General features: G+C 34.9%; 6 protein-coding genes and 1 pseudogene across 11 annotated transcripts; 5 read left to right on the top strand and 2 right to left on the bottom strand.

Moving 5' to 3' along the window:
• The first annotated feature begins 4,060 nt into the window (after positions 1–4,060).
• LOC131172231 (receptor-like protein 9DC3) lies at positions 4,061–6,518 on the top strand. The gene is made up of 2 exons (XM_058133186.1): positions 4,061–4,513; positions 4,630–6,518. Exons 1-2 carry the CDS (start codon positions 4,061–4,063, stop codon positions 6,445–6,447), a joined length of 2,271 nt encoding a protein of 756 aa, XP_057989169.1. The 3' UTR covers positions 6,448–6,518.
• A 1,282-nt stretch (positions 6,519–7,800) lies between these two features.
• LOC110660655 (protein BOBBER 1) lies at positions 7,801–11,052 on the top strand. Its single transcript, XM_021819017.2, has 6 exons — positions 7,801–8,328; positions 9,718–9,890; positions 9,986–10,034; positions 10,239–10,405; positions 10,604–10,687; positions 10,806–11,052. Exons 1-6 carry the CDS (start codon positions 7,914–7,916, stop codon positions 10,842–10,844), a joined length of 927 nt encoding a protein of 308 aa, XP_021674709.2. The 5' UTR covers positions 7,801–7,913; the 3' UTR covers positions 10,845–11,052.
• A 14,479-nt stretch (positions 11,053–25,531) lies between these two features.
• On the top strand, positions 25,532–29,208 carry LOC110660656 (zinc finger protein CO3). 6 transcript variants are annotated; one of them, XM_058132781.1, is made up of 5 exons: positions 25,533–25,822; positions 25,928–25,994; positions 27,381–27,887; positions 28,603–28,749; positions 28,975–29,208. In XM_058132781.1, exons 3-5 carry the CDS (start codon positions 27,492–27,494, stop codon positions 29,065–29,067), a joined length of 636 nt encoding a protein of 211 aa, XP_057988764.1. In that variant the 5' UTR covers positions 25,533–25,822; positions 25,928–25,994; positions 27,381–27,491; the 3' UTR covers positions 29,068–29,208. The 6 variants fall into 6 exon arrangements, 4 of the variants coding, with proteins under 4 accessions (XP_021674712.2, XP_057988764.1, XP_021674710.2 ...); XM_021819019.2 differs by lacking the exon at positions 25,928–25,994 and having other exon boundaries at positions 25,535–25,645; positions 25,728–25,822; XR_002495977.2 differs by lacking the exon at positions 25,928–25,994 and having other exon boundaries at positions 25,532–25,822; positions 28,565–28,749; positions 28,986–29,208.
• Positions 29,209–31,201: 1,993 nt separating this feature from the next.
• LOC110660607 (histone-lysine N-methyltransferase ATX4-like) lies at positions 31,202–40,838 on the top strand (annotated as a pseudogene).
• Positions 40,839–43,737: 2,899 nt separating this feature from the next.
• LOC110635551 (uncharacterized) lies at positions 43,738–52,963 on the bottom strand. The gene is made up of 5 exons (XM_058132779.1): positions 51,612–52,963; positions 47,936–48,743; positions 45,210–46,590; positions 45,033–45,116; positions 43,738–44,349 (listed from the first exon to the last, which is right to left on the bottom strand). Exons 1-5 carry the CDS (start codon positions 52,207–52,209, stop codon positions 43,780–43,782), a joined length of 3,441 nt encoding a protein of 1,146 aa, XP_057988762.1. The 5' UTR covers positions 52,210–52,963; the 3' UTR covers positions 43,738–43,779.
• A 1,251-nt stretch (positions 52,964–54,214) lies between these two features.
• LOC110635561 (probable plastid-lipid-associated protein 14, chloroplastic) lies at positions 54,215–59,306 on the top strand. The gene is made up of 14 exons (XM_021784941.2): positions 54,215–54,489; positions 54,669–54,997; positions 55,099–55,142; positions 55,228–55,306; positions 55,392–55,508; positions 55,772–55,954; positions 56,043–56,129; positions 56,498–56,604; positions 56,711–56,798; positions 57,035–57,115; positions 57,211–57,287; positions 57,412–57,547; positions 58,084–58,146; positions 58,464–59,306. Exons 2-14 carry the CDS (start codon positions 54,680–54,682, stop codon positions 59,109–59,111), a joined length of 2,028 nt encoding a protein of 675 aa, XP_021640633.2. The 5' UTR covers positions 54,215–54,489; positions 54,669–54,679; the 3' UTR covers positions 59,112–59,306.
• Positions 59,307–64,880: 5,574 nt separating this feature from the next.
• LOC110635558 (splicing factor SF3a60 homolog) lies at positions 64,881–69,925 on the bottom strand. The gene is made up of 12 exons (XM_021784939.2): positions 69,369–69,925; positions 69,149–69,262; positions 68,939–69,043; positions 68,291–68,433; positions 68,060–68,156; positions 67,759–67,923; positions 67,579–67,650; positions 66,825–66,983; positions 66,524–66,601; positions 66,028–66,156; positions 65,691–65,837; positions 64,881–65,386 (listed from the first exon to the last, which is right to left on the bottom strand). Exons 1-12 carry the CDS (start codon positions 69,540–69,542, stop codon positions 65,240–65,242), a joined length of 1,530 nt encoding a protein of 509 aa, XP_021640631.2. The 5' UTR covers positions 69,543–69,925; the 3' UTR covers positions 64,881–65,239.
• Positions 69,926–70,991: the final 1,066 nt, after the last annotated feature.

Below are 70,991 nucleotides of genomic sequence, written 5' to 3'. Positions count from 1 at the left end.
CACATAATTTTTATTCATTTTAGTTACAATTCCTTACTTATTTCAAGTCCCTTAACATAGAAATAAAGAGCTTTAGGTGTATATATGCACTAACCTTTAAGTGGCAGATTTTTCCCAAGCTAAAACTTCACTTTCCTTCACTTTCTAGGCTGCCAAAAGGTTATGCAAGGTGTAAGAATAAATTTTAGTGAAAGGGGTAGGAGGAATTATGGTGAAAAGAGGAGAGAAATGAAGCTTTGGTTGAAAATCAATGGAGGTTTGGCTATGGAATTTGAGAGCTACGGGTGAGCTTTGTGAAGGTGAGGGCTGCTGGAATTTTAGGAGCTTTTGTTGTATTCTTATACATATTTTATTAGTTAATTTAAGTGTTGACTAAATGTGATTGGTGGGTAAGTGTTTAATGACATCATATGATGTCATAATTGGTATTTTCTTCCATTTTTTTTTCTTCTCTTCTCTACTCATTTTCACTTTAATTTTTGGTAATGTTTCTTCATATTTTATGTCATAATAATTATTTACTCCACTGGACAAGTCGGCCAAAAATCACCTCTGAAGGCGAAATGACCAAAATGCCCTCCGTTTGGCTTAACGGGTCAAAATTGTCTGTACCGATCGAAAAAATTTTCTAAATATTTTCTTGGCATTCTAATGCCATAGGAACCTCAATGACCCTTCTCTAGAGTCCTAATAATTATTTTATGAATTTTTCCCCAGGTCTAGGGCTCCTCGCTATAGAACCGCAACTTCCTCCGTTACCCATCGCTTGGGCACCGACTCGTTTAACTTGGTTGTATTTTATTTCTAAAATTTTTACTAAATTTTTCTTATTAATATTTGAGTTAATTATGGTTCCTCACTTAAGTTTAAATATTTTTCCGAACGTTCTAGCTGTCCGGACCGACACCGATCACCGGAACAGTAGAATGTACGGAATCGCTACCGGGAGGGTGTTACACATCAAACACCATCTACATCCTATCATGGCTGCCGAAATCTATGTCTTTCTTTTCATACATAGATTTCAACTTTTCCCATGTAATTTACTCATACTTAACCTTGATTTAAACATTAGAAAGGAAAAGAAGAGAGAAGCTAGCACTAACCTCTTAGTGAGCAGAATTTTTTCCAAGCTTAAACTTCACTTTTTCTTCTTCTAATTGCTGCCTAAGTCTTACTCTAGTGGTAAGGGTAAATTTTAGTGAAGCTAGAAAGGGGTTTTATGGTGTGAAATTAAACAAATCAAAGCTTGAAAAAGCAAAGCTATGGAGGATGGGAGAAAAGAATCGGCCAAGGCTAGCAAAATGAAGAAGATGGGCTGATTTTTGTGTTTTAAATTTCATTTTTATCCCTTTAATTTATTTGTCAAATTGTGATTGGGTGGAGAGTTTTTAATGACATCATGGTGATACCATAAGTCCATTTTAATTCATTTTCTTTTATTTTCTTTTCTACTCATTTTTAATTTAATTTTTAGCAATATTTATTCATATTTTATGTCATATAATTCACTTACACAAAAGGACAAGTTGGTCAAAAATCGTCTCTGAAGGCGAAATGACCAAAATGCCATCCATCTGGCTTAAGGAGCAAAAACTATCTCTGCCGATCTTAAAAATTCTCCTAACCTTTTCTTGACATTCTAATGCTACCTAGGGCGCCATAACTCTTCTCTGGCATCCCAAAAATTATTTCAAAAGGTTTCCCTTGGATTTAGGATTATTAACTGTCTTCACCGCAACTTCCCGTTAGGTCACTCATCATTAAGGCACCGGCTCATTTAACTTTATTGTATTTCATTTCTAAAATTTTTCCTTAATTTTTCTTACTATTATTTCAATTATTTATGACTCCTCACTCGAGTCTAAATATAGTTCCAGACATTCTAGCTGTCCGGTCAGACATTGATCACCGAAATAGTCGAATGCTGGACTAGCTAAAGTGAGGGTGTTACACATAAAAATATACAGGTCAGCAGAGTTTTCCACTTTCTGTGCTATCTGCTTAGGGTGTTGCTTACCTTAAGCAATATCTCCAGCAAATTTTGGCTTCTGCATGGCCTGTCTGCTTAGGGTTAAGCGGTGCCCTTAATTAATCTTGGCAAGTTTGTGTTGAAATGAGTTTTTTTGCTCATGCTTGACTTTCAGCTTGACCTGAGTTGCACCTTAAGCATTGCCGCTTACCCTAAGCAAGATCTCAAGCAGAACCCCAAGTAAATCTCGGTATGTTTGTGGTTGAAAACTCGAATATGTTGGTATTAAGCTGTGCTTGATTTATAATTTGCCCCAGGTTTTAGGTTAAGTAACATGACATACCCTGAGCAGCATTATAAGCAAAATCTCAAACAAATTTTGGCCAATTTAATTTTTCAAGTCTTGATTTTTTTAACTTTTTTTCGCGCTTAAAGGGCTCTAAATTTCTTCAAATCAACTCCTAATGCATTCATTGACCTTCAATTTGCTACAAAATCTATTAAAAATAATAAAATTATAAAAATCAAATATAAAGTATATAAAATTAATGAATAAGTTAAAACAAAGCTAAAATCATAAAATATACTAAAATATAAGGATAAAATGAATGTAAAACTGTCCTAAAATACCTATATGAAATGAGTGCAATACTATGCAAGTGGATTGATAGCCGGAGTGGCTACGAGGTCTATTGTGTTTCAAACTGGAAAGCCCCAATGGTTTGTGACAATGTTGGAAGCAAAACAACAGAAAATGAGAAAAATATCAATGAAGATTCGTGCTCCAAAGGGTCCAAGTAAAATTTAATTATTATTAGGACGTATTTTGTTAAAATTTTGTTGGCTAAAGGCTAATCATGCAATGTTACCATTGGTTGTAGTGTAGAGCGGAAGCATACATTATACTAAATGACTTTTATTTAAAATTAAAGGAAATTATATATTAAAATAGGGGTTAATAGATTTATGGCATTACCTTGCTACAATTTTCATTTCATGTTATTTACTTAAAAATCACTCGGTCTTTGTTCATGTATGACCTCCTACATATATGTATATAAAAAAAATTATAATTATGCAAAAAATAAGACAATAACGAAAATTCATTTTTGTATATATTGTTACATTATATTATAGAATAATCTTTTCTCTCTATTTATATATATTTATTTGTTTTTATGAGGATTTTTATTTTCATATATTAAATTAAATTCATAATTATCAAATAATATTGTTTATTTAATGGTAAATATATGATTTATTTTACTAATCACAATGTCTTTTAATTTTTTATTCTTTCATATGTGTTTAATTTTTTGTAAATAAAGTATTTAAAAAAAATGAACATGAATTTAAATTTTAAATTAACAACACAAATTAAAAATTTTATTGATATTGTACACAAAATTAATTAATAGCAAAATGTCAATCATTTTACATTTCATATGGTAAACTAACGCATTTTGTCCATGACTTCCTCAACTTAAAATGTCTAGTTCTGCCACTCTTATGTTTTGAAATTAATAACCACAACTTAAAGGATCATTATGAAATGCATAATTAGATAAAAATAATATTTTATTATTGAAGTATTGATCAATTTATTTTATATAGAATTAGAATAAATTTTAAATATAAATTTTTTTTTATGATTAATTTTTAATTTTTCATTGCGTCTTTTAACTGCTGAGGAATCCAATAATTCTCCATGTAATTTCTATATATAAAGTCATTCCAATAATTCTCCATGTAATTTCTATATATAAAGTCATTGAGTCAGTAGAGACGACTAGCATAGAATTAAATGTCTAAGTCCACCACCACCACCAGCAAGACAATGAAGCAGAAGGATTCACTCTTTTTCGTGAAGAATTCCACTTGTTCTGCCATGGTGTTTGATTTGTGCACCTCTGGAATTTTCCCATCATTTTGTAAATATTAATCCTTTTGACCTTGGAATTTAAGAATTTGGAAATCACTTCAGTTAGACCCGATGGACATGAATACGCGGATTTTAGACTGTTAAATTCCATTATGTAGGCTTAAAAATTATATTTCTAATCAACAGACTAAACTTGCGTAGTTTCCATGAGTTCTTTAGTCACTTTGCTGTGTTTCTGTATCCCTGCTATTCTTCTTCTTGTATACTCTACTTCATCAGTTGCGTCAACCAATGGAGAAAATGAGACAGACCGAGTAGCCTTGCTTGGATTCAAGGCTAAAATAACCCATGATCCTCTTGGGATCATAACCTCCTGGAATCAAAGTGTCCACTTCTGTGGGTGGTACGGTGTTACATGTGGTCGTCGCCACCAGAGAGTCACTGAATTGAACCTGTCGTCTCTCAATCTTGTCGGTTCTATATCACCCCATATTGGCAACTTGAGCTTTCTAAGACATCTAAATCTTGCAAATAATATCTTTGGCGGAGAAATCCCTATGGAAATCTGCGGTTTACGCAGATTGGAACGTTTAATTCTGAGGAATATGTCCATCACCGGAAAAATTCCTCTTCCTCTTGCCAATTTATCTTCTCTTGAGGTACTCACTGCTGCTATATACATTCCAATAAAATTAATTTGATTGGAAATTAAGCTAATTGATGTTGAATTTATTTCAGTCCCTTCCTCAATATCGTTGATATGTCTTGTATGCAGGTTTTGGATTTAGGTGACAACTCTCTCCAAGGTCCACTTCAGGGAGTGCCACCTTCCATAAAGTTTTTCTCTATTGCAGGCAACAATATTTCTGGACAAGTACTTTCTTTTATTTGCGGTTTGAACAACCTCATTTTTCTCGACTTGTCTGAAAATAATTTCAGTGGAAAAATACCAAAATGTTTTGGAAACTTCAGCAGTGATTTATTAGTATTAAATCTGGGAATGAATCAGTTTCATGGTCCGCTTCAAGTACCGCCATGTTCCACAGAATATTTCTATATTGCAGACAACAATATTTCTGGAGAGATCCCTTCCTCAATATGCAATTTAAATTACCTGAAAGATCTTGACTTATCTAATAACAGTTTGACTGGAATGTTGCCAAAATGTCTTGCAAACTTTAGCAATCTTCGTTTTTTGGATTTGGCGATGAATCGGCTTCATGGTCCTCTTCAAGTACCTCCATCTTCCACACTATTTTTCTCCCTTGCATACAACAATTTTTCTGGAGAGATCCCTTCCTCGATTTGCAATTTAAATTACCTGCAATTTCTTCATTTGTCTTATAACAGTTTGAGTGGAATGTTACCGAAATGTATTGGGAACTTTAGCAATCTTCTCCTTTACTTGGACTTGGCCGCGAATCAGTTTCATGGTCCACTTCAAGTACCACCATCTTCCACAACATTTTTGTCCTTTGCAGACAACAATTTTTCAGGAGAGATTCCTTCCTCGATATGCAGGTTAAATTCTCTGCAGTATCTTTATTTGTTTAAAAACAATATAAGTGGAACTATTCCAAAATGTTTTGGAAACTTTAGAAATCTCTCTGTCTTGGATTTGGGGAACAATAATTTACATGGTAGCATACCAGCAACATGTGTGGAGGGTAACAGCTTGAGTCGTCTTGACTTGAATGGCAATCAATTGGAAGGGCCGTTACCAAGATCTTTGATTAATTGTAGCAATTTAGAAATTTTGAACTTAGGTAACAACAGGATAAACGGATCTTTTCCCTACTGGTTGGAAAATCTTGAAGAGCTACGAGTTCTTGTTCTACGACGCAACAGATTCTCTGGTCCCATACCTACCCCCAAAGCTCGATTTCCCTTCCCTGGCTTGTTAGTAATTGACCTCTCCCACAATGACTTCACAGGTCCTTTGCCAACCAGATACTTTCAGCAATTCCAAGCCATGATGAAAGAGAAAACTGGGGAATATTATGTGGTTCATGTGACAATCACAATCAAAGGGGTTGATTTTGATGTGATCAAAGTCCTTGATATATTTGCAATGATTGATTTGTCATATAATCAGTTCAGAGGAGAAATTTCTGAAAGTATTGGAGGGCTTTTACATCTAACAGGGCTAAATTTTTCTCATAACCATTTAACAGGGCATATACCACAGGCAATGGGAAATTTGTCAAATCTTGAATGGTTAGACCTCTCCTCAAATAAGCTTGTTGGGAGCATTCCTGAGCAATTGGTAGATTTGACATTTCTTGAAGTTTTAAATCTTTCGTTCAATGAACTCACAGGACGAATTCCTCAAGGCAAGCAATTCAACACATTTGGAATCGAGTCATATAAAGGGAACTTGGGATTATGTGGATTTCCATTGTCAAAAGCCCGTGGCAATGATATCATTCCGGCGTTGCCATTGTCGGAAGGAGATCTCTCTGCAGATGTTATTTTTGAGTGGAACATCGTACTTATGGGTTACGCAAGTGGATTAGTAATCGGAGTGGCTATAGGGTATATTATGTTTCAAACTGGAAAGCCACAATGGTTTGTGACAAATGGTGGACGCTAAACGACTGAAAATAGGGAAAGGATCAATGAAAATTCGTCCTCCAAGAGGATCCAAATAGAATTTAATTGTTATTAGGAGCTGCCTTGTTAAACTGGTTAAAGGCTAATAATGCAATGTCACAGTCGTTAGGAGTATAGAGCAAGAGCATACGCAACCTTTAATTCATATTAATTTCCATGATATTTACATAAAGAAATGCAAATTGTAATAATTATTATGAAAGTGATTTGTCTTCTGAAAACAATATTTTTATTTAGGGAGTATCCATTTCCAGTTTTCATAACCTAATTTATTAAGATTTCAACTAATTTAATAAATAATTCATGAAGAATTAAAATACTTTTCAAGTAAATTTTTTATAAATAAAAAAAATATTTAAATTTAATTTAAAATAGCTTTCCATATTAGTAACCTTAGCCTATATTATCTCTTATTTCTATTTTTAGATGAAAGAATAAAATAAAATTTCTTTGTTCATGTTTTAAAAAAAATTGAATATTATAATTTTTCAAAAGTAATTTTTTTTTATTAATATGAATCATTTTATACCCGTTAATTGGTGTTTAAAGTTCTCAGTTTGTACATATTTATATATAAAAAATTCATATGAACATGTTAATTTCTTTTATCAATGCGTAATTAATAATTATGTAATATTTATTTAAATATTTAAATTTTCATTGATTTAATGTTTATATGAAAAATGTTTTTCTAAAGGATTATTCTAAAAATTATTTGCTCATGAATAATTAAATATTTGTTAATATTAAAAGTTTGTTATATGTAGAATAATGAGTGAATAATACATAACTCGACAAAAGTGTACTATTTCCATTTTTCTTGATAAGAATTATCATTTTATTTTTTTTATAAGTTATTTAACAATAATTGATATATTTTAAAAGAAAAAAAAAACAATGATTGATAATAATAATTTAAATAAAAAGTGTTAATTTATTTGAAGAATTATTATTTTATTAAGAATAAATGTGTAAAATTCTTTTTTTTTAATATCGATTATAAACTTTTTTTAAAAAATCTTTTCAATAATTTACTTTCTTTTAAATTTAAGTAAAAAATATAAATATAAAACTAATTTTAAATAAAATTACCGTGTTTATTTAATTTAATTGAAATCATTTCAATAATTTAATAATATTAAATTCAACTGTAATATTGTGATGTCTATAATTTAAATCATAGTTAATAATAACAATAATACCAAAGAGTGTATTTATTAGCATTATGCAAAATAGAACAGGCAAAATATCGTAAATGGTAAAAACATGAGGGACTTTATAGCAAAAAGAAAAGGAAAGGTTCTGGAACTCTCTGCGCGACTCTGCTCCCAGTGCCTCCATTCACCTATGTAAATTATAAGTCAAGCTAGTTCTACTTCTCGTTTCTGTAGCGGTTTCGCAGTTTTCACTCAGCGAGTCAACCGAGTCCAGGGCAAGCCAATCGTCATGGCGATAATTTCTGAGTATCAGGAGGATGGAAAGGAGACCAACCCAAAGCCGAATCCGTCATCGTCGTCTTCATCTAAAACGTTGTCGTTTAACGCGACGTTCGATCCGAGGAATCCTATAGGGATTGTGGAGAGGCTGTTCGATTTTCTGGTGAATGAAACCGAATTTATGGCTGAAGACACAGCGGAGAAGCAGATCGTGGCTGTGGTGATGGCAGCTAAGAATAAGGTTAAGAAGAAGATGGCGGAGGAGAGAGAAAGGGAAGCTGCTCTCACGGGTAATGAGAGCAAGACGCTGAAGGAGGAGAATAAGGCCGAGGTCAAAGAAGAGAAGAAGGTTGAGCTCGAAAAGGAGATAAAGACCAAAGTCAAGGAGGAGCCAATGGAGATCGAGGAGGAAAGTGGCTGCAGAGGTATGAATTTATTCTGACTTTGTATCTTTTTTTTTTATTATTTTATGTTTGTTAATAACTTTTATTTGTATGGTTAGAGAAATTGCATAGCGTAAAGTGTAAATTTGCGTGCTTACCCGTTTAATGGCGGAGAATAGACGATGGCATGGTTTTTACCCCCTATCCTTTACTTGTTAGTTGCGAGAACGTTGAGAAGTTTGCTTTACTATGTGATTATTGTTTGTATTGTGAGTTCTTGGGACCTGGAATGATTTAAAACTTTAGGATTATGCCACATTTCAGTCTTGGCTAATTTTACTCTGCTACTGTTCAATACTTTTTCTGTAGAATTTAGGCGACAATGGCAATAGAAAAGGAAAGAAAGGACAGGAGGCCTGAAATCACGTACAAATTTTGTAATTCTGGTATTTGGACAAGAAGGGTGATTGGATAAAATACATAGTATTTGATGCGGGTATATCAATGCATGTGAAGAATAAGATGCAGCCATTGGCATCTTTTCCTTTTGCCTGTGACTTTCTCAAGTGTCGACTATTGTTTGTTGTTGATGATGTGGGAAGAGAAAGGGTAGATATAATTTTGGGCCTTGAGAGTGTGAAGTAAATAAAATGTTGAGACCCTTGAATGTTTGTGAAAGAATTAGGCAAATACACCTTTATTAGATTCAATCCTTATTAGGTGTGCCTCTCTAGGCCAAGCTTCTATATGTTACTTGTTTGTATTGATTAGCAAGTGTATGTTATTAGAACTCTTTTCCTTTCAATCTGCTCTAGATGTAAATTTTGCTCATCCCTCTGTTTACAAATCTTATTTTTAGTATAATACATCTGAAATGCTGTCTTTTTCTTAAAAGTTAAGATTGTGGGATTTGTTGCTGACATTGGAAGTTACTTTTTTTGGTTGCTCAAAGATGGAACCTCATATTGTGTTTTTGAAACTGGTTATAGTTTGAACAAAGCTTTAAGATTAATACAATGAGAACTGAGACCATATGACATGATGGCACATTTGAAATTATTATGGTCAATGACAGTGTAAGGTTTCTTTTGAAATAACAGGTATTTGATAGATTAAGCAAAGGTTTAACTTGTTTCCTTAGTACATAGCTTCTTGCATTCTATATAAATTCATATTGCACCCTAGTAATCTTTTCACATTTATTAAAATCTTATAGTTCTGTGCAAGTTCCATGCAAGTATCAGAGTTTTGCATGTTGCCATTATCTATTAAAGCAATCATATCCACCTACCTTGCTTCAGTTCTCATCCATTATTCATCAAATTAATTGGTTGTCAAGTTACCTATTCTGTTCCTATAGAGGATAGATATTTCAATATATAATGTACTTACTTTTTTCTGTTGCATCTGTTTCTCAAATATTATGGACAGTTCCAAACAAAGGTAATGGCCTTGATCTGGAGAAATATTCATGGACACAGACCCTACAAGAGGTTAATGTACTTGTTCCTGTTCCTTCTGGTACTAAATCAAGGTTTGTTGTATGTGACATAAAGAAAAACCATCTGAAAGTTGGACTAAAGGGTCAGCCTTCAATAATTGAAGTAAGTTTGAAAGTATACTTGTTTTTGTGCTGAAATCAGTATCTTTTTGTTTGATTGGATCATTCTCCCTTGATTGTGTCTTCAATTACTTGCAGGGAGAGCTTTACAAGCCTATCAGGGTTGACGATTGCTATTGGAGCATAGGTATGTTAAGCATTACGCGCATTAGAAATGCACCAACTATATTTAATTCTCTCTGCCATAATATGAATGGAAATATTTGTATGGATTTAAGCAATCATGTTTAACCTTTAGCAATGGCATCAAAGTCAACTATCTGAATGTTCTGTGTGATTTCTGGATAGATCTTTTGTCCTTATTATGTACTAATTTCTTTGCTGTTTCCAGAGGACCAGAATACCATCTCAATCCTTTTGACCAAGCATGACCAAATGGAATGGTGGAAATGCTTAGTGAAGGGAGATCCTGAAATTAATACTCAGAAAGTTGAACCTGAAAATAGCAAACTAGCTGACCTGGATCCTGAAACACGGCAGACTGTTGAAAAGATGATGGTAAAATTTGATGCTTTTTACATATTTCTTTTGTTGATATTGTTTCCCATCTTTTATCAATTGGGATTTTCTGCCAGATGGAAGGTCTTAATTGATGTAGCAGTTGGTTGTGTTTTTTGATTAGCTTGGACTGTTATTGCGGTAATCTCTATCCTGTTTTAATGATTCCTGAGGATTTTGTTTCCCCTACTGTAACAGTTTGATCAGCGACAGAAATCAATGGGTCTCCCAACCAGTGATGAGATGCAGAAGCAGGAGATGCTCAAAAAGTTCATGGCTCAGGTAAAATCATGAGGCACTGGACTCTGAGGCAACTTACCCCTCTTCTACTAAGAAATAGGTCTCTAGTTATTAAATTTTCTAATTTGATAATCTGATATGAATGTTTTTGATGTTGCAGCATCCGGAGTTGGATTTCTCGAAGGCCAAGATATCATAAGATTGGAATGTTTAATTTGGCGGCAGAGGGTTAGTCTAAATGGCTGGGGCCTCTCCTTATCCAGTGGGTTTTCTTTTTGTTGGGCTTGGAATGGGTAACTCTTAAGGTTTGGATTGGTTGAACTCTGTTAACAGTTTTGGAGTTGAAAATTTTTGGATAGACGTGTGCTTTGCGGTCCCAAATTTAAATATAGCTTTTGTGGTGCTAACTCCTTCATGTTATACTGCTTCGTTTGGCCTAAAATAATAGGGCTTTTTTACAAACAAGTGGATTTTAAAATAAAATTCACACACAATAGGGTAGCTTATAAAATTTTTATCCAAAGGGGTGTTTTTCTGCCAGTAGGACAAGAAGCAATTTGGACGTGGACAGTTTGGATTCACACAAGCTGGGTGCTACTCTTAAGTATCGATCAAGTTGTTTTTTTGTTTTTTTTTTGTCTTTGTTTTATGTATCTGATAAAAAAAATCCCTTTTGGTAAATATTTTGTAAATCACTTCTTTGCGTGTTTATTTCTTTATTGCCCCTCCTGTAGTCGGATATAATCGGGTTTCTTTGTTGTAGTTACTTACCTTGTGGTGTTGAAAGTTTATATCCCATATTCCCCTTGTAATCTGGTTCAATTTTTTTTTGAGGGGGGGTGGTTGTGGTGGGTGGGGGTGGTGGTGGTAATTTTAAAGCAAGAATTCTGTGAGGCCATGTGATTATAACCAGGAAAGATTTAATACAAACCTATAGAAACCTTGCAGCGATGAGATTACTTGTTGCAGAACCTAATAAAGGTGGCATAGTTTGGAGAATTAGCAGATGAAAAGACTGGTAGTTCTCGATCGAGTTGCCAACTGGTGAGGTGGTGTTTTTGGGTTGAAGATGTTTTAATTTTAGATGCCTGGTGCAGCCCTGAGAAAACAAAATTTGGAAAAAGTTTTGTGGTTGGCAAAAATGTCCGCTCCAAACGATAGCGTTTCGTGTGCCAACAATTTAAAAAAAAAAAAAAATCCCTATTATCATCCCGCTGTCCTCGTCCTTACTGAGAAAGACTTAAATCTCTTTCTTGATCATAATTTTGTCCAGTTGGGGCTCAAAACCGGATTCATATGGATCTTAAATTGATAGACTAATCTGATTTCTGGTAAATTGGATTTTTTTTTTTAAGAAAGAAAAAATGAATTATTAAATTTAATCAAAATAAAAAAATTAAATTTAAATCAAATACGGATAGAGAAATTCAATGACCCAATTTTGATTTTCTTGAATCAATGAATTTAAATTGATATAAGCCAAACCAACAAACAAGCTTTAGTTCTTTGTATATAAGATTTCGTTCTGTTGATATTATAACAAAATAAAATAATATAATAAAATGTGAAAACTTACACAAACAATAATAATAAGTTTGATGACCCGATTATTAAAATGATCCAATTAATATACTTGATCGCATAATTGAAAATATGCAAGTGTTCGGTCCGACCAGAACTTAACCCCACCCAACTGGTTGTTATCAGATGTCACCCCAAAAAAATTGGTGCACAGGTGCCGTCCATGCACATATCATAAAGGCATTTGAAAATTTGTCTGGACATGGGCATTATGGACCCTTTTGGTGTTGCCATGGAGGGTGATGTCCCCTGGGTGGGCTCCCACCAATCCCTTATGATGAAGCGACAAAACCTGGTTATATGAGAGAACAATCCACTTGAAGCCCATTTCATTACATTACCCTACATGAGCCTGCCAACGATGACGATTGATCTTCTCACATGCCCTTTTCCATTAAAAGGTTAATGGACTAACTTGGGAGCCCCACCTTAATTGTCCTATTACGGGGCAGGTCCTTGTGCTTAATTAATGGCTTTGATTTCATTCCACAATCTGAGCTTTCTTTAAAGCTTGTGAGTGAATGGGGCGCCATCCAATCTCTGTAGTTTTCTGATATATCCCATTTGTGGTCGATCTAATTTTATCTGAAAATCATTCTATATTCACACCATATCTGTTGTGAATTCTTCCTATCCTCATCTCCAACTCCAGTTTTCTAGAGATTAAGAGTGATGTTCTGTGAAAAGTAATGATTTTCAATGTTATCGTCTTCAGAACATCTTTCAGTACTACTGCAAAACAGATGTTTTGCATATTAATTATTATCCAATTAATTAAATATTAATCTTCTTAAATGGGTGTCTTTAGTTTGCAATAATAAGCATATTCATCAAGCAACAGTACAGGAATTGATGGAGAGAAATCAAATCATGTACAAGATGATGATCTCTTTTACATCATTTTCAAGTCCCTGTCCTTGGAGAAATTCATAAAGAATTGCAAATGGGCAAAACACTTGAACATCCAACTTCTTATTTGAAGATGTTTAATGCTTCTATAAGTGGAATTAGGCAGCTATAGATTTCTTAATTAATTGCTTAGTTCAGAAAGCTATTCAGCTTAAATTATTTTATTTTTGAAAATGACATTTTCTTTTGCATCTTCCAGAAACATATAATTTAGTGTCACAGAACAATCAACATACTGTTTCTGGAACCTAGCTCTATGTCTCTGTTCCGACATTGTCAAGTGCTATTACCAAGTCTGCTGAATTCTAGAACTCGCTTGCTTCTTCATCCATACATTGTCAACTTCTGGTGATGGTATTCAACATATGCAACCACTCATAATTCATCTTCCCATGACAATTATTGATTCTCTAATTTCATTCGTTTTGAATAATAATAATAATAATTTAGAAAGTGATGCTAAACGACACCATGTGAATCATTTTCATAGAGATCCAAGTTGCTGAATGATGAAGTTTCATAACCTTATGTGGCGGAAGGTCCGGTAGAGAGAGAACAACTAGGACATGAAGATGCAAATTCTGGGTATGCAAAGCCAAAGCAAAGGCCTTTAATGGCAGTAAAGTAATGCAATATTTTACAAATTTTCAATGCATTAATTTGTGTGTGTATAACGTGTCAAAATCATAGTGTCAGTTCATTACAGCATGCTAATTTAGACATTCCAACGTTGCATGGCAGCCCACCTGCCTTCTTCTTTTCTTACATTTTCCACTGCAGATAGATCCCAAACTCCTCTGCATATCGTTCAGCTCGGCTTCCGCTCAAACCCTGTATGGAAGAAGATAAAAATAGCTTAAATTAAAATAAAAAAGGCTTGACTAGTGATCCAGACTGAATAATTCTTTATTTTGTTTGATACGATAAATTCAATAAAAAAGTACAAAAAAAATCGACCTCTTTCGTTTGGATGGAGCATGCAGTGGTAAAACAATGGAAGAAATGTCCTTTCAATTTTCATGGATTGATTGGCATTAGTCTTAATAGGCTAGCTAGCCAGACAACCATATGTGAATTTTAATTTATTATCCCATCATATGCATAGTATTTCATCATTTTCATTTCATTATTTAGTTTCTCACCCTTTCGGCTAACAAATTAAAGTTATTTATTATTGTGGCAGACTGTGACGTTAATCTTAATCTATATATTTTTTTATTCAAGTGTAATTCATAATGATAAGTCTAATTGGATTACAACTATCTAATTTTTTTTATACAATCTTAAAGGATAAAAGATAGACTTTCTCAAAACAGTTCAACTTCATTGAAAAATATTTTATAATTATTTTTCTTAAATATATCAATGAAATATGAGGAGTCAAATAGAGAATTTAAATGCTATAACTTATTAAAGAATACCATTGATCATAATAACAACAAGAAATATTATTTAATTTGACCCCTATATTTTTTGGCATATTCAATTTAGCTTAATTTTTAATTTTGAGCTAAATTAGTTCTTGAAATTTTTGTTAGAGGGTTGGGTTATTTTGAGGGTTTTTTTTTTTTAAGAAAGAAACATATTATTTTTATATTTTTATTTCATTAAAAATATATAGTCTCTTATAATTAAATAAATTTATAAAATTCAAATCCAAATTTATTATAATTGTAATCAATTAAAATTAAATAGTATAAATATATTATATTTATATTTTCCTATAACTAATTAAAATTCAAAAATTATAATCAAAGATAATTAAATAAAATTAAAATATAAACAAATATTGTTTTATATTTTCAAATATTTAATTAAAATTTTTCATTTTAATTAAATATAATTACAATTAACTAAATTTGAAAATGTACAAAAATATTATTTTTCATACTTTCATATAATTTGCTAAAATTAAGTAATAATATTTTCATAATTTCATATAATTAACTAAATGAAATATAAAAATATTTTTTATATTTTCATATAATTAACTGAATAAAAAAATGAAAATAAGTATAATTATAATTAATTTAATTTCTATAAATTCTTATTGTACCAGAGAAAAGAAGAAGACAAAATTGTGCTGATTTTAGTATTGACCAAATGTGAAGCAAACCAAAAACCATTTGTCCAAACGTGATAGGTCATATCATAAAACTTTGTCGCTCCACTAAGCCATTTGGCCAATGAATCCATCACCCTTCCCATTTTTGAAAGAGATAGCCAATGTGGACAAATTCTTAATGGTTTGCATCCTATATATATATATATATATATATATATATATATATATATATATATATATATATATATCATCTAATAATAAAAAATACTTTTAAAATTATAATATCAATTAAAATCATTAAATGACATTTAAAATTGTAATTAAATGACAAATTAACTCTTTAAAATTATAATTGTTAGTATAAATAAATTAGGATTTCTGTAATTTTTCTTTTATAGAAATGAAAAAAATATAGTAAAAAAAAATACAACCCAATATATTATATTTTTGTATAAATTGTAACACCCCAAAATTTTAGATTTTATTATTTTATGAGTATTTTTGGTATTTTAATTTTATTTAAATTTTAAGAAATTATTTGAGATTTTTCGGATTTTAAAAATCGGGTTCGATTTTTTGAAAATATAAACTTTGATGATTTTTAAAAATTAATTTAAAGACCACGTGACAAAACTAAAAATATATTTGGAGTCTATGAATTTTTCTGAGTTTTCTGAAATTTTTTCGAAATTTTTGGACCTCGTTTTCGGTCCCGAGGCAGAGTAAAAATTCAAAATTTTATATTTCGAATCGAACCGGACCGGATCGGATCGATCGAATCGGACCGGCTCCCTCCCCTTTTTCTTCCTCCCGCGCGCGTCCGACCTCCTCCCCTTCTCTCTCTCCTCCCTCCTCCCCTTGCCGCGCCGCCACCTCCCATGCCTCCCCACCTTGCCGGCGCCCCACTTCAACCCTCCCCCACGGCCGGCCGCCTCCTGGAACGCCGGAAAATGGCCCAGAAGCAACGCGCAGCGCGCGCGCGATGCCTGGACTTCCCGGCCAAAATCCGGCCGATCCGGCTGTCACGACCCAACCTATGGGCCGGACTGGCACTAGGACCTGGGCCAGCTTAAAGCCCCCGAGGCCCGTAGTAAGCCTAACTGTTCATTAACCCAACTCTAAGGCCCATTGGGCCCAAATTCAAGAAAACAAACGGACAGAGTCCGGCCATAAAATGGACTTTCCAACGGGGAGTTTTCGACTCACCCGACCTGTAAACACAATAAACAATCCATTGGGGAGCTCAGCTCACCCTCCACATACTCATCAACATAATAATAAATGGGAGCTCAGCTCCCTCATCCAATCCATCAAAACAGACTTAAAATATTAAGTTTACAGGTCCAACATGATAATAATATTACAGACCAAATTCAAATAATTACTGCTAACACATGCGGAAATTCTAGGAGTAACTAAAATTACACAAATATTAATAAACAACCTGCGAAGTAGAAAAGCAGGTTAACCCTGAACAAAATATCCTCCTGTGGCCTGTAAAAATTTTTGAACAGGTTTGAGCGTTCTACTCAGAGAGTAAAATATCAATGTTAACCATAATCTCTATAACTAATCAGAACTAATGCACCTGTGAGTGAAATGCAACATCAACATCATATTCACATCATAGCATCAAAAGGTAATTTGGAGCACTCACGCACTCGTAGCATCAATCATAATATATTGGGAGTGATCCTATCTGACTCTCTTAAATTCAACTGGTGCCCGGAAGAACTCAAGCCTGACTTTCGCTTAATAAACCAAATCGAGGGTCCCAAATAAGAACTCAAGCCGTGACTACCCCTCGAAGGAACGGGTCCCATGAAGAACTCAAGCCGTGACTACCCCGCCCTATCCATAGTCCACACCACATCACACGCACGCCAACGCACGCACACCGCTCCAAATTACCACAAGAACACTCATGGCACATTAACGATTATGAATGCAACATAAATCGTGCCTAGAGTTTAACTACATAAATATATGCATATAAGTGATGCATGGGCATGTTGAACATATAATAATATCGAAATTACAATTAAAATTAATATTTTACTCACAAACTTGACGACAAATTACCGTGGGCGGTGGCGGAGGAAGAAGGCTGTCCCGGCTCACCTGACAATTACAGTACATCTATTTAATAAATTTGACTCAATACAAACAAAGAAAAATATCAAGTACGTCATAAGTCGTGCCGAAAATCCGGCAGAGTCTCCCCTATACCTAGGATCTACCCAACCTGCAAAAGGGCTAAAAACGCACTTCTATACTCGCAATCCATACATCAACAGTTCAATCATATCACACAGCCCCTCCTGGGCCCATCAAATCAATCATCCATCACAATACGCAAAATTTCAATTTAGTCCTTATTATTGATCATTTTTGCAAAAACTGCCCAAACAAGTTCTAAAAATTATAAAACTTTGTCCCGCGGTCCTTAGCAATATTACTAAGCTATTGCAAAAAGAATCGTAATTTTCTAAGCTACCACGAATATTTTATGAATTTTTAATCCTATTTAAGCACTAGAAAATTACGTAAAAACAAGGTTCGGTTTACCTTTGCCGATTCTCGACTTCGAACGCGCCGGGCGTCGACAATGGGGCTAGCCAAAACCTCGCCCAATTCGAGACTTTTCCAGAACGGTCCGTTCGCCCAAATTTGCGTACTCGATCAATCGCCGAATGTCCGCGAATCGAGAATACCTACACGAAGCCCATAACACGGGGGTTAGTACATAAATTTTTCAAAATTTTCTAAGCTCATTTAATGCTCGAAAATACACTGCGAAGTTCCGTGGGACCCATCGAAAAACGGTGTCGGAAAAATTCGAAATTTATGTCGTTCGAAGCTCTCGACGAATGGAGCGTCTGGTGGCCTCGGTTTTCGTGTGATTCACGGTTTTCGAGAAATCTAGCCCAAAATCGAAATGGGCTAAAATCTTCCCGAAGCTAAAATCGGACAATCCGCTCTACTGATTTGGCGTTCTTGGTGTCTATGGAAAGCTCTCGCCGAGTAGATGATTTTGGACACAAGACCCGGTCCAATTGGTGGCGGATCGGCCGGATTTGGCCGAGGAAGTCGGGCGCGCGCATGAGGACATTTCGCATTGCGCCGGCTTACGGCCATTGGCTGGCTGGCGCAAGGCCGCTGGTCAGGCTGGCCGCGCGGGCGGCTGAAGCGAGAGGAGAGAGAAACGAGAGAAGAGAGGAGAGGGCGTCGCGCGGAGGAAGAAAAAGAGAAGAGACTGTCCGATCCGGTCCGGTCGATTCGCGGCTCGATTCGAAATACAAAATTTTGAATTTTTACTCTGCCTCGGGACCGAAAACGAGGTCCAAAAATTTCGAAAAAATTCCGTAAAACTCAGAAAAATACGTAGACTCCAAATATATTTTTAGTTTTGCCACGTGGTCTTTAAATTAATTTTTAAAAATCATCAAAGTTTATATTTTCGGAAAATCGAACCCGATTTTTAAAATCCGAAAAATCTCAAAAAAATTCCTAAAATTCAAATAAAATTAAAATACCAAAAATACTCATAAATAATAAAATTTTGGGGTGTTACACCGGCCACCAATTGGACTGGGTCTTGTGTCTAAAATCATCTACTCGTCGAGAGCTTTCCATAGACACCAAGAACGCCGAAATCCATCGAGCGGTTTGTCCAATTTTTACCCGGGAAGTTTTAGCCCATTTTGATTTTTGGGCTAGATTTCTCGCAAACCGTGAATCCCACGAGAAAACCGAGAGTACCAGAGCGCTCCACTCGTCGAGAGCTTCGCGGCGACATAAATTTGGAATTTTTCTGACACCGTTTTTCGGTGGGTCCCACGGAACTTCGCAGTGTTTTTCCGAGCATTAAATGAGCTTAGAAAATTCTGAAAAATTTATGTACTAACCCCCGTGCTGTGGGCTTCGTGTAGGTATCCTCAATTCGAGAAATTCGGCGATTGATCAAGATGTGAATTTCCGCTAGACATGCACTGCTGGAAAAGTCTCCGAATTGAACCGAAGTTTTGGCTACCCCGCATTGTCAGACGTCCCGAGCGCGTCCCCAAAGTCGGAATCGGCAAAGGTAAACCCGAACCTTGTTTTTACGTAATTTTCTAGTGCTTAAATAGGATTAAAAATCCATAAAATATTCGTGGTAGCTTAGAAAATTATGATTCTTTTTGCAATCGCTTAGTAATATTGCTAAGGACCGCGGGGCAAAGTTTTAGAATTTTTAGAGCTGATTTGGGCAGTTTTTGCAAAAATGGTCAATTATAAGGACTAAATTGAAATTTTACATATTGTGATGGATGATTGATTTGATGGGCCCAGGAGGGGCTGTGTGATGTGATTGAGTTGTGGACATATGGATTGTGAATATATAAGTGTGTTTTGAGACCTTTTGCAGTTTGGATAGGTCCTAGGTATAGGGGAGACTCTGCCGGATTTTCGGCACGACTTAGGACGTATTTGGTCTTTTCTTTATTGTATTTAGTCATTTATATTAAAAATTGTAATGTAATTGTCAGGTGAGCGATGCCTTCTTCCTCCGCCTCACCACAAAGGACTGTTGTCAACTCTGTGAGTAAAATATTAATTTTAATTATAATTTCACTATTATTATATGTTCAAGCATGCCCATGCATCACTTATATGCATATATTTATGTAGTTAAACTCTAGGCATGATTTTATGTTGCATTGATAACTGTTAAAATGCCATGGATGTTGTTGTGGTAATTTGGAGCAGTGTGCGTGCGTTGGCGTGCGTGTGATGTGGTGTGGACTATGGATAGGACGGGTAGTCACGGCTTGAGTTCTTCATTGACTCAATCCTTCTGGGGTAGTCACGCTTGAGTTCTTCACGGACCCCGATTTGGTTTATTAAGCGAAAGTCCCGCTTGAGTTCTTCACGCACTGTTGGATTTAAGAGAGTCAGATAGGGATCAGCTCCCATATATTATGATTGATACTACAGGGTGTGTGAGTGCTCCAAATTACCTTTTTGATGTTATGATGTGAAAATATTATTGATGTTGCATTTCACTCTACAGGGTGCATTAGTTTTAGATAGTTATAGAGATTATGGTTAAAATTGATATTTTACTCTCTGAGTCGAACGCTCACTCCTGTTCAATATTTTTCCAGGCCACAGGAGGATATTTTTGAGGTTAACCTGCTTCCTTTCCTCACAGGTTGTTTATCAATGTTTGTGTAATTTCATTAACTCCTAGAATTTCCGCATGTGTTAGAAGTATTTATTTGATTTTGGTCTGTAAAATTTATTATCATGTCGGACCTGTAAACATATAATAATATGCCTGTTTGATGGATTGGATGAGGGAGCTGAGCTCCCATTTATTTTTATGCTGATGAGTATGTGGAGGGTGAGCTGAGCTCCCCAATTGATGATATATTTTGTTTACAGGTCGAGTGAGCCAAAAACTCCCCGTTGAAATGTCCACTTTATGGCCAGACTCCGTCCGATTGATTTCTTGATATTGGGCCGAAATGGGCCTTAGAGTTGGATTAATGAATAGTTAGGCTTACTACGGGCCTCGGGGGCTTTAGGCTGGCCCAGGTCCTAGTGCCGGTCCGGCCCATAGGTTGGGTCGTGACATAAATAAAATTAACTTGTATAAAAAAATAATATAAAAATATTATTAATATAATATATAAATTAATTAATAGGTAGATTACATATTTCATTGTTCGACTTTATAATCTATTTATGAGTTCATAAACAACTTCTAAGTTTAAGACCCTATTGAAGGAAGGATTTGCATATCATAGAGTATTTTTCTTTAAAATAATAACATATTTTAACAATAAAAATTCATAAAAATTTCATTAAATGAGAGGAAAAACTATAAAAACTTAAGATTTATTAATAATAATAAATTTAAAAATTTATTAACTCAATTTTTAATAAGAAAAATAAAATAAAATATTCACCACTAACCACACAAAATGGAGAAATCTAATAAAGAGAAAGAGTAAAAATGAGAAATTTTGAGAAAATTTGTGAATCTTGAAAAAGAGTGGGAAATGGGTTGTACTTGGACAGGAGTGGAATGTTACTTTTGTCAATGTCAACTAGTAAATTAGGAGGCAGCCAGCTACTCTCTCATAGCACATCATTTCTTTAACAAGCAGAAGAATCCAAAAAGTGCCCTTCAAGAATGGGCCATGGCAATGAAGGTGACTATAGATCCCATAAATCAAAAGCGCTGTCCAACTGCAATTCCTCTATAAAAGACAAACCCACAATGTGACAATCCTCTACAACTGTGCTATCTTTCATCTCAATCACTTTCGATTTCCCATTTTCCAATTTAAATCAAATTTCCTAATTTTACCCTTTTTTTATTTTTAAAATATTTATTTTATTATTATTTAAAATTAGAAAATATATATATATATATATATATATATATATATATATATATGGAGAAAAGAAGAGGAATTTTGGATGGAGTAAAGGAAAAAGGAATGGGCGAATGGGAAGTAGAAAAAGTCATTAGATGAAAAGCTTGCAAGAAAATGACTTGATTCACTTGACATTTTCTGTATCCAATTAGTAATTTAAACAAGTCAGCTAAATTAGTAATTAACAATAAAATGGAGGGTTTTTCTGAAATTCAGGGAATCAGCCGACAAATTGTCGAGTCGTTGCAAACAAAGATCAATGAAATTGTTAAAGCCACTTTGATTATCATTATTTCTTCCTTAATAAAAATAATTTAATCTCTAAAATTTTATAAAATATATAAATTTTTCTATGTATTTTTAAATTCACTTATTTAATATTTGAGATTTTAATAAACTTATAGAATAATTCTTAATTTGTTTTAAATTTTTTTTTATTTAAAGAAAAAAAAGAAAACAAATAAAAATAAAAATATCCTCCTGCCACTAATAAGGCAACTTATGCTAAAATAGAAACATTACCCACCCACCAATATGGCAATGCACTAAGCAACTACCGCTGCCACATGCTGGACGGACATGCCACCACGTGTAATTGCATTATAGGATGAAACTGGGTTTCCATGACATCGACGTCTATGAACTTAGTGGAGTTTCCTTTATGCTAATTTTTCTCTTTTTCCCAATGTGGGGATTTTAAGGTTTATCTGTACTGGCCGATCTGCCATCTAAAGATTATACAATATATTGAAAATACTAAATTTTAAATATAAATTTTTTATTTTTTTATATTAATAAAAAGTAAAATTTATAATTTTGTATAAAAAATATATATATATTTTTTAAAAGTACATAATAATTTATTTATTTATTAAATATTATTTAAAAATGTAATTAAAAAACTAATTCTTTTTCTTTTTAATTTTAGGGCATTTTGGGTTGAAATTCTTTTGCACTTTTTTTTTTTTAATTTTTTACTTTACAGCCCAAACTCCATATTCCTCCCATGAATTTTGTTCTAACTAGAAAGCTATTTGACCTCAATAATAATTATACTGCACTTATGAAAAAGGATGTCCCAAAGTGGGACTTCAATATTTGCTTTTTTGCTTTCACATTCGTCTCTTTCTTCAAGTCTTTAAAACTCAATAGTATTCATACAAATATTTATTAAAAAGAAAAAGAAAAAAAAAATTATTTTGATACAATATTTTTCATACTTCTTCTTGGATGACTGGGCTTAACATTTTGAGAAGTATGCTAGCTAGTTTGATGTTTCCATGTCATTGCTTCTACAACACTTATTCTTTGCTTTATGCTTTGAGTTAGGGAAAGTTACAAAAGTTAATAATAATAATAATAATAAATAAAATTGCATTGTGGAGGAATAGCCATCACCACATTGAAAGAGAATTTGAATAATTTGGACAAATTGGGAGACAGAATCTATTTCTATCTCCTTCTCTGTTTTGTTTCTTTTACAGCTAATATTTTATTTTAATTTATTTTTCTTATTTTTTTTTCAATAAAAACATATTAAAGAATATTTTTTTATTTATGTCTTACCCCTCCCATTGCCATTTTTTTGCAGAATCTTTAAAGAAGTGTAGCTGTAGATCTAGTCATGTTCCTATTTAAAATTGTAATCAAATCAATTTAATTTAAAATAAAAATTATATTAGAATTAGCTTAATAAAAATTAATCTGAAATATATATTATTAATGATTAAAATTTGTATATATTATAAATCATCTAGATTGTAGAAGGTTATTATTCTTTTATTTTGGATTACTACAAAAATTTTATATAATACCGTTCTTTCAAAAATTTGCTATCTCTGTACTCAATTATGGAGAAATAAATAGAAGATGCTTACATGTAGTTGAAGATCAAAATTCTCCAATCAAAAGGAATTGAGAATTTACGTTAAATACGGTAATAAATAAATAAAATTTATTAAGAAAATAAAACAGAATTCTAGTCATTCAAATACATTCTAAAACAGACATAGGAATAGATTTAAGAATTTATTAAAAAAATTTAAAAAATCAATTTAAGAAATTTATTGATAGTCGTTTAAATGTAAAATTCGATAAGAAAAAAAAGAAAAAGAAAAAAAAAATAAATTTATAGAGAAAAGGAAGAGCTCCTCACTCAAGAGACTGATGATAATGGTTAGGATGTATACTATCCAATATTTACAATGCTCCGTTAAGTTAGAGCCCAGAAGGTTGATGAGAAGTCATTTTCATTTCGCTGCATTCAATATGCATACCCCATAATTTATGCAGAATAATGAGAAGGATATTTAGAAAAAAAAAAATTATGTAGAGAAGAGCAGTTCTTGATCAATTAGGATTATATTATTTTTCATCAATTTTGTCTTTTTTTGTTAAGAAATTCCAACGTTTAATTATAACACCAAGGACATATTACTATATTGATTCGATTTTGAAATCTTATTCAAATAATAATTATTATTATTGGTTAAATTAAGTAGCTAGTGGAGTATGAGACACTACCAGAAGAAGGAACTTCTGTCAAGCTTAGTGGGTAATAATAATATTACGAAAATATAAAATTATTTTTAATATTATTTTGTTTAAATAATATTTTTAATAATAATATTAAACAGACTCTTATTTTATGATATCTCCTGATGATATCATTAGATTAATATTCGATAATTATTTGTTTATATTAAAAATGACAACAAGAATAAAGATTAGCAAGCTAATTTATGGGAAATAAAAATATTCTTTTACTCATATAAATTTTTAACTAGTAAAAAGTTTGAAATATATTTATTTATTTGAAGCATTAAGATTTAGTATATGCTGGATGAACTATCCAAACTTGTTGATGGGTAGGATCAAAGTTGACTTTTGGTTACTTTTGGCTGATTGAGGGAATCGAAAGTTGACTTGATAGATTCCATAAGGTGAAAACCTATGTGCTAGCCTAGAGAATTATGCTACATGTTTTCATCATTTTAATTTTATGAGATTCAACCACAATTTTTGGATGCCCTCACTGTAATTATAAAGTTACATCTATTATAAATTTAGGTTCATATGAAATTATGTATCATAACTGTTAAATTTGATATAATTAATTAAAAAAATATAATATATAAATTTAAATATAAAAATTTAATTTAATATTTAATAATATTATTCTCACATGAGTTTAAATTTTTTATAGTCACATTTATCACACAAAAAAAATAATTTTAGAATTTCAATACTAATATTTATTAAGGCTAATCAATGTGAATTAATTATGACTATCAATTCACTAAATTTGCATGTAATGATATACTATTATTAAAAAAAAAAACTTAATTATTTTGATTTAATTCAATAATTAAATATATAACATCCATCACTCACTTTCATGTCCCCATTAAAGTTCTTAACTTTCGAGCTAGGGTGTGTGTAGGGTTGGGCTGGCTCCTTCAAAAGTCTAAAAAGTAATAACCCCTTGAGGCTTGAGAACAGGCCTACAAGGCTAGATAATGAAATAATTTAAAAAAAAATTAAAGAATTATTTAATTGACTAGTGAGGTGAGTGATGATCACTGTCCAGCCCACAAACACACAGGTAAAGCTTGGTGCATTTAACCTTTTTCAAATTGCAAGATGATAATAATAATAAAATAAACTATTTTAATATTAAAAATGAATATATAAAAATCTAAGATGAAAAATATAAATTTAGAAAAAGGAAAAAAATAAAGTGGCTGATAGTAGTAGGCGTGGGGACAGTGTATGGTATCATTGTGTCCTTTTACACATTGTCCTTATTATAGGCCTAACATATTACATCATCTCCATTACTTTTTCAAAAAGAAAATAATTAGAACCTCTGATTATTATATATATATATATATATATAAATTCTCTTTCCCCTTAAGCCCTAAATCAAAGCCAAAGACTAAAACAATCTTTTACACTTTGGCTGCTTTGCTTAGTGTCTCTTTTGCTTGTGCTCTGTTTTGCCCTGTTTTTCAAGAGGTGATTTCTCTTTTTTCTAATAGAACAAAAGTTCTCTGCTTCTGAAAACAGAGTGACTGCAAACTTTAGAGAATGTATGCAGATACTGGGCTGTTGCTTCCCTATATGCAGAATTTCTATCAAGATATTCAGCAACTTGAAGACTACTGCAACTACCAGAAGAACAATGCTTCAATGGTACTCTTTTTGTTTTCTTTCTTCAGTTATCTATGTTTGCATGATTTTCTCTTTGTTAATATCGGTGGTCTTCATTTATTTGATGATTTTTTATGTGGGTTTTAGCTAGTGAAGAGTTGAGGGGCTGCAATTTGCACTTCTTTGTACTTCAATTTCGCGTTTGTTTTCTACTGTGATTTTACTCGCCGTTGGGTTTATGAGAAAATGAGGTATAGGTAAAGGAAATATGTGTCCCTTCCAGCGAAAATCTAACTGAAAATGCTTTTACCTTCTTTCTTTAATTAAAATTTTTATTGGATTTCCAATTTCTGATCTTGGGGATGTTAATTTACTCAAATTTGACTCTTGATTTTATTTTGTTTTTTAGCCCTGCTTTGCTCCCTCGGTTTGGCTGATGAGAAACTGGTGGAGAAGTCTAAATTTGGAAGCTTGATGTTATGGTTGATTAGATTTACCTTAGTTCTCTTTTTTCTTTCCTTCTTTCTCAACATTTCTCAAGTAAACAAATAGGTCTAAAATGGAAATAACAGATGTTCTTGTTGCATCATTGGATCTGGAATAGAGAAAATGATGAGTAAAAGGAAAATGATTGTACTGTCTAGGTTCCGTGTTCTTTTAGTTTTCTTCTATGTCCTCCAATGGTGTGGTGTGAACCAGTTTTTTTTCCCCCGCACTACCAGGCTGATAAAAGAAGACAAAGTTCTTGTTTATTTTTTTATTTGGGCAAAAAGAGGGAAATAGTTGGGAAAGCTAAACGGGGAAAGTATTCTCCACTTCTACTTTATGGGGTATTTTCTTTTTCTCTTCTCTCTCTCTCTCTCTCTCTCTCTATAGTGGGGAAACTTAATTTTGGAAAAATGAAAACAAAAATGGAAAATTACCCTTGAAAAAATTGCTGGGGATCTCTGCTTTTATTAAAAGTGGGTAATTTTTTTGCAAAATAAGATTATCTTCTTTGACAGTTTAACACTTTGTGGATTAGTTTGGCCGACTTCAGGGAACTTGATTCCAAATGTATGGGATTTTTGCATTCTTTCACAAGATGTCTTCAGTTCAATTTGTTTGTTTTTATCACGATCAATTCTTGATTCGACCTTGGTAATGGAGATTGTGCGTCACATATGATTCTTTTGATTTTGGAACTGAAAAATTGTTTAAATCAACAACTATCTTAGAAGTTGAAAATTGTGAAATTGAAAGATTGTGAGTTTCACTTTGCTGTTTAAGAGCCTGAGGGGATGATGCAGTTTTAACATATGCTTGATAGTTCATTCAAGTAACTTCATTTGTTGAGATCCAATGAAAGACAATGATTAGATGCTACTGGGGCATTAAAAGAGGTTACCTTTTTCTATATTTGCATCTTACACCTGTAAAGTTGTGCATGATTGCTTTCTGTTCTCTAAAAATGTTCTCAAAATAGCACTTATTATAGAATTTGACTTCTTGCAGCTTATTTAAGAATCTTATACTGATGTTAACATAGTTGATGAAGTTCTAGTCAATATTTACTTCTCACTTTCTCATGATTTGTTGATTTCTTTCTTGTTTAATGTAGAACAACATAATTCAGACTTCCACCATATCAGAATATGACCTGGGAGGAGAAGGGGATCTATTCAAAGCTCCTGAACCAATCATTGAACTGCCACTTGGGGGCCTTGATCCCATGACAGCAGCCATTTCAATGATCTCCTGTGGGGAAGAAGTCATCTCCTCGCAAGGACTAAAGGTGGCAGATATTGAATCAATTCAAACTGACCAACTTCTGAGTGAGGTTTTCTATGAGTGCAAGAAAGACCTCATGGAAAAAGCGGCCATAGAAGCACCACTCTCAGAGATTCTGGACATCAAAATTCCTGTCTTGCGGATTAATGAGAACCAGATTGAAGAAAAAAAACTCCTTCCTGATGCACCATTACCAAAAAGTGTCAGCTCTGGATGTTTGAGCTCAATAGAGTGGGTGCAAGGGGCTGCAGTGAAGCCAAATTTTCTGGATTTTTCGGGAGTGGATCTTGGAACTGTTTATGGGATGAGAAGAGCATATAGCGAGGGAGATATAAAGGTCAGACTGAATCACTTTCTGTTTGTTTTGCTACAACTCTTCTGCTATAATTCCTCTACGTATTTGGATTATCCAATTTTCTAGTCCAGTATTTTAGCTTTCCCCTCTCATTAGATGGAGCAGAAAGGGTATAGGCATTTACCTGTCAAATAACCAGTATCGTGGTTGTTCTCTTTATTCTTTAGGTGTGCATAGATTGCTAGCGTTTTTGTGTGTTCTTAAATATTTGTGAAGAATTTTGGAAAGCACTTAAACAGACAGTTAAATGTTCATGCCGCTGCCATGAATTACTTAAAAGGAGAAGGCATTTTTTCCCCATCCAGGATAGACCTCCCATTGTGCCTCATATTGGTATTTTTGAAACATGATTAGCCCTGGATAAACCTTTTTGTTGATAGGATAATTGACAACTTCCTCCTGCCTCACTATGAACTTGGTTGATCTTCTTCTACTATTTAAATATTGACTACAGTGAACAACAAATATCCATTTCTTGTGAAATGATTATCTGTTGTTTTTGTTTTCATTTCTATTTCCTTCCCCTTTTATCATTTGTGTGACATAAACCACCAGATTCTAGTGGAACATTTCCATGCGATTCAACATCTAGCTTGAATGGCTTTGTGATAAAGTCTACGGACTGAGAATTGTTTAGAACCTTCTGGCCATTTCCACAGGATGGGGCTGGGTCATTGATAATGGGTTTTTATGACAGACTCTTGGTAATGGCAACATGGGCGTCATCCATTCTCCCCTTGATCGGCCATTAATTATCAGCAGCTGCACGACTGAAGACCGTAGGGAAAAGCTTTCCAGGTACAGGAATAAGAAGACAAAGCGGAATTTTGGCAGGAAAATTAAGGTAACCAAACAAACAATTATTTCCATAGATTTATTTTTCTTCATCACTAGTCATTGAAATTCCATTTATTTGTTACTTTCATCTTACCATAAAATATAGAGTTTTAGACAGTAGAACCTATGCTTACCACTCCAGCTTCACAAGATAAGATGTGTGAATTCCTTCAGTTGTTTTCCTGTTAGGTTTTCACGTGACAAATTCAACTATTCATTTGTCTGTGTTCAGTATGCTTGCAGGAAGGCTCTTGCAGACAGTCAACCAAGGATCCGAGGAAGGTTTGCAAAGACTGAAGACTCTGATGTTTCCAGGAGGCAATAGCTTTTAACTAATTCAGGAAGACAAGGAATAGCATGAAATGGTCGAGTTATGCAGTAATGAAAGAAATTAGTAGGAACCTAGGGCTGGAAAATAGGTTTGGAGGAAGGTAAACAAGTATTGTAAAATAAACCTCCCCACCCACACCACCACCACCCCAAAAAAAAAAAAAAAAAAACAACCCTCCCGGGAAGTAGTTCACTATAATTCGCTACAATAACCTTCTTAGTCGACCAAAGTGGGCAAGTAGAGTTGTACATAGGGCTGTGTCGAATAAAAAGAGCGAGCAAAAAGCAGAAAAAGTTGTACTTGTTAATATGCGTATTATGGATATGGCACTGCTTGTAGTCTCTCTAGTGTTTGTTTGTTTTTTATTATTATTATTTTTTTTTAAGATATAGTGAAATGGCCAATTCTTTCTGATCATGACGCCATGACTTTATGAAATGGAAATGTTTACTCATATTGTATGGAGAAAGCTGCTACAAACAGGGATTCTTTCAGTTCTTGGATGGAGATGGAGTCACGCAGTGAGTTGCCTAAACTGCTCAGGTAATGCCATTTGCCATATGTAACATTGACTGGGAACGAGTCTAGACTTTCCAAACTACTTGTTAAGCTGAATAGACAGGAATAGAACTCTGATCTCAGGCTTCTTGGTTTTCACGGGTTAGGAAACGTGGCCCCAAGACAAGACATCCCAGAGAATTCAGCCGTCTTCTTTCTGCCACGCATATCAACAATGGGATTCGTGTATGATTAGAAACTTCCGTAGATGGGCTTCTATAGTTCTAAACGGACTGGAATCGGAATCTGACTTTTAGACAAAAAAAAAAAAAAATCTGACTAGTACTAGGCTACTAGCCTCTAGCCATGCCAAATCCAATTTACCCCTTTCTTTTCTTTTCTTTTGGCAGAAAAAGCTACTCCCACTTCTCCATATCCATGATACCATCCATCCGCACTCCAATCATAGGCTTTCACCAACCAAGTAATCGGATCCGGTGATTGCGAAAGCGCTTACTTTTAGAGAAGCAATTAGCTAGGTCAAATTCAAATTTTATAGTCTTGAACTTGACTTTCTCTTTTTGGTAGGGTCTAATTGATGTCCGCGAGTGAGTCTGATATATTCAGAGATTGATTCTTAAAAATTCAACATTAATTATGAAGAATGTGCGTGTGTGATTTATATAAAAATAAGGATGATATTAAAATTATTATAATTTTAATAAGCTTTCATTCTCATTATTAAATTGTGTTATGTGTGTATCTATCTTTCAAAAAAAAAATCGACTTTTTTTTTCTAATTGTTATTATCTAGTCAAACCATAAGAAACTCTCTTATTTTGACTATTGTAGCTGTATTTCCCTTTTAGAAGAGCTTAGGTCTTGCACTGTTCATTTTGTTCATAGATCAGCCAGCTATGCAGTCCATTGCTTAGCTTAAACCGTTGGTTCTTTCTCAAATCTTAAGAAATGGGGTCTTGTCTCTCCTGATTTCCTGAATGATGGTCTTGTTTCAGATTTATCATAATACATTCTATGTTTTCCTTACAAAAAAAAAAAAAAAAAAAAACACACAACTTGTCAAACCAATCCATCTATCAATACTTTCAAGCTACCCAAAATGCCCTTCTGACAGCAAAACTCATAAATATTCCCTGGCAATGCCTGGTGTTCAAAGTATCATGGTTATCCAAGCCCAACCCATTAATCCGTTACAACTAAAGATTGCAAATTTTCCAGTAGTTCAGTTCACTTGAGTCTTGTAATACCCTAAATACCCCTCCAGGAAAATGGTGGGAAAAATTCATTCGTCTCTACGATGCGAAACACCGACTCCACTCTCGCCCCCAAATGGTGTCACATTTCTGCTTTGGAATTTGCATGCTTGAAGAGCAAAATCAAGCAACGATTTTTAAAGAATAAATGAGTTCCAACATTCTTCGAATTTGAAATCATAATTTACTATTTATGTCTCCGTGCTGGAGCACCACCCCCAATACCCATTATTACTGGCTAAAATTCCTGTCCAATGCATGATGTATCCACCCGATTGCAGGAATCACAAGGCCAATTAATAACAGGATAAAATTTTATGTTAGGCGTGCCATTTCACACACACGTAACTATCACTCACTCACGCATAACACAACATAGATAGATAATGTCGACCCTCTCGCTTTCTCTCTCTAAAAGAGAGAAAATAAATATAATTCCAGGCGAAGGTTCAGAATTTCTGGTCACTATTTCTTTTTTGTTAGCAGCAAGCCGCATTGCAATTTGTTATTTTCGCTTTACTCTGTGAAGTGAAGCTGTTAGAGAGAGAAAGCGCTCTCCGTTGAATTAGATCTCTGTTCCTTACTTTGCTGGTTGCTAGACCTCTGCAATTTCCACATTTTTTCTGTTAAATTTTCTGTGTTTCGTTTTATGGGAATTCTCTCTCTCTGAGATTAGATAGTCTCTGCTACTTTTTTCTAATCTCTTTTCTCTCTCTTTGTTCTTTGGGCCCAACAAATCCTCTATGTTATATCCTTCTGATTTTTATGTGCTTCAAGATTGCCTTTTGCTACTAGGATTTACGGGTGCCTTAGGAATTCAGGATTTTTACGTGAAATTAAGTGGGATTCTTAAGATAAATTTGGATTACGAGTTGCTAAATTTTATTCATCAGGTGTTTTTTTTTTTAGCTTCACTTTTTCATTTTTCTTTTCCCTTCTCTTTCTGTCTCTCTACAATGATAATCAAGCGCAACTTGAAATCACAAATGCCGAGTCTTAAACACCGCAAGCTTGGCGACTCGGCAGGTCAAGACGACGATAGCGCAGCTTCGACTCGGAAGAAACGGAAACTAAACGGCTATTATCCTCCCAATCTTCTTGGTGAGGTGGCCACGCGCATAATTCCGGTTGGCCTTCGAGGGATTCTCGGCTCCTCCAACATGGATTCCGACAAGGGATTTGCTGCTTCTTGGTGCACTAAAGTGTCTTGCTCCCCTCCAGGTGAAGTGGAGTCGGAGCCTAAATCCAAAGCTCGAGATTCAACAAGAGTAAATAATCGGACAGTGGAGGTCTCACGTCCCCCACTTGTGCTGACAACAAGAGGGCGGGTTCAGGTACTTCCTTCACGGTTTAACGATTCAGTTATTGACAATTGGAGAAAAGAGAGTAAGATTAGCTTGCGTGATTATAGTTTTGATGGCGATATTCAAAGTGATAACCAAACGACAAGGAGGGATAAAGATAGAGATAAATTCAGTTTCCGAACACCAAAAACATGTTCTAGCAATGTGAAGAAACAGAGAACCGAGGAGAGAATTGGATATACGTCTCGTAAATATGCAACTTTGTGTGAGGAAGAAGATGGAGGACAATTGGGGTTTAAGAAGAACTTGAGTTCACGCAGTATGCTCACTTCACTACATGAGCAATTGATGGAAGATGAGAAGTGTGCAGTTGTAGACTTAAGCAGCTTGGAGAGGCCAGATAGGAAAGATGGGTTGTATGGACCGGAGGATTTCTATTCAGGTGATATCGTGTGGGCAAAGTCGGTGAAGGAGGACCCATTTTGGCCAGCCATCGTGATTGATCCAATGACGCAGGCGCCAGAGCTGGTTTTCAGGTCCTGCATACCTGATGCAGCTTGTGTCATGTTTTTTGGTAACTCTGGGCATGAAAATCAAACGGTATGATAATGATTACTTCCTGTAAAGTAAGCGTCATTGTATTTATGAGGGGTGTTTATAGTATTACTTTGGGAAGGATGTGACCATTAATTATGCTACTTTGATTGCTAATGACAGGATTATGCTTGGCTTAGACGGGGGATGATCTTTCCATTTACAGATTTTGTAGACTGGTGTGTTTCTTGTCATTATTTCTATTGTTATTGACTTGTTAGCTTAGGATTCATGTTTTGTTTAAGTGAGGTTTTTACTTCGTGTAGGTTCCAGGAGCAGTCTGAATTGATGGACCGTAAGCCTGGTGATTTCCAGATGGCAATTGAGGAAGCATTTCTGGTAGAACAGTGGTTTACTGAGAAGTTGATCCAGGATCTAAACTTGGAAGCGGGGAATGCAACTTATGATGAAACTGTTTTCAGATGGCTTCAAGAAGCTACTGGTTCCAACCAATACCAGGACTGTCACTCTCCAAGGCAGGCAAGTTTTCTTATTATTAACTTTCTTAATGGTTTCTTCCTTAAACAAGCCCACTCTGAAAATCCTTAGGCAACTTTCTGCTTCCCCTTATAGTAAAAATGGCCCCTGATATGTACACGATTTTGTTCCCTGTTTTCAAGAATACATGCATTGCAAGTTCAGTGAAGGGTCGAACTAGTGATAGGGAAGGAGTTAGTTTGGATGGAGTGTTACTGCCCCAAAGTAATCACTTTATCTTGGCTCAATCCTTCAAGTAGATGGGATGTTAGTCATAGGATAAAAAAGTGTCACAGGAGTTTTATGTGATCACAAGATTCGCAATAAGTTAAAAGAAAAATTTCACCGTACAGCCACACGATCGGTCATGTTATATGATAGTGAGTGTTGGACACTGAAAGAGTCGTATGTGTCTAAGATAAGAGTTGCGGAGATGAGAATGTTAAGGTGGATGAGTGGTCATACTAGACTAGATAAAATCCGTAATGAGAGTATTAGAGAAAAGGTAGGAGTGGTGCCAATTGAGGATAAGTTGAGAGAAGGGAGATTGAGGTGGTTTGGTCATGTGAAGCGTAAACATGCGGAGGCTCCAGTTAGACAAGTAGAGCACATAAGGTTAGAGGATAGAAAGAAAAGAAAGGGTAGACCTAAACTGACTTGGAGGAGAGTAGTATAACATGACTTAGAAGCATTACACATTTCTGAGGATTTAACTCAAAATCGTTTAGAATGGAGAAAGAGAATCCATATAGCCGACCCCAAATTCTTGGGATAAAAGCTTAGTTGAGTTGAGTTGAGTTGAGTTTTCAAGGAATTATACTGATAGACTTTATCAAGTTGGTAATAAAGAACTTAAAATTGCATGGACATCAAAGCAGGAATTCCTTTGTTTCGCTCTTCTTTTTTTGAACATGCCCTTGGCCCTAATATTTGTAACTTTGTTAATCCGTTGGTTGGGAAGCTGAATAGCATGAACAGTAAGATTCCAATTTTCAGATTCTTCTTTATGAGTTCATCAAATTTGGTTTATCTGATGTAGGATATGTCTGGAAACGATAAAAGCATGCGACCTTGTGAAGGTTGCGGCATCAACCTTCCTCTTAAATTGTCAAAGAAAATGAAGGCTTTGACTCCTGGAGGCCAATTCTTATGCAAAAAATGTGCTCGGGTTGGTACCACCTGTTATGTCTTGGGATTTTTACCTATGATAAGTTTTGTCTGCTATAATTAACAATTCCACATGTGTTGGTTATGTTCTAATTTTCACAAGTACATAATTTGTTACTGCAGTTAACAAAATCAAAACATTATTGTGGCATATGCAAGAAGATTTGGAATCATTCAGACAATGGGAGCTCGGTGAGTCAAAATACAAAGTACTCTAATTTGAGATTTTTTTGCTCTTGAATGTAATATACCTCTTGTTAATTATTTTTCTTGGATTTGCTATTAGGTGCGCTGTGATAGTTGTAAGGTTTGGGTCCATGCTAAGTGTGACAAAATTTCCAACAACAGTTTTAAGGTATGTCCATCACACTTAATAATGTCATATCATATCATCATTCCATCACATTAATGGAATTTAACTTATCATTCCATGACCAACCTTTTATGCTTGAAGGATCTGGGGGCCACTAATTATTACTGCCCTGCTTGCAAAGCAAAATTCAATTTTGAATTGTCTGATTCAGAGAAAGGGCAGCCATAATCGAAGTGATATTCTTTTAAAAATACAAAATTTGTCTTTCTTAATGAATTTATATATAATGACTTGAATGTTTTTATTGGTTGAACAGAAGTAATGGTCAACCAACACTGCCCAACAAAGTTTCTGTTTTCTGCTCAGGAGTAGAAGGAATATATTTCCCAAGCCTTCACCTGTAAGCAAAAATATAACTTCAAAGTGTTTAACTTTTCTTTTATTTCTACCTTTTATGTATGGGTTATTCCAATTTTTACTTATTTTATAAATTTAATAGCCAATTGCCTGTGGCAGGCTGCTTTAGTTTATGAACGTGAGAAATAATAGATTCGTAGTTTAACAATTGGCTTATCACATGAAAATATTTAATCTGCTAACAAGGAAGAAATGATTTAAATTCTGTTAATTTGAAATAGGACCTTGATATGAATTATTGTTTTATGATTTTCTTTCGCACATGTCTGTGCACAAAAAAGAGAGAATTTTTTTTCCATTGATTTATGCAGATGACCAACCCTCTACTTTTCTATTCAGTCTAGAGAGATTTTGATTTTTCCAAATAGTTATTGCCCTTCATTTTCTCTATCTGGGAAATCTTCTTTGCCTTGAAGGTCTGAGAAGTTTCATTTCAGTTCATTTATGTTTGTATTTTTCTTTTCAAGGGTTGTGTGTAAATGTGGGTCTTGTGGGCCAGAAAAGCAAGCACTTAGTGAATGGGAACGCCATACAGGTTCCAAAATTAAAAATTGGAGGGCCAGTATTAGGGTGAAAGGTTCCATGCTGCCACTAGAACAATGGGTTTGTGTGCACCATTCCTCTTTTTCTTTGGCTTGCCACTTATATATGAAGTTCATTTATCCAATATGTTCTCTTTCATTTATCCAATATGTTCTCTTGACTTTGCAGATGATGCAGTTACCAGAATATCATGCACGTGCTGTTTCTACCAGACCTCCAAAGCGACCTTCCATTAAAGATTGGAAGCAGAAGTTGCTAGCATTTTTGCGAGGTATATTTCTTTTTTGGGCATAGAATTTGCAATCTAACTATGCTATCCTCTGCAGCACTATCTGAATTTCTTACACTGTTGAATGATTTATTACCATCATTTTCAATGCAGAGAAATATGAACTTGTTTATGCAAAGTGGACAACAGAGCGTTGTGCTGTATCTAGATGGGTTGAGAATTGGGACTACAACAAAATTATTATCTGCAACAGGTATCGCAAGTATCACCCAAAGGATAAATTGTTAATATACTTGTTTAGTCTGAGCTTATATTGTATGGATCAGATACTATATTAACCCATACAGTCATTTGGTATGAAAGGCATTGAGGTCAGACATGTTAAGCAACAGAAAGAGTATTGACATTAAAAGCTACTAGGAGACCTCAGTTTAAAAAAAAAAAGAAATATGGAGTGACTGAAATGCTTTAATTATACATTTTAATAAGTTAGAATGTTATAAATACTGGTGTATTTGTTTATTTTCTCCTGTATATCCCTTTGGTGTGAGCCTTGAAGTAATGCCCTTGTAACAATTGTCTACTTTTAGTTATACTATGCACTGCAGTATGCTGAATGAAATCTGAGTAGTAGATCTCCCTTTCATCATTAAATGGAAAAGAATAAAAAATAACCACAGAGATGTGCTGCAATGCTGCTCATTCATCTTACATCCTTGCTCTCCTGATAAAGATTTTTTTTGTGTGTGTGCTGGAAATTTTATTAAATTGAATTGAATTGTATAGTATGATTGGTTTCTTTTAAATCTTCCAGGTGTCAGATAGCCGTTCATTAAGAATGCTATGGAGCAAGGAATGTTCAGGACTTTGCTTCATGGGTTTGCAAGGCATGTGAAACACCTGATGTTAAGCGGGAGTGTTGCCTTTGTCTGGTAAAAGGTTGGTTATTTTGTTTATTTACGTTAACTAACAATATGGGTATAAAGATAGAAAAATTCTAACTTCAAAGAGAATGTATGTTTATGGGTCATGTCAAAGAAACCCTATAAACCATGTTTACTTTTAGCCAACAAATATAGAATCTCCTTTTCTTAAATTTTGAGTTCAAGCCAATTATGAATTGATTATTTAACAATGAAATAGATATATGGTCTGAGCTTTCCTCTCCTTAATGAGTTTCTTTGCCTATTACCCACTAAATAGACTTTACTACTAAGCATGGATATTTTATCACATACATATAAATCTCTAGAGTTGGTTTTGATATTACTGTTACTTCTGATCACAAGTAATTTTTTGAGTTCTTGTTAGGTGGTGCTCTAAAGCCAACTGATGTTGAAACACTATGGGTTCATGTTACATGTGCTTGGTTTCAACCTGAAGTCTCCTTTGCAAGTGATGAAAAGATGGAACCCACTCTTGGGATCTTATGTATCCCTACGAATTCTTTTGCAAAGGTAGAATCTTCATTTTTGTTAGCACTTCATTATTCAGAGGTTCAAAAAATGTCCTGTCAGGATTGTTGGTATCAAAACATTAGTCAAATTGATCCATTAAAACATGTCCTGCATAAATTGAAGATGGTATTTCTGCAATCAATACTTTCGCCTTTTTTTTCTTTGTTTTGGTCTGAGCTCCTTTGTCTTTTTAGAGAAATGAAAAACATGTGAGATGCTTTATCTATTAGTTTTTACAATAGCCTACAGATGCTTTATAATGCATCGTGTCATCATCAGTCGTGAGTTGTCTCTCTTTCCCGATCTTGTCTTCAAATTTACTCTTACGGCTATACTCTTTGGCAATGGATGCAATCTCAAATGTGTTTTATTGGCACAAACTGCAGATTTGTGTCATATGTAAGCAAATTCATGGTTCGTGCACTCAATGTTGCAAGTGTTCCACTTATTACCATGCAATGTGTGCTTCAAGGGCAGGGTATCACATGGAGGTAAGTTACTTGATTGTTGTCTGTTTGCAAAACCTGTTGCTATTATTATTGTGCCTTAGACATGCAAAATAAACACGCTATTTGGTCATTTTGCTTTTATTATATGGACGAACCGGATGTAGGTTTTTCTTGCCAGTTTTCTTTTCTGTCTTACTTGCAGTTGCATTGCTTTGAGAAAAATGGGAGACAAACTACAAAAATGGTTTCATATTGTGCATATCACAGGTACAGAGTCCTCATTTGTGATCCTGAAGCTAATCACTATTCCCTTGATTCTTTTTTTTATAGAGCTTATATTTGTCTTAATGTCTGTAGTGTGACCTTCATATTTGTCAAGACACATTATATTTAATCTACATCCATATTCTGTGTCCTCACAGTTCTATTTCTGGTGCAGGGCTCCAAATCCAGATACAGTTTTGATTATTCGGACTCCACTAGTTGTGTTTTCTGCCAAAAGCCTTATTCAAAGTAAGAAGAGGGCTAGTACAAGGTTAATTTCATCCAACAGAGCAAAACTTGAAGAGTTGTCAACAGAAGAAACTACTAAGGTTGAGGCACTCTCTGCTGCAAGGTGTCGGGTCTTTAAAAGAGTGAACAACAATAAGAAGGTACCTGCATGAGAGTTTCACAGTTTGTACAAGGATGTAAGAATCTATTCCCTTTCTCCTGCCCCTGTACCCCAAACCCAATACATAGATTTTTTTTGTACATTAAATTGTAATGAGATATTTTCTAAGTTTTATTTGTCCAAATGAATAGATTGGACTACTCAACTCAACTCAACTAAACTTGAGTCATATATCTAGTTGTAATTTTCCTAGGAGAATGCATGCACCATGTTGTTTAACTGTTCTACTTAGTAATCCATATTATATAAGTTGATCTACATTCTTGAATTGCAAAAGGTGAACTAATATACCTATATATATGTGTGTTTTTCTAATGTTGCTTTGTCTAATGTTGCAAATCTGAAGATTGAACTTTGCGTCCAAATTTTTGGTTTGATAGAGAACAGAAGAGGAAGCCATTTCCCACCAATTGACTGGACCTTGTCATCATCCGTTAGGCGTAATACGAAGTTTGAATGCATTCAGAGTAAAGTTTCTGTTTTCTTCCCCTTTCATTATCATATAGGATTGTTTTTCATTCTTTCTTTTTTTCGGAAAGAGATGTCAATCTAGTACAATACGCTTGTTCTTGTTTGACAGGTAGTTGCGGAGCCTAAAAGTTTTTCTTCTTTTAGAGAAAGGCTTTACCACTTGCAGGCAAATCTCCATCCTTTTTTTTTTTTCATTAAACTATTACATTCTATATTATTCTTCTAAAAATTATTTTGTTTGCACGAACCCAGAGAACTGAAACTGATCGAGTTTGCTTTGGTAGATCAGGGATACATGGATGGGGCCTTTTTGCACGAAGAGGCATTCAAGAAGGAGAAATGGTATGTTATTTCAGTTAAAAATCTAAAAAAGGTCCTGCTTATAATTTTCATTTCTAATGTAAAAGTAATGTAGAATTGTGGTATGAACTGATGTAAGTGATAAAAAACACACAGCCATCATTCTTTCCAGCAAGACATCTTTGAAATGTTGATACATATGCAAAATAAATGCGAGATGTGCTTCTCAAATATGAAATGGTGTCTAGCAGCACTTTTACATTCATGCTGTAACTTATTTTGAGAGCCTGACCTATTTGAAAGCAATATTTTGCTTCATGAAATAACCTGTCCGTGATGGTGTGTCCATGTCTGAGTGTGTGATATTAACAAGCATGTGTTGTTGCAGGTCCTTGAATATCGCGGTGAACATGTGAGATGCAGCATTGCAGATCTTAGGGAGGCACACTACCGGTTAGAAGGCAAAGACTGCTATGTGAGTTGATCTTTCAACTTCAACTTGGCACTGCACATTGTAGGGAGGTACAATACCAGATGGATTGAGACCATAATGGTGTTAAAAATTATTGCAAGCATTTTTGTCAATTGAACTTGCTTTCCTCCTCCTTCCTCCCATATCATCAATCAAATTAAAATATTAATCTGTCTGCAGTTTTTGGTCATTTTCTTCCTTCTACCATTTTTTCTTTGGGGCTGAACTGTGATATGTTTTCTTCTGCAGCTTTTCAAGATAAGTGAAGAGATAGTGGTAGATGCCACTGACAAAGGAAACTTAGCACGCCTAATAAACCACTCAGTAAGTTGCTCTGAGAACTTTGAATTTTTTTTTTCTCCTTGTGGAGGGAGATGTTCTTTTTCCTGCATTCTGCTTCTACAGTCACCTCTGCATATCCTTTGCTTATCATTTCATGCTACACCAACATATCCAGATAAAAGTTTGAAATTATTACTTGATATCCTCAAATTCGAATGCTTGGGACCTTTTCCATTCCATATTGTCGCACTCTACAATTTGTGATTTAATTAGTTCAAGGTTATAATTTTTTTGTCTTCTTTATCTTTCAAGTATGGTGTCACGTATTTTCTTGTCACGGTATTATCGATTTATCCTTGATACAGTGTATGCCGAATTGCTATGCGAGGATCATGAGTGTGGGTGATGATGAAAGCCGAATTGTCCTTATCGCTAAGACAAATGTATCTGCTGATGATGAGCTGACGTATCTCCTCTCTCTCTCTCTCTCTCCCTCTCCAACTTTGGAGTTTTATGGTATTTTGCACACTCAAATTCGTTGTTGCTGCTTATTTCTGGCGGGTACAATTACTCGTTTGATCCTAATGAGCCATGAATTCAAAGTTCCTTGTTTATGTGAAGCTCCGAACTGCTGGAAATTCATGAATTAGGTTTTATACTCACAGCAGAGTCATTGTTTCTCCGCAAGAAGCACTAACCCAATCCCATGCCCACGGGATCTCAATCATACAAAAACCTTTTTTTGATAGTCTTTGAGCTTAGTGTTCTGGATCAGACATTTGTGTATATCAGTTGACTCACCTTCATTCGCCCATAATTAAAAGCTAACCCATTTTCATTGCTAATTGGAGCTTTTCTTCAGAAAGTCTTGCGTTGACTCCGACATTGAAATTGCTTGATCAATTGTTGCCCATGAAATTCAATATTACGAGGTGATTCGACTCTTAAATCACAATGAATGATAACCCTTAATAAACATGGGGAAAAAAATGAAAAAATAGAGAAAAAATACTATTCATATGCATAATTATCATAAGCCTACATGCTTATGCTCTCTCCTTAGTCTTCGCTTTCATAACAATTACTACCTTCCTTCCACTTGAACAATACAATAAATAAAGAGATAAAATAAAATTGAAATAAATAGGACTTAAGAAACTAATGAACCCATTTTAGTTTATTGGTTATTAATTAAGAGTAAATTATACAGACCACTTTGAGTATGTGCTTTTTACTTGTATAAATGTGGGGTTTACTTTGCACTTGCTCAATAATTTTGCCTTAAATGAGAAAAATCTCAACGAAATTGAAATTATTTCCATTGCAGTTTGTTAAAATGTTTGGATTGATTTTTACAGTGAACATGAATACTTTTAATCTCTAAGAACAAGTCAATGGTCTCAATTTATATGAATTTGCAATTTCAATAAACGCCTACAAAAAAATTGTCACTTTGTTACATAATTTGTGTCACTTTTTGTATAATTTCTTATATGAATTTTCGACTATTAGTTATTCTAATAATTATATGGTAGTGAGTGTTCGGCACTGAAAGAGTCGTATGCATCTAAGATAAAAGTTGCACAGATGAGAATGTTAAGGTGGATGAGTGGCCATACTAGACTAGATAAAATCCGTAATGAGAGTATTAGAGAAAGGGTAGGAGTGGTGCCAATTGAAGATAAGTTGAGAGAAGGGAGATATTGAGGTGGTTTGGTCATGTGAAGCATAAACATACGGAGGCTCAAGTTAGATAAGTAGAGCACATTAGGTTAGAGGATAGAAAGAAAAAAAGGGTAGACCTAAATTGACTTGGAGGAGAGTAGTACAACATGACATAGAAGCGTTACATATTTCTGAGGATTTAACCCAAAATCGATCAGAGTGGAGAAAGCGAATTCATATAGCCGACCCCAAATTTTTGGGATAAAGGCTTAGTTGAGTTGAGTTATTCTAATAATTGTTATCTATTTTAATAGTTGTCAACTATTTTATTAGCTGTTAGTCGTTAAATATTAGTCGTTAATGATTAGCTATTTATATAATTGTTAAAATAGAAGCGTTCGGTAAAAATAGCTATTAGATTATTTGTTAAATGTAAAAATAGTAATAAAATTTTGTTGACTTTAGTCAAAACACTCCCTTAATCTCTAAAAGCTAAGAGGAATAGTTTTTCATGAATCACTTTCTCAACTTCTAAAAACTAGTATAAATACTATATCACCGAATAATATAAATAAGAGTAGTGTTTTAACTTTGGTCAAAACGTTAAATGCTATTTTAAAAGCTGCTGCCAAACAGGGTCTAAATATAAATTTATCTGTATTTTCTCTATATATAGGCCTTCAACAATTAAAGATTTTTTTTTAAAAAAAAAAAACAAGAACAACCACTGCTAATGTTCATTCTCAGAATGAGGTGCTGATACACTGTCTACAAGTTGAGTGACGCAAGATCTTGGACCGCTGGAATGTTGACAATCAAATGCACTACTTGCTTCATTTGTCCATTGTCTACTCCTCCTCCAACGCGAAATAAAGCTGTCCTTCATCTCTGGAAGACCATATTTCCCTCCATTCTTCTTCTTAAGATCATTCCAGTCACATGATGTTGACAAGGATTGAGAGGGCGAGGAATCGCTGACAATTCAATAGACAAACCTCTACGCAATTGCTGGTGATTACTCTTGAATCCAGAATCGGTAATTACTCAGCTTTTCCATACCTAAGTAGTTATCCAACTTCCCAGCTAGTTCGTGTAAATTTCTTTCTTTTATTAATTCTACTCTTCATTTTATGTTCCAATTTATCAAAGGAGAAATCCAAAATAAAACTGATTAAAAATGGAAATAAGAAACTCCTAGAGAATCGGGATTTCCTGGAAAGAGTTTTAATCTGTTTTAGATAAAAAGTTTAAAATTGACCTATTTAAACATTAATCAAAAGTTTAACCCCTCAAATACATTAACAACATTAGAAAAAAGAAAGTTTTTTCACCTCTCATCTTTCCTCTCTGGAAGAGAATGAGTATTTTTTTTTTTCTATTTTCTTTCTTAGCCTAACATGGTACAGAAAATTAAAAGTCGGCGAACCACATCAGGATTCATTATTTAATATTTATGTGATTGCCTCACATTCTTTAAATTTTTACACACAAATAACTAAATTTTCACATTTATTTTAATTATACCGTAATCACACATTCCAACTAAACTAAATTCATCACCTAAGAGCTGTTGTACCGAATTAGAGATTATGCTACAAGCCTAGATGACATTAACCAGAGTAATTCCCCTTCATTATTTTTTTTTCAAATAAATGATACAGAATTGAAAGTTTATGGCCACATCAGACTTCCTACTTTCAATTTCACCAGAAATAGATTTCATGACAAAACTAAAAATAAATAAATAAAATTATAAATATCTTTTAAAAAATTAAAAATGTGATTAAAAAAGAACGCTCTGACGTAACATTCATCTGCAATTAGGCTTAAAAAAGGAAAGATTAAGAGACTTGCGTGAAACATACCCGATCCCTCCCGAGGACGGATATCAACATGGGACAACCAAGCTGAAAATGCACACTGCAGTTAGCTGAAGAAAGAACAGAAAGCATATAAAACGCAGATAATTTGATAGGACCCGAAGAACCCTATTCCAGGGGGGGGAAACCAACGAGCAGATTTCCATTTTATTTACTTGCAAAAAAAAGGGCAACAAAAATGGGAACAGTAAAAAATAACTAAACCAAAAACGCATTAAAGAACATGTATATAGGAATTGTCTCAATGTGTACTTTCAAGAGAATGATGTATCCGACTTAAAATTACCGACTCGGACTCATTTGACCTAGGCATCAAAGCCCCAAATGCCTTGGGGGAACCATCCGAAAAAATTACAGGACCACATATAGCATCACCAACCCCCTGCCCTTCTTCAGCACAATCGAAAGTATTATTACAACCTTCCATCTGTTTATCTTCTGAATTCACTATCTCATTTGACTTCCCATCTACCTTATCACCATTGAAAATCATCGTGGGCTTTTCTGGGATATCATGACTAGCAGCTTGACTGGCCAATGCAAACTTCAGGTTAGAGGTATGAGCATGAACATCCACCTCAAGGCTACAAGCCACTTCTGAATTCTCTTCCTCAGTAGCAATTGAAGCATGAACTTCCACTTTCTCCTCATCCACATTCAACATCTGCGCATCAGACATTTCTGCATTGTGATCTAAAATCGCCTCTCCTGCTATCACATCATTAACAGGCACTCTAACATCTATTGTTCCACTGTTGGCCCTTGGCAAGCTCCAACCTACTCTCTGCCTCTTGTAAATGTCCATTGCTCTCTGCAGGTAAGATATCAAATCATCCCTTAAAGTTAATTGAGAAAAGCAATCCAAACAACTAAAATCTGTCTGTGCATTTGAATCCATACAACGTTGAAAAGAACACCCCAAATGCATAAAATAAACATCAAACCATATCCTAGAAGAGCCAACCAAGAAATGGGCATTTACAATCCATGATTTATTCTAGTCCTAAAATCACCTTATCCATCAATAAAGCACCTTGAATTCACATAGGAGAACAAGGTTGAAAAGAACACCCCAAATGCATAAAAAAAACATCAAACCATATCCCAGAAGAGCCAACCAAGAAATGGGCATGATTTGTTCTAGTCCTAAAATCACCTTATCCATCAACAAAGCACCTTGATTTCACATAGAAGAACAAGATGCTAAGCAGCCAAAATACATTTCAGTGAATTAGTTTCTACATATGTTCATATTTATACAGAGTAAAGCTAGATATACACAACCTACCACTGGAAAAGCAAGAGAAAAGAAAGTTGTATACACATGCCTATATCAACCTTCTGTTTTCAATTTAAGAGCAACATTCTAGTCATTTTCTTTAAGCAAAAACTGTTGCATAAAAAACTTTCATTCATATCCAGCATTGCAAAATGACTCCAAATGCATAGATTCCCTTTAAAAGCATAATATACCATATGATCCATGATGATTACCTGAAAAACAGTATCACTTGTAGCAGGAAAATGTAAGGAGCTCAACAAGGTATCAGAACTTTTTGGTACTGCTCTTGCACCATCCTGTGACATTATGAATAATTTAAAAGAATTATAAAACAGGCAAGGAAGACAGTCCAACCAAACTAGAGAGAGTAATAGTTTGAGATTTTATACCTTCAAATTTACAAGGAAGGCAGTGTCTTCATCAGAAGTAGCACTCTGTTCTATATTAAATAAATTCATATACTGATTGTGCAGCTCTGGATCAGTAAGTTCAGTTGAAATGTCCAGCTTGGAAAGATAAGCACAGTAAAAATGAGCAACATTATCATCACTTGACAATTTAGGATGATCTGGTTTCTGCTCATAGGTAGTTTCAGGTGAAGATTTAGAAGATTCTTTTGTGGATGGAGCGACAGCTATCTTTGTTTCAACAATTTTTCCCTGAACATGATAACTACTTTCATTTTGTGACTTTTGACCTTCCTGGCCAGCTAGAACATCTTCCATAGGGGCCTGCACCGGAAAATCCACTTTCAGGGATGTTGATGGCAAATCCATATTCATATCACCATTTTGCACTTTCCAAATGTCTGCACTGTTTTCCCACCCTCGACCATTCATTGGATGTCTGCTCTGGTCCCATTCTGGTCCCCCATACATGTGTGATTCATCCCTAAATACACCATTACTTCCATCCCATCCATGCATGTGAGAAGGCCCTGACCCTTCCATCATGTTCTGCCATCCAAGGGGGCGCAGATGACTGGAAAACCTCTCAGCGTCAGGAATATGATAAGGAATCCCAGAGTGGCTGATGTCCATTGAGGGTCTAACTCCAAACACAGGAGGAGATGGAAACTGTGGCATCATGGCTTGAAAACCTCCATGAGGTGGCCCATGTTGGAAAGGAATGTAGCCATTTGGCACAGATGAAGACCAGTTTGGAGCACCCCTCCAAGCATTCCCTTGCCCTCTTCCCATATTGGGATCAGCACTCCTCTTGTAGCGGGCACCACTTTTAATTCTACCATCTTCGTCCAGTGAACCAAGAAAAGAAGGGCTGCCAACTCCACCTCGGAAAGCAGATGGAGGAATCAAAGCAGAGTTGCTTTGACTATGTCTATTGTAAAAGGATGAATCAACTGAAGTTGACTCATCAGCTAGAGACTTCTCCGAAGGTAAATCCCGATTTGACCTGTCATCAGCATAAGGCAAATCTCTTGCACCCATGGAAACACTACTCCTCCTCCCTGATTCTTCGATGTCAACACTCCGTCTAACACCAGACCTATTCATGGATCTACACTCCACACTTGATGACGTAGGAGATCTATCCACCAGGCCCATGGGTGAAGCTTTAGATCTTGAAGATCTGTCCAAAGACAATTCCCCAATGTGGCCATCATCCACTTTGGTAGGCTTCTCAGCAGATCTGTATTTGGAAGCTCTATCTGATGCCCCTGGCAAATTATTAGCCTCTCTTGAAGAGATTGATTTAGACCTCTGTTCTACCACAGCATCCCTGTGCTTTAGTTCTTCCGGTTTAAATTGCCTGCAACAGAAAATAATAAATAAACCAACATCTTCATCATCCAGTTCTAACCAAAAACATAAGTAGTTCTAAAAAATTAAATTACAACTCAACCATGGAAAAGGAATCTCCACAATAAATATTAAAAAGCAAAATCCATGCTCATATATCAGACCACCACAGTATAATTCCATACTTGCTAAACTTTCCATAAAATAATTTTAAAATGAATCCACCAAATTTTGAACTTTCAGTTCCCATCCTGCTCCCCATGGGAGGCCGAGATAAAAGGGATTCACAGTTTACCATGTAACGTTACAAATTCAGAATAATCTATAACACAAAAATTAATTGTGTTTATCCTGACAAATATACAAAAGAAAACATGTGGATAATGTTTGAAACTGAAAGACAAGCTTTTTCAAACACTCGAGTATACAAGTATGTAAAATGATCTACATAAAGGTGACCACTAACCAACTGATGTAGAACAACAAGAACATAAAAGATAGAGAAACAAAATCTCAAGAAGGAAGCGAAACAAATTCTCAAATTTTATTAATTGTCAACAATAATAGCATAATAAACTCTCTCTAAAAAAAATACCTAGAAATAGGTATTTATAGTTTATCAACTAATCCTATTAGTAACTAATCAGGGACACTAAACCAAAACAAATTAGGAATACTAAACAAACTCAAACTAGGAAAATAGTGAACTTAATATTCCTAAATAATAATAATAATAGAATTCCAAAATAATAGGACTCTAAATTTCATAATTTTACAATGAAAAATTAAATCAATAAATTCTTAAATTGAATATTCCTTGACTGCATCACCCCCTCTGTAATCCCTCTAATGATAAAAATATAAATATACTAGATGAATGCAACATACAATAATAAGTAATAACAATGAGAAGCACACTATATAAATGAAAGAAAATAGCTTTGCTTGTAAAATGTAATGTTGTTGTAAGGACCAACATGCATACAGTATGTGTGTGTGTGTGTGTGTGTGTGTGTGTGAGAGAGAGAGAGAGAGAGAGAGAGAGGCGGGGGAAATTGCAACGACTAACTTCAATATGCATTAGAAGATAATTGTCCTACATTATATTGCTAATCACATGCCGGAGTTTATCAAAACCAACAAAACGTTTTCATATAGCAAAGAAGCTATCCAACTTTGCCAACAAGGCAACAACTGATAATCAGATGTGAATCCTGCATTCACAAGTCAAAATATATATTTCAAGATGTCCCACATGGCTGGGAGGAAGGAATATTTCACAAGGAAATTACCCATCCCAATACAACAAATCAATAGTGTTTTTGATTCCTTTAATAATTTGAAAATACAGATACCTGTACTCATCTGCAGCTCCATGAGAACTTGTGTTGGGGGAAGCCCTCTTCCTATTGCTGCTGGTATTATTGTCTGGGTGAGCTTGACGTGATTGAGACCTTCCTCTGTCAGCATCAGACTCAACTCTACTGCTGCTTGAAGATTTCTTTTCCATGTCAAGATAAAGTGTTTTGACACCTCTAGATTTAGCGTCATTATAATCTTCATGATCATCAGGAGATATCTTCCTTCCCCTGCTATCTTTGTATCTAATAGCACTTCGATCATCATAGTCAAGATGTCGGTCACGGTCACGCTCGTGGTCCCGTTCTCGTTCACGGTCTCTATCCCGATCCCAATCACGATCACGGTCATGATCACGATCCCGATCTCTATCCCGGTCCCGGTCCCAATCACGATGATGACTTTCACCATCAACATCTTGATCATGGTCCCAGCCAAGATCAAAATCACGATCATGATCATGCTCTCGATCACCATCTTGAAGCTTATATTTCTTCGGTTTAATATCTATGGTATCTTTATCATCCCTCAAGTTTTTATCATCAGACCTGCTGTTAATGTGATCTTTTAGAGCACGCTCGTCTCTATACTTGTCTTCACGGTACTTGTCTCTATATCTCTCGTCCTTATGCTTCTCATCCTTTGGCCTACCATCCTCCCTCGAGGAAAATCGTCTATCATTGATGTCTTCAATATCATCCTGATGCTTATCCCCATCACCAGAACCATCTTGTTTTCTCCTAATTCGTTTATCAGGAAGGCTTTCCAATTCATTACTTTGCAATAGATCACGTGCCTTCAACTCTGTACCAACAAAAGCAAAGTTTTAAATGGAGATTCAGCAGCAAAAGATAAGAACATATATATACTTACCAATTTCATTAAACAGGATTTTCATATCTCAACTACAAGAAGCATTTCAACCAGTAAAGGTGAGGAAATTGAAGGCAGACTCGTATGTAAAAGGGCAAGAGGAACTAGGAAATAATAAATAACCACTTCCTACTATTGGTGCATGTCACTTAAATCACACAATTGTTAAACAAAAATTGTAATAGAACTTAGATCCTATGCTTTCTATATCTCTAATTAAAAGCACTCCAAAAATACATGCAGACCCATCCAAGCATGCCAACCCAATTTATTTGATCAATTATGATGGGTTGGAAATTTACATGCAAAAAGACCCAAAAGAACAAAACCAAAATCGAACAACAAGACTCTGCCAACTCCATCCTCTTTTAAGAGCTAGGACAACCTCCAAGCTATCTAGTAAAGAATTATAGCTTCAAAAAGATACAAAAGTGAAAAGATCACATTGTTATATCTGAAAAATATCATAAAAAATTTAGCAAAAACAGAAGTTGATGCAAAATCACATTTTTTAGGCCTCTAAATATATATAATTCAAATATACTAAGAGCATTTCTCCTATCTGTTCTATTAATGCAAAAACAAGAAAGCCCCGGCCCCCTGCTAACAATTCATAACACATCAATATCCATTCTTGAATAGCATCTCTTAGCAACAAAACATTTTATGAATTCTTTCAAAAACTACTGAATCATGACATGCTTTGATAAGCCCAATATTATAGGGCACATCTATGCAAATACATAAATCCTTTGAGACATTTTGATCAGGTTTTCCCAACATCTACGCAACTTAAGAAAGTAATCATATATAGAGAAGAGAAAAGGACAGTCCAACCACTTAGAAATAAAATAAAATAAAATAAAAGGAGTGATATTATAACAAACCCAAGGGGTAATCCAGTTACAAATGAAAGAGTAAAGCGCATTATCTTCATTCCACTTCCAATTAGATGTGTTACGCTAGTGACATTTGCCAATCCTGTTAGGAATCAATTGAAGAAGAAATGAAAAGATATTTCAATTTCAGAGAAGCGCAGCAGCATCGGCAGAGGAGAACCGAATGCCACTTCTGAGACTCAAACCTCTCTTTGCTTTGATGAAGAAATCTATCCAGAAGGATGACTAGGACTAGCCTTTCTTGGGGCTTTGTTTCTAGGATTGGAATACAACTCAAACCAACTGAGCGGCTCAGGATAGAAAGTGTAGAAGGAAGGCTAAAAATACAATTGGATAAGCAGTGAAAAACTCATCAAGATTTAAGGATAACTCTAATATATGATTAGCAACTGGAACAGCAACCTCAGACTGTCTAAGGAGTTCGTTTTCGACCTTTACACCATTTAACACAAGGCTGGAAGCTATAATTACACAATATCTGAGGTAAGCATACCATAGCACGATAATGATCATCCCAGATTTTTGAAAAAGCAATAGAACCAAACACCACAATTGAAGACAAAAAAAGGGGGGATTTGCCTGTACATAGAAATAACTCATAGCATCATCTATAAGGAAAACAAAATAAAAAAAAAAAAAGAATAAGAAAAAAAAGGGAAGGTTGATTATGCAAACTCAATTTATGTAACACCTCTGACCTCTTGCAGCATTCCACAACTCACAAAAATATTCATATATCTTCAAGAGAGAAACTTAACGGCTCAAAACTTCCATAAGCAATGAAATATGTGATGTTTGGAGCTCCCACATCAAGTGCACCAATGAGATAAACCATATCAGGAAATATCTAATAAACAGGTAACTGTTCTGACATGACACTTATTTGTTAGTTTTCCCAAATACTCCAAAAGTCCAAATAAAGTTGTGATTGCATTTCAAGCATACAAATAGCATCCCTCCATCTCAGGAATTTCAAACAACAAATATTCGCCTGAAGCAGTCAAGTAACTAATTCCGACAAAACATTAACTAATTTATAGGAATGGATGACCTCAAAACAGAAGACAGACTATCTATGCATCATACATGGAAATAATTGTTTTTCTTCTGCAACTCAACACCGTGTGTATTTGTAAAATTTTACTCCACTAAAAAAATTAAAATTAGAAAAAGATTTTATGGGTACTAATTGCAGAAAATTGTGCAAAATAATGAGTTTTCCTTAAAATATAAATTACATTTCCCTTATCACATTAACAATCAACTTTTCATTTCACTCATAAAACTTACATTTATTTGTTATTTTGAAGTAGCACAAAAACCTCTGTTCCTAATGTCTTGTGGAGAATTATGGCTTTTATTATTTATTTTTAAACTTGAAAACCATCGTGATCTAATGCATGATGCTGCAACCACATACAGCTTTATTTAACTAGCATCTTTGTCCAACTAAATTCTCTTTCCCTATAGCACTCTCTCAATGAATATAACAAACTTCAAGAGAAACCAAACAAACTCAATTTGGGTTAATGCTCTTTCAGATTAGATAAAGCTCTCCTCTCTCTCTCTCTCTCTCAACCCTCATCTATGGGACAGTACTGAAACAGGTAACCAATGCATAAGAAACAATAAACCTAAATGTACAGAATATATCAAACAAATGGAGAAACATAATTTCCATCTTCCAAAAGAAAATAAGCCATATGAGGGTGGAGGGGATAATATTACAAATTTACTACCACAATTATGATATGCCACACTACAACATCCAATCTTATAAGCAGTCAAAACAATACTCACTAAACACATACAAAACCACAGTAATTCACATAGATGTGCAGGCACATGTACATTAATTGTAAACCATGTAAGCAACCAACAAATCAATCAGTTACCTTACCAGTTTTTTCAGATACTTGCTTCACTGCTCGCAGGTCTTCGCCATCAACCAATTTATCACTCTTCCCTTCCTTACCCCTCCTATCTCTCTCCTTTTCCCTTTCCCTCTCTCTATCCCTGTCCCTCTCAGTTCCACCCTCTCTCCCCTCCTTTCGACTACTCGATTCCCTATGCTTTCCGTCACTCTTTCCACTACTCTTTTTAACCACTTCCTCACTCTCACCATATGCTCCAGCACTCTCATCTCTCCTCTTACTCCTGGATTCACCCGACTTCTCCTTCAACTTCTTCGTCACCTCCCCTTTATCATCGTCTCCGCCATTCCACCTATCATTCACACCGTCCTCAGCTCTCTCTTTAAACCGCTTTGATGACGAATATTCCTCTAAGTACTCCCCGTTTCCAGAGCCAAATGAGTCTTTATTGTCCCTGGAATCAAGCTTTCGCTTCTCACCAGAGCCAGAGTCCTTAGAAACCCTAACAGTACTCTCCTCTTTGCTCTTTCTGTCCTTGGAGCATGAGTCCTTCTCAGAATCTGAGTAATCCCTTGCATCTCTCGAACTATGTTTGCTCGATTTGTGGCGTGAACTTCGCGGCATCACTGACAAATACTCAAAACCCTAATTGCGAATCTCAAGAGTGTATTAAACACTCGAATCGATATTGAAAACCCTAATCCCAACCACCAAGCAAAAGCGGGAACTAAAATTATAAATCAAAACGCTACTTAAAAAATCTGAATACCAAGAAGGTAGCCCAATCTGATACTTAACCCTGATTGGTAATTTTGGACAAGTAACTCGGTACTCGATGAACTCTAACTAGAATGAATGTGCGATGGTTATGAGGGTGAAGAGCAAGAGCAGTAGAAACCCTAGCCGGACGGATAGTATCGCCAGAGAGAAGATATCAACGATAAGAGGGAATGAGGTTCAAATGCTAAGATCGAAATCGAGTAAAATTACGAGAGACCAACAAAAGAAATAGATGAACACGATGGGGGATAAATGTGGAAAGAGAATGAAGCGGCGTTGAGGAAAAAGCAACAGGTGTGTGTTATGTTGGAGGCTCTTTTTCGGTTTTTGATTTTGTTTTTGTTTTTGTTTTTGTTTATCGGTGGTATATTAGACTCGTAGACGACTTGGATAAATTTGTGCCGGTGAGACGAGATTGTCCTCCTCAATTCCACTTTATTGCGATCTTATCCTTTGGGTTGCCCCGGTTTACAATAAGAAACCAATCGTTGTTCATTGATTGGTGTACGTTGCTCCCTCCAATAAGAGCGTGACACGTTTGGCATGTTCAGGTGTTTCAAATAGCAGAAAAGGTAAGTGTGTTGGCCAATGAGAATCGATTCTGAGAGAGACTTTGATCTGATTAGTCCAAAAGTATTTTACGCAACACATTGTTACTTCCCAGCCTCGGAGCAAGACTTTATATTGCATGATAAAAGGAATAATTTCTTCTTTTTTTTTTCCATTTTATACGGCAGTTATTTTCATAATTACTTAAATAATTAATTCAGTTTATAATAATAGAGATTATTTTTTATTAATCATAATTTTATGTTTAAAAAAATAATTATTTTACGGTTTTAACATTTAAATTTTTATATTTTGAAAAATTAGATTAAAACGTTTTTAAATTTAGTTTTTTCACACTTTTGTCTTTTTATTTAATTTTTTTAATTTAATCATTAATCAGTAAATTTAAAAGTGAAAAAGAGATATTAAAGTAGTAATAATAATAAAAAATTTTAAACAAAAGTGTTTATATTAATAAAATAATAAAATTGAATTAATAAAGCTTGTGATTATTGAAAAAAAAATAAGGTTTAGATTTTTTAATCATTTATTTTCTTAAATATAAATAATAAAAATATTGAAGTCAAGGATAAATATTCACCATTTTCGTTATAATGAAAAAAAAAAAGAATAAATATTATCATTATTTTAACTCACAATGCATATGAAATGCTTTAAAATCAATAAAAATAATATAAATCATTATATGATTCATCTATTAGTGTATGAGAAAATGTTAAGGGCTTCATTCATAATTCTCTTAACTTGTTCTGAAGAAAGGTTCAAGCAATGGTTTGCATGGTTAAGTTGGAAATTAAAATGGGATCTGTTTAATTTAAAATTAAAATAAATAGAGTTCAGATAAATTAAAAATAATTTTTAACATCAAGATTAAAAAAAATTAATATTTATAAATATTAAGTGCAATAATAAAATTTATTGTGCTCTAAATTATAGAATTCAAAAAAGTATGAGTGATAATCATGAACTATAAAAAAAAATAATAATAATAATTTTTTATAAAACGTAAAATGGACAATTTTAATTCTGATTTGAAGTCTACATAGATCGGAACCAAATCAAAATTTGGCTGGTGTGGTGTGGGCTTAGTTTATTGGACTTTTCTATTCGTGGGCTATGTTGATGAGAAGGCCTTGTATTTTCTGATCTATTAAAATTTTAAAATATCTTCTATTTATTTTTACACGTGAATAATGAATATAAGTTTATTACAACAAAATAACTAGAATTATGGTTCTAATTTGTATAATAAGAGATGGATAATCTCGGAATTATCGACGTGGCATTGGGCGGATTCGCCGAGAGTACGACAATTACAATTCCAAACCCGGAAGCGGAGTGCTTCCCACCCCCATAATTCAAGGAACAGGACAGATATTTGCAGAGCAGACGTAGACACGAGCTTAACCCATGGAGCCAACGCCCCCAGCGTATTCGATCACGCAACTCTCACACGCTTCCCTCTTTATTTACACACTTCTCTTTCCCACTCCTTTCACCTTCTCTTCTCCTTGAATTGGCTCTCCTGCTTTATTTCTCTGTCCTCTATTTCTGGTAAGTCCTAAATCTCTCTGATTTCTGCTTCCTCTCCAATTCTTATGAGTTTCATACTATTCGAGGGAAATTTAAGTGTCTTGATCTTACTTTTAAACACCCTTAAACAAAAAAGTGAAAAGCTTTATCACCCACAAATTTTATTTGATTGTTGGTTTATTGTCTTCTATTGTTTACAGCTTCTGACTTGATGGCTGCGCTGCGCGGAGTTGGTTTCACTATAAGCCCTGAGCGTGTGCAAGTGAAATTTTTTAGTGAAAATTTATCGACAAGACTGATTAAGCGTAATTTCTTTTGTGTCAAACGTAAGTCTACCTTTTCTTATAGAAGAGAGTTCTGGAAAAACAGATGCTCATTGTCTAGTAAAGCCGTGTCTCCACTGGAATCGGAAGACAATGCTCGCAGTGCTTTAACGGATTCTTTGGAGGAAGAATCAGGGCATGTTATAAGGTTCGACATGTCCGATTTCAAACTGCTTACCCATGTCAGTATTGGCCTTGGTGGGCGGGTATGAAGAACTTAAATGCAGTTGTTCACATGTGATTTTTGGTAATTTAATTGGGATAGATCAAATTTATATGATTTTTCTGAAATCGGTTCTTGGTATAGGCGGATGAGGTTGTTTATGAAGCTATAGTCAAGGATTCTAGCAGGTTAGTATTTTTTTTTTTTTTTTTATTAAAGACTTGTTATCAGTAATATGGTGGGTTAATGTCTAGTGGCATTATGGAATTGCAGTCCTTTATATAACACCAGAGTTGTGCTACGACAATTTTTAAGTGCACAAGCTCAACGCAGAGGAAAGCGAGCGATAGAGGTTTGTAGCTGTGCTGTTAAAATTTTACATGGTATGTTAAGGTTTCCAGTTTGCTATAACTTGTTAATTTTGTTTTGTCTTATAGGTATTGAAGAAGTTGGTCCGCCGCAGGCTCCTTTACCATTCTTATTCAATGCAAGTTCATGGTTATGTCTATTCACCTGCAACTGGCGGCTGTAGCTTGTTTACCCTGGTTCATGGGGTAGGTAATTCTCTTTGTATAGATGGATTTATAGGTGTTGTGCAGTGAGAAATCATTTAGTTTCTTTAATGCTTGATAGATTGGGTTCTAAGGGTAATCTTGTTGGAGTGTTTTGCATTCCTTGTGTATCTACGTATTGAAAGCTGAGGGTTTTCTATTTGTTCAGTGTTTCAATTTTCTATTTTTTAAAGCTTAAAAATGTCATAGTTTAGTCAGAAGAGAAGATATATATGAATTTTTCTAACTTCCTTTACTTTTGGCAGTATCATGGTAGTTTTTCTTTAAGACATTGGCTTCAACAATCAGATTGGCTTCCTACCTTGGAAGCTACTCTTGCATTGGATGAAGAATCTGTGAGGAGGGTGGGAGATGATACAATTGGAGGGCCTGCAGTCTCTCGGCAGTCTCGAATTATACGTATATTGATGAGGGATCTCTTGATCGGAGTATGTTTAATTTCTTAGTATAATTGACTACATAGCATACTTTGTTTGTCATTCAATAGAACTAAGGTGTTCAAGATATGTCCTTCAGGTGAATTACTTGCACAGTCATGGACTTGCCCATACAGAGTTGAGGCTGGAGAATGTTCATATAAGCCCAGTCGACAGACATATTAAAGTAAAGTTTTCTTATATCTATATTTGGAAGCTAGATTATGTGGCTTGTAATTTTAGAAGTTTATTTGGTATGTATGGATTACCAGTGCATGAAAAGAAATCCTCCAGGAGGAGAGCTGCATCTTTTATGGTATCTATAAAGGATTCCTGTTGAGCAGGACTATTTGAGATGATCAAATATTTTGACTGCACTATGATTTTGTGTTGAAGTGGATAAGTTATATTCTCTTCAGCTATAAAATATCGGTAGCTCATCAAAATGTGTTAAGGAATAAGAGGTCCTTTAAACACATTAAAAAAAATTGTATTTATTTATTCCTTAATTTATACTATACTCTGAAATACTTTGAAATTTTTGTATTTTATTAGGTAGGGATACTAGGGAATGCTGCTGACTTTTATGAGGATGGTCCAAATAGTAATACACTGGACAACTGCATGGACCGGCGACAGATGATGATTGCATTTGACATGAGGTATGGTGTAGAGATATGTCAATATATTAAATATGTTTCAAAGTTCAAACTAAAAGTTACTAGCAGATTCACTTAAAGCTCATTCTGTTTCTCAAATGTTGCAAAGATGTGTTGGATTCATGATGGCAAAAATGGTGTTGCGAGAACTTATGGATCCCTCAATCTTCGCGAGTTTTAAATCATTCCTCATGAAGGTATAACATACTGATCTTGCACTTCCTTGTGAGCTGTTTGATCATACAGTCCAGAACCTAACTTAATCATAATGACACGTAAATTACATCTCTAGATGCTGCACAAAATTTTCTGTTTAGTAATACTCACAGCAAACAATGAGACTTTTCTTTTATATTAAATAATTGTTATAATCGGAAGTATGACTACCTTGTTATGTCAAGCACATTATTGTTATGTCCATTCATGGTTGCAGGGAAATGATCCTTCATGCTTGCGGGAATTTTTGTTGCGAATATTCAGAAGGAACGCTCTATCTGGTAGTGCTGGACTCCAAGTAAGCATGTGTATCATCAATACAAGTTACCGGAGTTGGAGTTTGATATCTGGTCCTTATGGATATATTGGAATTCATTGTTTTCTTTTCTGTAGATACTTGATCGGAATTGGGGTGCAGGTTGGAACCTTCTGTCCTTATTACTTGCTACCAAACCTTCTAAGAGAATAAGGTATTCCCCTGTTCTTCATATAGAAAAAAGTAAAGAATTCCATTTGCAGCAGTTATGTTGATTAAATACTGCAGCTCTGAGGTAGATGATGTATTTGTAATGATCACTTTAATTTGTTTTTCAGTTGTTTGGATGCTCTCAGACACCCATTTTTGTGTGGACCTAGATGGCGGGTTGTCCCGTCCATGGATATTATTAGATGGGGCCTCGGTTCAACTGCAGTGCGCATTGCAGAGGAATATATTTACAGCAGGCCCCAGGTATTATGAATTTGCCTGCCATTTGGCTCCTTCATTGTGAATTTCCAGCCTGCGAATGTGTTGGTTGCCCAAAAAAGTTGAAATATTATGCATATGAAATCTATGTGATCTGGCTTACTTTCAAACTTTGGTATAACAAAAATGGTACAAATTATATGATTTGGATTATCTCAGAGTTTGAATCAGTGAAACTGTGGTTCTACTGAAGTCCAGTTGTCATGTTTGGTTCATATAATTTTGTGTGCTGTTATCTAATCATTTACTAGCTTGGATTAGTGCGATCCTGCATCTTGACCTTCGGTGGTACACTTTATCGTGTGAGATGTAGAAGTGCTTTATGTTTCCTGCAAGGATGAAACATAGGAGATTGAACAATTTATCTCAGTTGATTCTCATATCCTTAGGAATCATCTTTCTATGTTTCCATTTCCATTGGTACCTTTATATATATATATATATATATATATATATATATTGTATTTAGTGGTAACTATAATGTAAACTGTTTGATTGACACTTTTTTTTTTTTGGGATAGCGTAATAGGCTTGCCTACTTTGTTGAATTGATGGAGATGCTGAATCCACATTCAAGGCCAAAGGTAAATAATTGAATTATTGTAGATTTTATAGATTCATTGATTTCTTTGCTGTCATTTGCAGACCACCAGTCAAGTATTCTATTCTAGATCAGTGTGGCTGCCAATTAGGGCTATACCTTACATTTGCCATTTGCACGCTCAGTTCATATGGAGATAGTTAACTTTTTCTTCATAAATTAATTCCAGGTCAATGGGAACTGGGAAGTGTCTCATGAAGTAGAAGAAACATTTTATTAATCAGTTAAACTTTGAGCATAAACCACCTTGGCTCTAGTCTGTTTGAAGGTTTATTGAAATTGTATCAATTTGATCTGCAGAACTGGTTGGAGTTGCTGCCTGGAAAATGGCGTCTATTATATTGTACAGGGAGGCACATAGGCTTAACCCTTCGTCAGCCCTCTGCTCGTGTTCTCATCGGCGATGTTAATCTAACTGTTTCAAGAGCATCGGATTTAAACACCAGCCTTTCTTTCACTTCTGACATTGGCTTCACAGTCATCATCGGTCATGATTGGCCCCATGACAAGGCTGGAATTATTGGGAAAATGGAAGTAGACTCTGTATTTAGATTAACATCTGGAAGACGGTTGTATCTTAAGGAAGAAAAAAGTACTGGAAGATTCTCCTTTGGTCAATCAAACAATTTTGATTCATTATTTCAGAAATTATCAGGTAGAAAATGGAGGAAAGCAATCCCTTTTAAGGAGTTCCCATCGAGCCTTCCAGTGGCTAAGCTTGCTTCGAATGACATAGAGGTGACAATGAATCTCAGTGACCCACTTGATCAAAATGTTGTTACTGCAAGAAATATAATTCAAGAAGTTCGCACGCAAATACCTCCTGAAATGTTTGATTTGTCAAAGCTTGTTTGTGGTACATATGTGGACTCCAGGCTACTTGTCCTCCGTGGGGTAAATGGATCAGCTCTCTTATTTACTAGGTCTTGTGTTGATGAAACATTGTAGATAACAATAGTCATGGAGGGAAGTGTAATTATGTATTGTATTCTTTGATTGTGCAATCTGTACAAAATTTATTTTCTGATTAACGATATATGCACTTCCTGGAATAGCTTGTATAAGATTGCTACTGTACCCTAATTGTACAATCTGTAAAGTCCACTGCCTAGATTGTATAAGATTTTCATTTTTTATAAGAAATTCAAAACTACAAAGTGTTGCAATATACAGCAGCAAAAGGCCTTTTATCTTTCTCGGATAAAAGATTGAAGATTGAAGGTGATGTCTAGATGGCGTTGATGAGCACCGATTTCATGCGATACTGACATGAACAGTATTGCCTCAGCATGACAACATCCAATGACATAAAGCTTGTTTCTGTATATATCAACTTCCAGACCATTAGAAACTACCATCCGAGTTTTCAGATAGAAAACTATGGCGATATCCGGTTGTAGGTTCCATTGCGGCTTCATCTTGGCAATATAGATATCAGTTGGAGTGCCAATTTCTGAAAAAATTGCTGCAGTTCAAAGCTGTAACACAATATTGCAGGAGTTGTAAGACAGTGCTAGAAATTTGTAGAAAAAACAGGACAGAAGGTTTCAAAATCTCCTGGCTGCTGTGCATAGTGAAGAATTGTTGATGTTCATTGTGTGCGTGCTCTTCTTACCAAGGAAATTCAAGATATGATCGGGCAGTTCTATGTTACAAATTCAAGAAAAATTGACGGCTGCAGTTTCCTCCATACGAACTAATTAGGAAGTTCTTTTGTGTTACCTGTTTCTTGGTTTCTATAAACATGCATTGTATGAGAATTGAGAATTGTACAAACCGTGCAGGCACTTCCCATGAATCCCTCTCTTTTCATGAAACACAACTTTCCCTTCTTTCAAGTGCTTGTCATCGCTTTGGCTTTTTCAAATTTTGTTCTATTTCTTAGCAGCCAAACAAAGGCTTCAATGCCATTAAATTCAAAGAAGACGTTCGAGATGAATAATGAGATGCTCTTATCTTTTCTCGATTTCTCATCTAACATGCATGGTTGCTCAGCAATTCTATTTTATTTATGCAATCTGGTGATGCCATGGACATAGAGAAATTCTTTTACAAGCTGAACTTCATCCACAGCCAATAGTCAAGCCATGCTAGATGAACCTCAATTTGGGATTTTTTTTTTTTTTTTTTGTTCAAAGAAATACTTCAACTCCGCCTAAGTAGTTTGCGCTTAGCCGGTCCCAAGCCCGGATAAAGGAGGAGGGTTGCGGTAGGTGACAACCAGCGTAAAAATTTCGTCACACCCTATGATATGGATTCAAATGATATAAACGTTGGGGCGTCCTCTACTAACGACGCGCTACATCGGAGCCCGGGTGTAGTGATAAATATGCAAGGGTGTAGGGCGTTCACCGAAAGCGACGCGCCATGCCGGCGCCCGGGTGTGGTGTTAAGTGAGCAAGGGTTCCCACATCATGGATGGGTGTGGGTAAAGAAGTTAGTCCATAGGACAGATAATAGAACAAATAGTGGAACAGAACACAAGATAGACATAGAAAATAATAGAAGATATCATTGAAGGAGACCAATTAGGAAGGAGCAGGATAGGAGGAGGATCAGAGTTGGTATTTGGAATGTTGGATCACTTACAAGAAAATTAATGGAGCTTGTGGATACCTTGGAAAGGAGAAGGGTGAATATTGCTTGCATTCAGGAGACTAAATGGGTAGGAGAGAAAAGTAAGGAAGTGGGTAAATCAGGTTACAAATTGTGGATTACCTGAAAGGAGAGAAACAAGAACTGAGAGGGTATAATCATAGAAAGGACATTGAAAGACGCAGAGTAAATGTGAAAAGAGTAGGAGATAGAATTATACTAGTAAAGCTAGTAATAGACGGAGAAACAATAAATATAGTTAGTGCTTATGCCCCACAAATAGGACTAGACAGTGAGAGTAAACAAAGGTTTTGGGAAGATATGGATGATTTAATGCAAAGCATACCGAATGAAGAGAATGTTTTCATTGGTGGAGATTTGAATGGACATGTAGGAAGTGATAGGCAAGGTTATGAGAATGTTCATGGAGGTTTTGGTTTTGGCAGTCGAAATGAGGAGGGAAAAAGCATCCTGGATTTTGCTATGGCATACGACCTAATACTAGCAAATACCTACTTTATAAAAAGAGAGTCACATTTAGTGACTTTCAAAAGTGGGCAATATAGAAGTCAAATCGACTTCCTCTTAACCAGGAAGACAAATAGAGCTCTATGCAAGGATTGCAAGGTCATTCCAGGAGAGGCTTTAACAAGTCAACATAGGTTGGTGGTCTTGGATGTCAAGTTTAGGAACAATTCAAGTAAGGTCAGAAGAAATAGTGTAGCTCGAACAAAGTGGTGGGAGTTCAAAGGAGTAAAGCAAGTGAAGTTCAAAAATGAGCTTCTTGAGTCTGAAGTATGGAAGCTAGATATGGAGGCCAATGATATGTGGATACAGATGGCATCAAAGATTAGAGAAGTAGCTAGAAAAGTACTTGGGAAGTCTAAAGGACATGGACCACCCTCAAAAGAGAGATGGTGGTGGAATGAGGAAGTACAAAAGGCGTGAAGAGAAAAGGGAATGGTATAAGAAATTACCTAAATGTGATAATAATGAGGCATATGAACAGTATAAGATAGCAAAGAAAGAGGCAAAAGGCGATTAGCCAAGCAAGAGCACGTGCCTTTGAAAAGTTATATGAGAAACTTGGAACTAAAGAAGGGAGAAAGATATTTATAGATTAGCAAGGAGTAGAGAAAGGAAATGTCAAGATCTCAATCAAGTTAGGTGCATTAAGGATAAAGAAGGAAAAGTGTTGGTGAAAGATGAGGACATTAAAGAAAGATGGAGAAATTATTTTAATGATCTCTTTAATAATAGTCAAAATGGAAATAGCGTGAATATAGATTATAGAACAATAGAAAAGAATGTAAATTATATTAGAAGGATTAGATCTTTAGAAGTAAAGGAAGCACTTAAGAGAATGAAAGTAGGTAAAGCCTGTGGACCCGATGAAATACCAATTGAAGTGTGGAAGTATTTGGGAGATATGGGAGTGGCATGGTTAACTAAATTATTTAATAAGATTCTAAACTCAAAGAAAATGCCTGATGAATGGAGGAAGAGTATTTTAGTACCTATTTTTAAAAATAAGGGAGATATACAGAGTTGCTCAAACTATAGGGGAATTAAACTCATGAGCCATACTATGAAATTGTGGGAGAGAGTTGTGGAGCATCGACTACGTCATGATACTTCTATCTCTCTCAATCAATTTGGTTTCATGCCTGGTCGTTCAACTATGGAAGCGATCTTTCTCATTAGAAGCTTGATGGAGAAATATAGAGATGGAAAAAAAGATCTACACATGGTTTTTATTGATTTGGAGAAGGCTTATGATAGTGTTCCAAGAGAGGTCTTATGGAATGCGTTAGAACAAAAGAGGGTATCTATTAGGTACATACAAGTATTGAAAGATATGTATGAAGGAGCAACTACTATTGTGCGCACAGTGGGAGGGGACACAAGAGATTTTCCGATCTCAATTGAATTACACCAAGGATCAGCCATAAGCCCTTACCTTTTTACATTAGTTTTAGATGAACTGACGAAACATATACAAGAGAGTATTCCTTGGTGCATGATGTTTGCGGATGATATTGTTCTGATAGATGAGACACGAGAAGGAGTCAATAAAAAGCTAGAACTTTGGAGAAGTACTCTAGAGTCAAAGGGTTTTAAGTTAAGTAGAACGAAGACAGAATACATGCATTGCAAGTTCAGTGAAGGCCAAACTGGTGATAGGGAAGGAGTTAGTTTGAATGGAATGGCACTGTCCCAAAGTAATCACTTTAAATATCTAGGCTCAGTCCTTCAAGTAGATGGGGGATGTGAGGAGGATGTTAGTCATAGGATTAAAGCCGGATGGTTGAAGTGGAGACGTGCCACGGGAGTTTTATGTGATCGTAAGATTCCCAATAAATTAAAAGGAAAATTTTACCGTACAGCCATACGACCGGCTATGCTATATGGTAGTGAGTGTTGGGCACTGAAAGAGTCGTATGCATCTAAGATAAGAGTTGCAGAGATGAAAATGTTAAGGTGGATGAGTGGTCATACTAGACTAGATAAAGTCCGTAATGAAAGTATTAGAGAAAAGGTAGGAGCGGTGCCAATTGAAGATAAGTTGAGAGAAGGGAGATTGAGGTGGTTTGGTCATGTGAAGCGTAGACATACGGAGGCTCCAGTTAGACAAGTAGAGCACATTAGGCTAGAGGATAGAAAGAAAAAAAGGGGTAGACCTAAATTGACTTGGAAGAGAGTAGTACAGCATGACTTAGAAGCATTACACATTTCTGAGGATTTAACCCAAAATCGTTTAGAGTGGAAAAAGCGAATCCATATAGCCGACCCCAAATTTTTGGGATAAAGGCTTAGTTGAGTTGAGTTGAGTTGAGTTGTTCAAAGAAATACTTCAAAACCTTGGTCTGAAATTTCAGATTCCAGTTTTCTGATTGAATTATGCCATTTAATTGATGATACCCGCAAACAGAGAGGCTTAAGGGAGGATTCCTAGCTAGAGAGCTAGGAGTTCCAGGTAAAGTCAGATGTCTGAGTCTTTGTACAGGTGCAATGCAATGGTACGAATCAAGCATCTTTGCATAACTGTTGAAAGTATATATAGTTATACTTGAGTAACCATAATTACTGATAGAACTCTTTATATCCATAATATGCATATTGCATAATGGTTGGGATTAAGAGACTCACTCACAGGCCACAGCCAATTGAAGCAATGCCAATAGTTTTTCTCCTCTTGTCCATTCAGCAGAACTACTCTTTTGGGATTCAAGAGAGCATTACGAATTGAACAAATGGAGCAAGAAATGTTTGACTCCTCCTACTGAATCTGTCTTCCTTGAAAGTTGATTTTATGGAGAGGCCACCTGATTCAATCTCAGAACTTCATTGACCAATTTACAGGTTGGTTTTATGTATGATATTAACCTCCTGGACAACCCTGCAGGCTTTTAGGATGGAATTCAAATGGGGTTTGAGCGTTCCTGGAATTACAATAAATTCAAATTCGGAAGTCCTGTAGAACTGAAATGTGTTCACGGAAAAGCTCCTTGAGAAATTGCTGCTGTGGTTTAAGATGGTCGACTTTGTTAAGCCAGTTTGATGATCTTGTGCTAAGATTTATCAGTTGGAAAAGCAACTCACGGTTCTGGCTTTCTTGTATTTCCATGCTTTGAGCAGGTTGCAGCGTTTGGGCTGTTCTATCTTTTATTCTCTCGAATTTATTTATTTATTTATTTTTTAGCCAAAAAAAGAAAAGATAGAATAAATGAGTTAATGAAAAATTTTATGTTGACTGGCTGCCCGTGTAAGGTAACATGGCGACTGCTTATTAATCTCAGAATAAATAGATATGAAAAACCAAACTCAAAAATTTTTCATTTACAGAAAAACCAAACAAACAAACTATTCTGATTGACCTTAAAGGTAGAGATAAACCAAATGATGCAAGCATCCTATATTTATTTATTTTTGGCAAATGCAAATCAAATATTCATTGGATTTTAAAAGGACAGTAGCTAAGCCTATCATATAGATGTTCTTCGACTCAAAATTGAAGCTTGGTAGTCATCACAAACTTACTGACCAGGACATTTACAAGAAAATAGTATTATTTCTCATATTAAGTAGACCTAACAAAAAAAATAAGCCCACACCAACCTCAAATATAAATAGAAAAATTAATGTCATTTGCCACACTAGCTTTATCATAATTGCTTGGACCGAGGATCACATTGTATGCAGTACACATACAGAGGCAGGGGAGAGGGAAAGGTAAATGAATTTATAATTCAGGCTCATCCGTCTTTTGGGATTGCTTCAATTCCTCAAATAGTGAAATTTTTAGACTACATACTGGTACAATACACTGCAGTATTACAGAGTCAGGGCCAACATGGTTAAGATGATGCAAAGAACTGTAATTGGAACTACACCTTGGCTTGGGAAGGTTACTCTCAGTTAAGGGGGCCAACTGCAAAAATTCATTCACTCAGAGGCAGGCATCCACCAGTATTGTAAACTTAAATCAATCCCTGGCGTTGCAGATCAGTATATGTCTTTTTGTTGTAGATATTCCCCTCTCTGTCTTCATACTCCTCCTCAAGATCTGGTCGCCACTTGTTCAGTCCTTGCCGCTCTTGTATTTTTTTCCACAATTCTTTTGCTTCCTGCAAAACATTTAATTTAGATTAAAAGATGGCAATAATCAAGAGTCAGAATAATAATTATAAAAGGAGTTTCAGCATACCATGAAACATATTTTGCAGTCATCTATAACCTCATTTACAATCACACCTTACCATTGTCAATTTATTTTATACAATCAAGCAGATAGAAAAGCACATATATGATCCATTTGCACATGTAAATACTACCAGAACGGTACCACAAACCATCACTAGGTACCAACAAACAAATAAATTCACCACAATGAAGCACTTCATTCCAAGGACAGGGCCTGCAAAAGCACACCTCAATTGATGTGATCTCATTAAAGTTCTTGGTGTTTGGAATGCCAAGACAACGCATCCCATGCTGATGGCGCCATTCCTTGAAATGCCGCTCAAAAGCCCTACGTCCCCAGTAACTATAGTTCCCACATATCTCACACTTGAATTCCTGAGAAGAAGTAACATAAATATTAAACTTGCAGGCCACAGACAGAACCTATAATATAGAATCTAGGATAACATAAATGCGAAGAGATTAACCAAACAGAAGGGAAGATATGAGGCTAAGATGGATAACTAAAACACTGGCACACAAAATATAGTTTAATATGCTACTGCTACCAACATGAAGAAGATACCTGACCAAGACCATGAAGTTTATACAGCCAGTAAGGAATAGGCTTTCCATCCCAACCCATTGGCAGCTTGAGAGGATTGTAAATCTGTTGCTCCTCATCATCACTTTCAGTGTCAGCTTGCATCTCTTCCTGCCCCATATTTTCAGATCAAATAACCATGTAAATAGAAGATTCAACTATCCTAAATATTACAATATGAAAAGTTATGGAGCAATAATAATCACACAACAAGAACGTGGGGGAGATAGGAAAAGTTTCGAGATAAAGTGTCATACTAATTGGATCACACAAATTTTCCAGATGCAATTATGCTAATGCCTATTTGTCAATATGCTAGGAGAATGCCAGGCAAGGGAGAATATTGGGATAAATTTCAAAACTTTCATCAACTTCTATGAAGAATTTTCAAAGACGGCACAAATTTGGACATGTTTTGAAGTTAATCTACACCATAGGTAAGGTACTTCAGAACTTGTGCCGACTTCTATTAACTTACCTCCTCACGCTCTGCTTCCATTTCATCATATGTCAAAGCCTGCTTCTTCACAACATTTTCTTTTGTCTGTACAATAGTCTGCAGAAGGTAAAAAAGAAAAACACACGTGTAAGACCTTGTAGAAAAAATAAAATGTCAGTGTAGTTTCAGAAGGTTACTAAAAATGCACATGAAATTCCAATGCAGTACAGACAAAAAAAAAAAAAAAAAAAAGAGCTCCTGACAGGTACTGACTCTCTTTAGATCTTAATGTGCTCTCTCTTAATCGAGAGAATTGGACAATTTTGCAACAGTAGCTTACCTCACTCAGTAAATCACACAGTTTTTTCATTTTGGCCTCCATCAGGGCAATTTCTTTTGAATTGTCAACTTCTTTTAAGGCAGGTGCACCTCCATTCTGTTCTGATCCATGTGACCTTTTCGCAAAATGCTTCTTGTCCAACTTCTCAAGTGGTGTGTCCTGCACAAAATGAATAACATAAATAGCACATTAACTTGCTAATGGGAAACTCATGCAAAATTTGAACAGTACTACAATCAAAATTCAGGAAACGAGGCACTGTCCAATCAAAGAAAGGCTCCGTGGGAAGAAGGATTGAATTTATAAATAAACTGGCATTATGTCATGTTTAAAGTTTTATTAGTGGAACAGTAATTCCAGAACATCAGATTGCAGGCCTATTTTTGACCCTGAAAAAATATGAGCTTTTCTCTTCCTCCCCCCCCCCCCCCCCTCCCCCCCTCTTTCAAACCCCAAAAAAAAAAAATCTAGTCAGCGTTCCATCCAGAAAGAGGACAAACAAAAAGAAGAAAGGGTAATTAACAGATACAAAATCAGATATGTTTCTGTTAAATTTGCCAGATTAAAGTAATGTATGCCACTGACACATATCAATATGGAGAATCAATCTGAAGCAAAAAGGAAATTTCCTCCCTCCTATATCAGATGATAAGCGGTCTAACTAGAATGTCAAAACACAGTATAAATGGGACATATTTTCAGATTTCAATTTTTAACTTCTCAGATTCAATAATGGGTAAAAGAATCGAGAAACCTTTGTGAGGAAAAGCCTCTCTGCACGCTGCTGAAGAGTACCGCCACTCTTTAGTCCTAATGCAACCAATGCCTGTCAGGCAAACAAATTATTAATGACTAATATACTGATAAACAGGAAAGACAACTGAAATCAAAACAAAGGCAGCGTTAGGACACAACTGCAGACAGACATACTTACCTCCTTTAATTTGTCAGGGCCCACTTCCATAAGTTCCTCAACTGTGCTGTAATAATCAAGATCGATAACAGTATGCTGAGGTGGAAGTTGCCCACTTTCTTTAACATCCTTCTCCCATCCTTGTACATTGTCATTTTCCCATTGCTCCTCAAATTCGGCTGTAACCTGCCTCAATAGTCTTCATTGTCAAACAACGCACATGACCAAATCCAAGAAATATATCAACTAGATAGAATTTATAATGACATTGAAGTGCAACTGGTTCATCAAAACAGCCTAAAAAAATCCATATCAAACCAACCTTAGAGAATATCCTATCAAGATCTTGCAGGGGCTCTGTCCGTTGAAAAAGGTAAATTAAATACTCGAGTAGATTCTCCATATATTCCCTATATTGCCTGCAGAAAATTAAATCATAAACAGAACTATATTATCCTGGATGAATTAATTGCAACATAGAATGTGGGTGAATGAAGTGCTGAACCATTAACTAATAATACTTTTCTGCTTGCAAAAGAGAGAGATAAATTACCTTGTTAACTTCAGTTTTCGAGGGATATTATGTGGTTGTGAAAAAACATCAAGGTAAGCAGAGTATTCAATAGGCTCCCCGAATTTTGAATTAATAAACTGGTTGTACAACTCATGCATGTCCAAATATTTCCCAAATGCTTCCTGAAAAATAAATCTAGATAAGTTATTGATAACCTAGATTGCAAAGCAGTGATGGTGTAAAATGGAGAAAAATTAAAGTTCTTGATTATATGGAAAATCAAAGCACCAAAGCATGATAGAATCAATGCACAAGAATAAATCATAATAAAATGTAGAGCGTGTGCAAATTGATTATAAGGAAAAGAAAAGAAACTGAGAAGAAAACCCAATTAGGCAAAATCTAGAATCGATGCCTAACAAAAGGACAGGGATATTTTAGTGGCCATAAGTGGCACACCAGCAAAATCTCAAACTTTTGGAAATAGGACGCTGAATTTCACCGTCTCAATGCATTATATTATATTCACCATTTAATTGTTTACTTAAATTTAAGATTTAAAAGATAAAAGGAGAAATAAATCCTAGAACAAGTTTTCTATCTGATTACCAATGGTTTAACATATTTCTCACACAGGTGTGCTACAGATAAATTAAGAAGTAGGTGATACAAGTTGTAGAGAGAGACCTCCCCAGTGAACTCAATTACGGGTTCCTCTTTAAGCAGTGCCTCATGCTCCTCGTTGGCATCAACAACGCGTGCTGCTGGATGCCTTCTATGGTACTCACGAATCTACAAACACACATACACAGTCTTCATAATCAATAGCGACACCACAACTCCAAATACAAATATCATTCAATCTCAATCAAGAAAGAGAAATACATCAAAATTTACCTCTTTCAGCCTATCATAAAACGCACTAAACACGTTTGTTCCTGTTGCTGTTTGGCCCCCAAGAGCTGCAATCTCGTCCTTCCTTGCACTATCCTTATCTTCATAAATCTCCACCTGACGCAACCATTTAGGGGGAAAAAAAATGCATGATTAGCTTAAATAACAACAATCTACAGCAAGTAACGTATTTTTGTTAATTAAGCGACTCTCAGAAAATTACGAGTTTGTGCGTAGTAGACATGATGGTTTCGATCATGTTACGAACTCGGTGGCTCTGAAAGAGCCGGTCCTTGTTCGTCGCGGGCTCATTCTGGAGATCCTTCACTATGATCCGCTCGAGCCGTTCCACTTCCTCATGAGCTGCGCGAGTCACCTCCAAAAGCGTCGACGACATCTTGGTTGCCGCCGCCTCCGCCTTTCTCTTTTTCAGCAATCGCTTCTAATGGCCGTTCTACGGTAAATTCAGGTAGGGTAGGGTTTCTCTGTCACAAGCTTGTAAACGTAGCTTTGCGAGAAGCCGTCTCAAATATCAATTTTGAGGGACAATGTATATAGATAACACGACATCGTTTCAAATAAACCGGTAAAAAAAATGAAAAGAAAAAATAAATAAATGATGAAAACCTTCAGGTTTCCCTTCTTTTCTGCTTCTGAGGATGATAAATTAGAAAGAAAAATAACGCGGAAGCTGAACCAGTTCATACAGGAGACGATGGAGAGAAAGGAGAGAGCTTCTTGGATGAAGAATCAGATGGCCTTTGTTCTCTTTCTGCTACACAGTTATCTTTCCCCGAAAATTTCAATTTCAATTTCAATTTCAATCAATTATTTTTTCCATTGAAAATGTTGACGTTAAGATTGATTATACTTAGGACCGTTTGGTTGGCAAAATCAGAATTGTGCAAAATAGACGACGAAATAGTAAATTTTTATTTATATTTGAATTATTATGAGATTGGAGTAAGATTTTTTCAAAGTGTTTGATTTATATATATAAAATATAAAATAAGAATTAAATTTATTTTATGCTTAATAAAATTAATTTAAAATTATATTTTTATATTTTATATTTTTATTTTTTAACTTTACTTATTATAAGAGAATATAAAAATAATAATTTCTATATTTTTAAATTTGAATTAGTTATTATTATAATTATAATTTTTTAATTTTATTTAATTACAAATAAAAATAAAAATAGTATATTTTATCTTTTACTTTAGATAATTAAAGTCTATGAAAATATAAAAAATTATATTTTTACCATGTTTCATTCTAGTTAGTATAATTAATTATAATTATAATATTTAATTTTAATTATTTATATGAAAACATAAAAAAATAATAGCATTATATTTTAATTATTATTATTTTATTTTTTATTTTAATTATTTTAATTATAATTATTTTAGTTATTATAATTATTATAATTATATAATTTTTATAATTATAAGTTTTAATTAATTATTTGAAATATATAAAATATTTTAATTACTATAATTATTTAAATTATTATAATTGCAACTATAATTTTTTATTTTTATTTTTATTTAATTATTTGAATTATTTTTTTAATTTTAATTAATAACAATCCAATAAATATATGGGTAAGATCTAGCATTTAAAATATAAACATTTCCATCCAATTTCTGTGTTTTGATTTCAAGTTGAAAAGGGAAATGGTGATTCGCTTGGCTATGGAAATGAGATTCCTTAGTTTGTAGAAATGGCAATAGAAAAAAATGAATTTTCAAACACTCACAAAGGGGTTATTTTTTTGTGAACCAAATGGGACATTATAGTGCTTTTGTGTTTTTTTCTTTGATCGTTAGAGAATTTATTC

The sequence above is a fragment of the Hevea brasiliensis genome, chromosome 13 (genome assembly GCF_030052815.1).
Source record: "Hevea brasiliensis isolate MT/VB/25A 57/8 chromosome 13, ASM3005281v1, whole genome shotgun sequence".
Lineage (NCBI taxonomy): Eukaryota > Viridiplantae > Streptophyta > Magnoliopsida > Malpighiales > Euphorbiaceae > Hevea > Hevea brasiliensis.
The sequence above is the reverse complement of the archived record's forward strand: the minus strand, read 5'-3'. Positions and strand labels throughout refer to the sequence as shown.

Excerpts from the sequence above, each read along its gene's own strand:
- LOC131172231 (XM_058133186.1), top strand. The coding sequence starts at position 4,061 with ATGAGTTCTTTAGTCACTTTGCTGTGTTTCTGTATCCCTGCTATTCTT. Across the intron at positions 4,514-4,629 it reads CCAATTTATCTTCTCTTGAG|GTTTTGGATTTAGGTGACAA; the intron begins GTACTCACTGCT and ends TCTTGTATGCAG.
- LOC110660655 (XM_021819017.2), top strand. The coding sequence starts at position 7,914 with ATGGCGATAATTTCTGAGTATCAGGAGGATGGAAAGGAGACCAACCCA. Across the intron at positions 10,035-10,238 it reads CGATTGCTATTGGAGCATAG|AGGACCAGAATACCATCTCA; the intron begins GTATGTTAAGCA and ends TGCTGTTTCCAG. Across the intron at positions 10,406-10,603 it reads AGACTGTTGAAAAGATGATG|TTTGATCAGCGACAGAAATC; the intron begins GTAAAATTTGAT and ends CTACTGTAACAG.
- LOC110660656 (XM_021819018.2), top strand. The coding sequence starts at position 25,718 with ATGTATGCAGATACTGGGCTGTTGCTTCCCTATATGCAGAATTTCTAT. Across the intron at positions 27,888-28,602 it reads ATAGCGAGGGAGATATAAAG|ACTCTTGGTAATGGCAACAT; the intron begins GTCAGACTGAAT and ends TTTTTATGACAG. Across the intron at positions 28,750-28,974 it reads ATTTTGGCAGGAAAATTAAG|TATGCTTGCAGGAAGGCTCT; the intron begins GTAACCAAACAA and ends GTCTGTGTTCAG.
- LOC110635551 (XM_058132779.1), bottom strand. The coding sequence starts at position 52,209 with ATGCCGCGAAGTTCACGCCACAAATCGAGCAAACATAGTTCGAGAGAT. Across the intron at positions 46,591-47,935 it reads GGAGCTGCAGATGAGTACAG|GCAATTTAAACCGGAAGAAC; the intron begins GTATCTGTATTT and ends TTTCTGTTGCAG. Across the intron at positions 44,350-45,032 it reads CAAGTGATACTGTTTTTCAG|AGAGCAATGGACATTTACAA; the intron begins GTAATCATCATG and ends TCTTACCTGCAG.
- LOC110635561 (XM_021784941.2), top strand. The coding sequence starts at position 54,680 with ATGGCTGCGCTGCGCGGAGTTGGTTTCACTATAAGCCCTGAGCGTGTG. Across the intron at positions 54,998-55,098 it reads GTATTGGCCTTGGTGGGCGG|GCGGATGAGGTTGTTTATGA; the intron begins GTATGAAGAACT and ends TTCTTGGTATAG. Across the intron at positions 56,130-56,497 it reads CAGTCGACAGACATATTAAA|GTAGGGATACTAGGGAATGC; the intron begins GTAAAGTTTTCT and ends GTATTTTATTAG.
- LOC110635558 (XM_021784939.2), bottom strand. The coding sequence starts at position 69,542 with ATGTCGTCGACGCTTTTGGAGGTGACTCGCGCAGCTCATGAGGAAGTG. Across the intron at positions 69,044-69,148 it reads TTTATGATAGGCTGAAAGAG|ATTCGTGAGTACCATAGAAG; the intron begins GTAAATTTTGAT and ends GTGTGTTTGTAG. Across the intron at positions 66,157-66,523 it reads TGGAAGCAGAGCGTGAGGAG|GAAGAGATGCAAGCTGACAC; the intron begins GTAAGTTAATAG and ends AATATGGGGCAG.